The following is a 72,089-nucleotide window of genomic DNA, read 5'->3' as shown; positions in this document are numbered from 1 at the left end:
GGAGAGAAGAGAGTGTGTACGTGTGTGTGTGTGTGTGTGTGTCCGCATGCGTGTGTGATTCCATCTGTACTCCTTAGCTATGCTGGGCTCTTTGTCTTCTGCATTTTTATTTTCTATTTTTGAAAATCACACGCTTAAATTAGTCTTAGTAATCCATATTCAGAAAAGGTTTCGGTATTACATTTTAGGATAGTATTACTTCAAGGTTAACTAATTTAACTCATATTTAAATTTTTCTCATGATACAGCATTTAGAGACCTATGAGAAAATGCCAGGAACTTCATATAATCCTTTGCAAACGTTTAGAGGACTTTTTCAATGTTACAGCGTTTCTGGTTCATGACAAAAACCTAAACATACATGTCTGCCTCCTTTTCCTTCCAACTGAAAGGAATAACAGAAAAATAAACAGCAGACCCTAAAGCTATGGAGAGGCAGAGAAAAGGACTACGGATACCAGCATCCCAAGAAACTTAACAGATTTCTGAAAGATGACAAATAGATGGCTGTTCAGGAACAGGTAGCTCAGAGACGAGAAGGTGGACAACCAGAACTGAAGAGGAGGTTGGAGCAGAGGTGGAGCTGTTTTAATAAAAGTCTAAGCAGATTCCAGATTTGCAGTCTGTGGGTATGGAAAGCCAAGAACTAAGGAGTAGTATCTATGCTATTTAATAAAAATAAAACTTTTCATGGTATATATCTGAACTATTCAATCTTCTTTCCCTCTACAGAGCAACCTGCAGTGACATGGTAGGCAGAGAATGCTCTGTATTCTCTGTAGAAATTGTCAGCTGCTGAGGGAAGTCTTGGTTGCCAAGTGGTAAGCCTGGCCTTGGAATAACCTTCTTATCGGGCAGGCTGGTGGAAAGTGGAAAGGTATAGGCAAAGCAGTCTGCTCACAAAATCCAACGCAAACCCTGCCAGTCAGCACAAACACACACTCACAGACAGTTTATCATCAGGTCTTCCATTCAGAAGACAGGCAGGTGGACAAACAAGCCAACGTAGTAGTAGAAGAAACTCATGACAGCCATCTACACTAATCAAGAAATTCCCCATTCATAAATATGGATGGACACCTAGATTTGCCCCACATTCAAGAAGGGAGATACATGAGAATAACTCATCTCTTAAAAAAGAAATAGAGTTAATAATCCAGGAAACAAACAAGCATGTAAAAATATAGTGATTATAGTTAGAGTTAGGTAATATTAAAATTATTTTTAAATGGGAATAGCTAAAAGAAAAACATTTGGAAAATAAGGGTAAAAATCATTTGAAATTCATGATAAAGTCACTATCGGCTAAAAAAAAAAATCCATGGAAACTATGAAAAATCCACAGAAAGATAAAATCATAGATATCTCCCAGAAAGGAGAACAAAATTTTAAAAAAAGATGAAAGGGAAAAATTAAACCTTAAGGAGGAAGAATTCAGGATATTCATAATCTACTACATGTTCTAGGAAAAAAGAACAGAGAAAACAAAAAGGGAAATTATCAAACAAACAATAGAATTAAAATTTCCAGAATGGAACACCACCAATCCTCAAGTTGCAAAGACCACTAAAAGCCAAGAAGCAGGATGAATGAAACATGATGCACACTTCAATGCATACATCCTTGTGAAAGTTTAGCATGCTGAGAATAAGACGAAAGCTTAGATGTTTAGAGAAAGAGAGAGAAAACAAAACAAAGTTGTTTTAATTAAACCAAAAAAAAGTTAATCAGATTATTAATAGACCTCTCATCAACAGCATCAGATACAAATGGAGAAATCCTTAAACGTTATGGAACGAAGGCATTTTCATTTCTACAAGAACTCAGAAAGTTACTTTTCATCCACTATTTCTGGAGGTAAAATAATTAAGGGCACATTGCAGCGAAATAATAAACACAAAGACACTAAAAAGGAAAGCACTAGCTTCAAGAAACAGAGACACTAATCCAAAAGTAAATGAAAAAAAAAAAATCTTATTCACACTGCGTAGCAGCAGGTTGGGAAAGCAATAGGTCTGAATGAAATCATTGGACAATTGAAAATACGGATGTTATTACATATTGTAAAGAAGGCATATGCTAGTTTGATAATAGGGAAAAAAAGCAGTTGGGAACACCAAGAGAAGTATAAAACTATACTACAAATTTAAGAATCAAACTAAATTTAGAGCAAATTAAAATATGAGACAACTCGGAGTATTTAGTGAAGCAAAAGAAAGAAGAATAACTTTGATTGTATTGTCTGAATCTCTTAGTCACGCACTATTAGTGACAAAGAATTCTATTTTCTTTCTTTATTGGTCCAGGTACAGTAGTTGGTCTAACAGTGAGTAATAGGAATATGATCAGATATGTAGAATTCTGCTTTTTGGCTTCCATGTATACAGTTCGCCTGTAAATTTAAAATGAAAGAATTAATTCTAGGACAGATAGAATGTAACTATTTTGTAAACCTCAACAATGTAAGTTACTATGGAGCTGCCATATTGGACCTTGGAAAGTGTTAAATGGATGAGGGACAGAGGGTGATAATGTTCTCATCCTATCATACAAGAGAAGATAATTGATGAAATAAGAAATAGAAGTTTAATATGTAATTTAAAATAGGCAGGTGGATAAATAAATGAGTAGAACTATAACTAGGATATTTAGAACTCACAGAAGTCAAAGAAAGCTAAAATTGGGCAGCTGGGTGCCTCAGCATCTGCCTTCAGTTCAGGTCATGATCCCAGGATCCTGGGATCGAGCCCTGCATTGGGCTCCCCACTCAGTAGGGAGCCTGCTTCTCCCTCTCCCTCTGCCGCTTCCCCCATTTGTGCTCTCTCTTTCTCTCTCTCTCTCAAATAAATAAATAAAATAATAAAGAGAGAAAGAAAAAGAGAGAGAGAAGGCTAAAAATAATTACCACTGGAAAATGGGCTTGTGGAGACAATTACCGTTTCCTTCCATAAATTTTCTGCACCTTTTATGAATTTTTAATATGTGCATGTATTGGGTTTGTAAATGATGATAATAATATTAAAAATTAAATGGCCCTGTTCCAAGAGGGTAACACTTACTGAGACCCTCATATAAAGGCATCGCATACATCATGTTGGTTTACTTGCCATAAAACAAGTACGATGTGGTCGTTATCTTCTCCAAACTTGATTTTCTTCATTGGCACTGTATCAATGGTAAGTTGGCCAAAGAGCTGACCAGTTGTGTGATGCCAACTTTGCCAGGTGCTCTGCTCCGCCAGCCTTCCCCAGGAAGGCGCTCTACACAGACTAGCGTGTTGAGGCTAAAGAGACAGGTTCTGATCCTGTCTCTAGGCCCAGCTTGGTTCATGGCTTTGAGCACCTGTTTCATCTCAGTTGTCTTTTTCTTTGAAACTTGAACAGAGAAATATCTAGGCCTTTATATCCTCATTCATACCCTCCACCCCCAACCCCACACATTCACAGAGAAGTACAGACTTCAGAATTAGCTAACTCTATCAGCTTTGTAACTTTAGGCTGGCTGCGTAAACCCTCTGAGACCATTTATTCAGCTATGAAAGAAAGTCAATCAGTACCCTCCCATTTCTGAATCGTTATTTTCATCTTGCTTCTTCTATCTGGCCAGATGGGGGCGTTGCCTCCCTTGGCATTGGTCAGCCAATAATTTGAAATTGTGTAATGCCTGGCATCTGGAAGGGAGAGAAGAGGCTAACTATTACCACAGGCTCTAATTCAAGAGTGGAGAATTCCCTCCTGGATCATGGGATTGTAATGTGAACTGTACACTTAACTTCTTGATGAAGCACAAAGAGGGACTGTGCTTCCCAGGAATAGATGATTTCATAGTTCAATGAGGTTAAAATAAAAATAATGCGATACAGGTCTCAAATAGAGGAAGGAACCAAAATGGTGATCTTCTCTCATAGATAGGAAATCTTCAGGAGTGTTGTTCCAGTTGTGCCCAAGATCCCAGGACTTGTAGTGTGGTCTAGGCTGCTCTAGGCATGATGACATAGAGAAGTCTCCCTGGGAATACAGCATCCCTTCCAATTGTATATCCTCGTGCAATTGTAATTCAACCTTATGTGCAAATATCTCAAACCTACAGCCCTTAGGAGGGACATTTCTTCTCTGTTCTCCTAAACTCAAGATCTGACAAAGAGAAAGAAAGGGAGGAGGCTTGAATTGGATTTTATAGATTAAAACTTCCTACACCAACTACTTCAATAGAGGCAATATGAGAAGCAACTGGTGTCTCCAAGCTTCCCAGTGAAAGTGGTAAAGAAGGTATGTTGTAGCTGTTTACAAAAGTATCAAATGAGCCTATTTCATCCCTAGTCTTGGATTGACAGCTTGGTATCAGAACTGTGTTGGTATCATGAGCTGTGGCTCATGAGGTTGACACCCCCAAAAGATGCTTAGTTAATGTGACTTCTGTTTCACTCTGCAGTGAACATTTGAGCCCATGGGTGTTCTGAAGTAAATATAAACAGAATGCCTCTACCTGAGATCTTTGGAGTTGAGGTTGTTTAAAACAACCTGTTTGGAATAATAATAATAATAATAATAATAATAATAATAATAATAAGCTTTGGATTTATAGAAGTTTCTTTTTTTTTTTTTTTTTTTTTTTTTTTTTTTTTTTTTTATATTTTTTTTTTTTTTTTTTTATAGAAGTTTCTTAGCCAACCTCAGGGCAACATATGAAAATGGTTACTGAATTTCATACCCATAAGATGCCAAAATTTGAAGGGAACTTTGACATCACCTAAACACATTGATTCATTTTAAAGATGATTAAACTAAAGATAAAGGAGGTGATATGATTTATCCAAGTCCACAAATCCTGTATGAATTGAAGCAGGCCCTAAGCCACTCACTTATCCTTGCATTTATTTAAGAAGAGAATGTCTACTGAGCACTCACTCAGTCCTAGTGATTACACCAGGCTATGAGAAAACAAATATGGATATGTGAGAGCCTCGGCCTTCCAACAGCCTCCTATCTGGAGGGGAGACAGGCACGTGTTAGTCCCAGAGTAACAGAAGAGGACCTAATAAAAGGATGGTAGCCATGAAGTCTAGGACCTCTAATTCTTGAGAGGGGCTGGGAAAGGCTTTACAAAGGTCATCCTCTTTGAGTAGTGTCTTGTAAGAGGAAAAGAAACACTTCAGGTAGAAGAAACAATATGTGCAAGATTTTATAGTTCAAGGCAATTCAAGTATTATTAGCCCAGGTTCGGTCTCAAAGGCCATTAATATCCAAGGAGTCTAGAAGATGCATTCAGATTCCAAATTTTGCAGAATAACAGCACATCATGTAGAAGTGGAAAACTTGGATGTGGGTCAGTGTGGGTTTCCATCTACTTCACCGTAGGGCAAGGAAATCAGAGCAGTTTTTGAATGTAATGAGAGGTCATTGTAGGGGATCCAGAAAGAACTTTTGCTGCAAAGAAGAGCTCTGCCTGCTGTACTCTGAATCTCAAAAATGGGAACCAAATATTCAAAACCTCAACTCCTTAAGGATGGGAATAAAAAAGTAAATGCTCTGAAGGGGAGAAGCCCAGGACATACAATTTCTTATAAGAAATGTACCAAATAATAAATGTAGGGTTTTGATATGCAATATTTTGAACAGTAGAGTTTAAACCCTTCTTTTCCTTACCCTCAATGGAAGGCATCTCGATTTACAAAGAAAAAGTTCCCTTCTTTAATGTGTTTTAAAAAGACACTCCTCTTTTGTTCCTCTAGAGAACTGAAAGGAAAGATCTCTACTGTTGTGGTGTATAATCACAGCTATAAGCATAGTGGGGAGGTAGCAGTGTGTAGTGATCAAGGGCAGGGCCTCTGGAGCCAGACAGCTTTGGTGTAAATCCTGGCTTGGCCACTTATTAGTTGTGTGAATTTAAATAAGTTGCATAACCTCTCTGTGCTTCAGACATAATAATAATATTTATCTTATAAAGATTTTGAGGGTCTTTGCTCATGAGCTCCCTTGTAGAAAGCCTGGTACCTAGTATTACATCAGTATTTTTTTCTAACATTATTTTTTAATTACAAATATTACTTTTTTTTTTTCTTTTTTTCAAAGCACTGCAATGAGGACTGTTTTTTCTTCCTAGGTCTCAATTATGGTTAAGTGGATTGACCAATCAATGTCCAAAGATTTTGTTCTTTCATCAAGCATTACAATATTATCAGCAATATGGAAGAATCAGACATAATCTTGGCCTCGAAAACTTTATAATCAAATTGAGTGTATTTATTTCATTCTTATAAAGTAATATAAAGTATGGACCTTAATTCCTTCAGTCTGCTTTGAGTATTCATCTTTTTCCCTCTAAGCTTACCTAAATTCTACCCATTTCTCAGGACCCCATGCCTTTGCTGGGTGTATCAGTCAGGGTCCAACCAGTAAAGCAAAACTACATGATAATTTTAACAGGGAAAATCTAGTATAAAAAATTATTAACTACAACAGAGAGTTGTAGTAATGAGAGATTGGTTAGTAAGAAATAAAGAGAACACCAAAGGCTATAGGAATAGCAGGTATAAGAAACAGCCATTAGATTACAGAGCTAAGGAAAAAGTTCCCTTGGGCTGAGGTCCAGACTTTACTGGAGAGTCCAGGACTCCCAGGAAGGGAGAGGCATGGCTGCAATGCCAACCAATGAAACTGGAAATCTGTCCTCTAGGGTGCCAGGGACGTCTGTTCATGGACAGGTATTTCACTAGAGGGGCTTTGCTATAAAACCACCTGTGGCTGGGGGTACCATGAGAGGCTAGCCACTAGGTGCTCCTGGTTTCTATGCACTACAGTACCTGCTCACGTTGAAAGAGGATGATGCTATGGAAGCCATGTCACTGCAGGAGTTTAGTGCTTGGGAAAGCCACATGCATTGCAGGAGATTGGTACTGGAGAAGTCATGCACACTATAGGAGACTGCTGAGCAAGCATACTGCAACCAGGAAGAAAGGGCTTCCCTCCTGCAATTCTCTCCACTGTTCTCTAACAACAACACTTAGCATTTATTTCCTTTTTTGGTGAGCAAAGGAAAAATACTTAAAGAACACAGCTCCACTTTCAAGGAACAGGCCAAAGGAGAGAATTTGGAAGTTAAAGGCAACTTGGTAACTAGCACAGTCCACCCCTTTGGCCCTTGAGCTTCCATATGCAATTCTTTACATGAGGCTAATGTCTATTTGACTGTAACTTCCACCAACATGGTCTTAGGGTTTACCTCTTGGACCGCTTAAAGTATGTCTTTTATGATGTACTAAACATGATACTTAAATTTCGTGAACACTTTTTTTTTTCAGCATGGATAGCCCTCTGGTACTGAAACATAGCATCAGGGTATGAATTTTGGCTGCCTGGCCACATTAGTGGCTTTTATTTATTATTTATTTATTTATTTATTTATTTATTTATTTATTTATTTATGATAGTCACACAGAGAGCGAGAGAGAGAGAGGCAGAGACACAGGCAGAGGGAGAAGCAGGCTCCATGCACTGGGACCCCGATGTGGGATTCGATTCCGGGTCTCCAGGATCGTGGCCTGGGCCAAAGGCAGGCGCTAAACTGCTGCGCCACCCAGGGATCCCATTAGTGGCTTTTATTAAGCTTACTTCCAATTAAGACTTTGAGTATTATTTTTTAATCCATGTCACCTCTTTTGTGTCATTTATCTAGTTTGGATATTCATTTGTTCTATCAATTAATATTCATTGAATGCCTCTTCTGTGATAGGTGAGAAGGGCTACTTCCTTGTAGTATATAGAGCTGAGGCACTGACTGGGTCCTCGGGTCTTGGTCAGCCCCCCATGGTCCTTTCTAATGTTTGCAAACCTACCTTCTATCCTTTGTAAGAAGTATATCTTTGTCATTATGGGAAGTGAAGGTTTTTCCCTCTTTACCACCTGCTTAAGCCTTAAAACTCCTCTGAGTAATTATAAGATACTGTTGTTTCCAATTTCATTAGGTCTAAATCCAATGAGATTTACCCTCACATGGGAAAAAGTATAAGAAAGGTTGGCATAAATTATAAATGTCTGTGCCAACGCATGCTTTTTCCATTACTACAAAGTATTGTAGAGGTTTCTGGGCATGAGCCAGAGATTCCTCATCCCAAATTCAAAATCAACAAAAGACCCAAGAATAGGATCTCTAGTGCTAGAACAAATAACATATTCATACCATTCTCGGTTGAAGTGGGATTTCAAGAGACCCTAGAGGTGGCCAGAAGTCAGGAAAGAAAAAAGATGGTTCCAGGTAATGGGGCAGAGTGGGAAAGGTCAGAAGGAAAGCAGGTAAGGAAATGGGAATGGAAAGACAGCCAGTCCTCTGAGAGAAAGGCCTCCATACTCAGTGGAGGGAGACAGAAAGTCTAGCATTTAGAGACTACCTTAACCTTATTCCTGTTTCTTCTCTATCACTGCCTAAATTGTGAGCTGTGAACATTGTGTAGGTGTTTGCCTAAATAAAATTCCCACACTCTGTGCTTTTATTTTGTTTTTTGTTTATCGTGGTTTTTTTTTTTAATTCAAACTATTTTAGGGAGACAGGTGCCTCTCTTTTTTTGCAAAGCAAAATAGCAAAGCAAATTTCCAAATTTCATCTGATTGATTCCCAGAGAGTCCACATTCACCTCCCAGACTCTGAATTCCCAGAGGATGTCACACGGACATGGCCACACTGGTGTGAGGCCGCATCCCAGGCTTGTCATTTCTGCCGCAACTACAAATGTTGTTATTCCCAGTTTCCTGCCCAGCTCTCTGAGATAGGAGTGAACGTTTGTGGTAATTAAAACAGTGTGAAATTTGCACTGTCAGGAAACACAGCTATTTTTTTTTCCTCTGCCAGCCATCATGCTATTTTTAGCAGTATACTTCACCATTTATTTGCTGGGCAATGACATCAAGAAACAGATATTAAGCAAGGAAGCCAATTTACTCCACAAAAGCATCCATTATCTTTATCATCAACAGAGACTGAAAAATAATCAATTAGAATGCTTCACTTGGGAATGACTAATTGAATTGTTAAATCTATGGTATTGGGGAAGTCACCCTGGGAGCCTAAATATTATTTTGTATAATGGGCAAGACCCTATGCTAAAGAAGCTTCAAATCAGCAAGACTGTTCATCAGGATCATATTCCTCAGTCGAGTCAAGTTACAAACCAAAATTCTTCATTCTGAATCTAGTATTTTGCAATTTGATCTTATTCCACGGGAAGTGTCACACTTCCATTGAAAATGCCCTTGTCATGGAACATTCACTTCTAGTTCTTGAATACTAAGAATATCCTAAGAATATCTCCCAAAAGGTAATGCCTGTAATCAACCCAGACTAGGACATATAGTTACACAGGTGTCTGTGTGTGTGTGCGTGTGCATGCACACATACTCATACACACATTCACACATATACCTACTCATACAGAGACTTATACCAACCTACATACACACTGTTCTTAGCTTTTTAATATCTATAAAACAGGCAACTCTCCTATTCTCACACAGACAACTTGAGCCCAAATAGTATGATTTAGCTGAAGAGCCAACCCAGACCACTGAATGATTTTTCATTGTTTCTCTCTCATTCAATTACCTAGAAGGTAAGTATTACATGCCTAGGACCCTTGAATGCTCTTAGGATATGTGGATGAGGGAGCAATGATACCTGCCCTCAAGGAGTTCAGACTTAGTGAGGAAGACAGACTGAGGCTGGTCATTGCGATGCAAGTTGACAGAGGCTGTGAGAAGGCCCTACACAGGCAGCTCTGGAATCAGAGAGAGCCCATCGCTGACATTTTAGAGGAGTCTGGCAACAAACTTAGCTAAGTGAAGAAGTATGGAAGAAGGGCATTCCAGGGAGAAGCTGTAACTATTGCAGAGGGTCACGGTCTGAAAGAGCCTGGAATATGGAAAGAATATTGTGTGTATGAAGTACAGAATTTGAGGCAGCATGTGGAAGGCTTGAGAAACTGAGGAAGGCTAACAGGGTGATCTTCTGAGGAGCCTCTTATATGTTTCAGCAGAGAAGTAACTTGATGTGATTGTTTTAAGGAGATCATTCTGGGACTAAGGAGGGTAATGGATGGGACAGCGAGGGCTGGTGAGGTGGGAAAGAGCACAGAAAGGAAACCAACTAAGGGACTTTGGCAAAAGTTTGAATAAGAAACCACCCAGACCGGAGCTGAGTGGCTGGAAGGAAAAGAGGAGATAAAGGTGTTGGGGAGAAAAAAACTGACAAACAGCATGGTACAAGGGAGGAGTGGGCACCCAGCTTTCTGGATTGAGTAAAGAGGCCCTTTATAAAGGCATTTACTGAGATAAAGAACAAGGGGAGAAGCTGTCCTAGGAGGAGAGTCTAGCTCTGGACATGTTGGATTTGCCATATGTGTGGGGCCTAGGCAAGATGTGTGGTAGATAAAGACATGTCAATCTGACAATAGGTCAGAGCGAGGGGTTTCCTGCATGGCCTTCCTTGAGCTTTCTGATGGGATGAAAGGATTATCACTGCCTTGGGACCCTCATGTCCCAGAAAATCCCCTGCTCAGTGGTGAGTGGGAGATGGAGTTTTTCTTCCTCTGACTCCTCTTTAGTCGGTTAGATGAAGGATGCTTGGCTCAAAAGAAGCTACCATTGTCCCCAGCTCCTTCCACAAATCTAGAGCAGAGCTGACTCTCCCCTCCAAACAACCCACTTTTAAGATAAAGTGATTCTTGTAAAGAGGATTGTATAGATAGATTGCGATATGCTACTTTGAGGGTCCAGTTGCTTTTTATAATTTTTTAAAAATTTACTTAGGAAGATTCTAATTTTAGAATTCAGAGGATTCAGAGAATAACCTTCTCTCTTTCATTTTATTCCAACTCTTCTTCTCCTCTTTCTTCCTCCCTCAGTAAACCAGGCCATGACCTGTTCCGGGGTAAGGTGGAAGCTCTCCCAGGGCGCCCATATCAAAGGTCCTTGGTAGAGAGGCACAGCCTCAACAGCCTCCCTGCCAAGTATCGGGCTTTTTCTTTTCCTCTTAAGCAAAATGACCTTCAACAGAAGCCACTGTTTTATAACTCAAGGCAAGGACAACCTGTCTGTGTTTTTCATCTGCACATGTATACCTTGGTAATAGAGAAATAAGGTTCTTTGCTAGGAAACTGAATTATGTGGGAGTGGTCTTGATTTTATTTTGTTAGGGTTTTCAATCCTCCCAAAGCACTGGAAAAACACATCCATTTAAAGATGACTCTGAGTCTGGGGTCCCACCATCTCCAATTTCATTGCATGTTTTCCCAGAGAGAGATTTAAAGTTCTCACCCTCTTACATCAAGAAAGCACACTTTGTAAGGGAGAGGGAGAGGTTAGTTCTGAATCCGATTTCAGGGTTTTGTGTTTTTTCTTGAAATTGAGAAGGAGGCAAAGGCAAACTTTAACATAGTCATGAAATAAATTAGGCCAGGATGGTGGAATTTGGAGACCCCTGCTCCCTGCTCAGATCTCTGCTAAGCAGCCATCCTTGCTCATGGCAGGCTTTTCAAGTGTATGTCTAAAAATAAAGCCAAGGTTGGAATTTAGAATCTTAAAGTGCTTAGATCCTTTTGCCCCAACAATTTCAATCCTGAAATTATATCTTCAGGAACCTACTACAAATGTAAGCAAGGCTTTGTATATAAAGATGTTCATCACATTGTTTATCACAGCAAAAAAGACAATGGGCAGAATATTCCTGGCAAATATTTCTAGAAGCAAAATTATAGTGTAATGTCAAGCAAAGAAAGCAAGATTTTAAAAAGTTGATTCTCTATGCAATTTCTGAGTTATAAGCATCATTTAGGATGAAAGACTTGAAAGACACGTACCAAAATATTAACAGTTGTTGTTTCAGGCCAGTGGTATTATGAGTTTCAAATCTGCAGTGGGGAAAAATAGTATATTTTTGTTTTTCCCAGATTGTTCAACATTGGAGAATTGACCTCAAGGTTGAAAGGTAATTCGTTAAAAACTAAATATGTGTATTGTACAGGATTGTCAGTTTCTTCTGCTTTCAATGGAGTGGAGACCAGAGGAGTAGAACATTTTGTGATAATCCCAGAACTAAAAGAACTATTCAGTGAATATGTATCTCTCACCACAAACTGAGGCACCTACTAGGATCATCAGAAAGAGTTGAAGGAACTCAGTGATGACTGATTCATGGTCAGATTGTTCAAGCATAAGTCAGGAACACACACGACCTTAATGCAGGTGCCATGGGAGGAAACATAACTGAAGTCCTTCAAGAAGAGTCCATGGTCCGCAAGTCCGAATGGGTAGAAAATATAGGCTTGATGTATAGATTAGAAGAAGGAGAGTAATAAAAAATCATGCTCAGTAGTTCTCACACGCTGTCCAATGCCTGGTGCAGAGCAACACAGGTCTGCCCAAATGCTGACCAGTACTCCGAGCTATTTTGGATTTGGCCAGATGTGGACAGTCAGGATGAGAATTTGTAATTCATTCTGTAGATCATGAGCACCCCCCACACAAAGTATTTAAGCAGAGGGAGTAAAAAGTAAGCTGGGCTTTAAGAAAATCCGGATGGTTGTGACAAGCAGAAGGAACTGCAGGGATAAGGCTGAAGGCAGGTGTTGGGCATAGGGGGTGGGGAATGATGCTAAGGCAGTGGCTGAGGTCATTGTTAGAAGAGCTGAGAGAGACTATGTGGATGGAATGGCAGGACTGGAGAGGTGCCTGAGAGCAGGGTGAAGGAGAGGAAAGAGTCCGATGTGGGTCTAAACAGTATACATAACCTCTAATTTTGAACTTGAGTTACCTGCATCTGCCAAAAGTTGCTTTTCAATTTCACAACCATCATGCCTTCCTGTGAATTTGGAGTTGAGGAGGACATGTGGATGCAAGAGGGAAACTTGCAGAGCAAAGTCATTGCCAAACAGGTGAGTTTCCTGAGGAAATCATCAAGGGGTCTCTTACAGTTTCCACTCACACCCATCTTTCACCTGGGTTCCTGTCACACACTGCAAGAGCTTTGGCAGAGGGATCTCACAGAACTTTGATCCTTTTATGAGGCAGCTCGTTCAGACTTGTAGCACCCGCCTCCTCCTTTCCCGGGCTCCCACTCCCTTTCTCAGGTACTCTGACTATCCCTTTGGTATTCATCACATTTCACATGTATGTAACCTCTGGGCCAGGTAGTCTTTTAAGGCCCAAACAAACCTGGAAACTCCTTGAATAAAATCAATCCTCAATCCTACAAATATGGTAGGGACATTTTTGGCTGCCTACCCAGAATCCATTTCCCCCCCATCCCTGACTTTTACTCAGACATCCACACATTCTCCGTCTGCTTCTGTACTTCAAAGAAAGCCAACTGAACTCCCAGTTCCAGGAGTGGGACAGATTAGCTAGAGTAATTCTGCTGATTGGTTCAGGAATCGTAAGGCTACAACGTGGTCCAATGAGACCTACAAAACACGTCCTGGTGCTTCTGCAAAAGTAGTTCACTATAAAGGGCCACCGGAACATATGGTGTTTCTCTCCCTCTGGATGAGTTTCATACAGATGATTTCCCAGAACTACCACAGCCATCTTGCTGCTACAATGAGGTTGAAACTGCTGCAGAGAAAACTGAAAGAAAATCATAGCAATCCCTTTCATGTTTTAAGTCACTTTGAGTTGACCTAGAGCTGCTGCCATTCTCAATGGCTGTCATTTTGGTAAATTTTAAGGATGTTTGTATTGTCACAGTAATTGGGAGGTGAGCCTGGCATTTAATGCATGAATACCATGGAAGCTGGATGGAATTTATGAGATAAGCTCTCATGACAAATATTCCCTCATTCTGCACAATTTTCTAATGACCTATTGGGCTTCTAGGTAGGTGACAAGCCTATTTATTATTATCTGAACCTGGCTCCTAATTTCATTTTATATATACACCAAGTATCTTACTTTGTGTATGGTTTCAATACACACTGAATTTTCCATTGTTTAAATCAAGGGAAGGTTGTTCTTTTGTTTGAAACTCTTCCAAGATTTGTTCACCTTTTCAGAAAATCATGCCTTGTCACCAGTGAAAATGGCCACTTATGGGGCTTAAGTTGTCAACACAATATTCCTTTATTACTCAGCATTTATAGCTCTCACATTCATGGTGACTGTATCTCATGGTCCAAACTTCTGACAACTTCTTTATCTGTACTGGTGTGATTATAAACCAGCATTTACATATTCATGTACACATGTATTTCTATTATAAATTACTTTATTTCTCCACCATCCTACTATTAAGGCATGATATATTTTCTTAATTATATAAAGTGGATTTACACACACTGTGACACAATATGACAAACTAATTCAATTATGGTAGTGATCCTACTGGTCATCTGAAAGAACCTAGATCTCTGGTCAAAGAACTGTTTCCCTTCGTCAGGCCCAAAGATGTATAAATCCCACCTATCAGCAATTTCTTCATTAGGCATATACATTAAAGAAATGCAAATACACAGGCACCAAAACACGTGCACAAAATGTTCATAGCCATATTGCTTATGAGTCAAAATGTGAAGTTCTCCTTAGCTGAGACTGAGAGGATTCTGGAAATAGTGAGAAAAAGAAATCTATAATGGGACTACCAGCCATATCATGTAGCTATTCCAGGTGCAAAACCCCTTCATAGAGCCTGAATTGCCAGGAAATAAGATTTTTCCTGATGGTAACATGATCGTGATTCTTCAAATTGATAGAACACCAGTCTCTCATCTGAGCCTCACTACAGTTCTTGGAGAGGAAGTGGGTTGGTGTGTTTTTAGGGAGAAAAATTGCAGCATAGATAGGTAAAGTCCAAGAATTTATGGCTTCCAAGGGGGGAAAGCTGGACTCTATCCAACCCATTTCTTCTGAATCCCAGGAGACTGGTGTTTCTACTCAACCTGTTGCCTCTGACCTAAGCTTAAAACCTCAGAGATATTATATTTATGTCCATAGCTCTCTACATGTAACCACATATTCCCATTTTGGATGAAAGTATTATCACCATACAAGAACAATTATTAATCTTCTTAAACGTATGTTTCTTAACATACAATCTTTTTCTGACGCCCTTTGTGTTTATTATTTGAATATACGTCATCATGATGTGAGATAGCTTAATTCAACATTGAATTTAGATTGTTTTTTTGTTTGGAGTTCTTTGTATTCAAAGTTAGATCATCTGTTCTACAGTAATAATGGTGTCATCTCCTCTTGCTTTATTCTATATTGCTGTGAGTAAGATTTCTAAATAGCTGAATTTCTCAGAATTCCATGCCGAATAAAATGATTAATGCTATTACCTCACATTTTGTACATTCACGCTTTGACACTTAAGAGTATATAAAACATGTTCTTATAGCAGTAACTACTTCAGTTAAGCCTTTGGCTTTAACTTTTTTTAAAATTTCAATTTGCCAAAATAATACATCATTAGTTTCAGATGTAGTTTTCAATAATTCATCGGTTGTGTGTAACACCCAATGCTCATCATATCACGTGGCCTCCTTAATGCCCGTTACCAGTTACCTACCTCCCTTCCCACCTCCCTCCAGCGACTGTCATTTTGTTTCCCAGAGTTAAGAGTCTTTCATGGTTTGTCTTCCTCTCTGATTTTTCCCTATTCAGTTCCCCCTCCTTCCCTTATGGTCCCTTGCACTATTCCTTATATTCTGCATATGAGTGAAACCATATGATAATTGTCTTTCTCCAGTTTAGTTATTTCACTTAGCATAATACCCTCCAGTCCCATCCACATCGAGGTAAATGGTAGGTATTCACTTTTAACTGTTACAGGGCATTTGGGCCCTTCTCAGTTCAGACGCTCCATGAATGGAAGCAATTCATGCTCTTTCATCTCTCCAGTTCCCAGACTTACTCCAACTCCACCAGCACAGGGGTAGCTTTCGGTAGATACCTGATGGAGCTGTAGGGGAATGTAGGCAAACTGAAGAGTCAGCTGGATTTCTCTGTGGCCTGGGTTTCTTCACTTTGCTTTCAGTTTCAGATTTCTTCTCTACCAAATGATGATACTGTCATATACCTTTCAACTTTGTCAGCACGATGTGTGATTTGGGTAAAGCATCCAACTCAAAGCCTGGCAAAGAGTTGGTGCTAAATAATGGCTCTCTCACTCATTTTCTATCTTTTGCTCTCCTTCCCCCAACTGACACACACCCTTCTTTCTCTCTCTCCCTCTGTGTCTCTCTCTGTCTCTTTCTCTCTCCTTACATCACACACCATTCCCTCCATTCCTCTTGGATGCATGTTCTATACACACTGTTCCATGGATTTCATATCTTAATGATATTGTCCTCCATAGTAGGGCCACACAAAGCCCTATATTATCCCAGAAAACTGACTAAGGTCAGATGTGGTGGTGCCCCACTGCTGGTTCAGAGCAGAGGTGTCTCTGCTGCCAGGTGAAGATGCTCTCTCTGGGGCAGACCAACACTACACAGCGGAAGCAAAGGCAACCAATCACTCACTGAGCATGTGGGGTTTATGCTTTCTTTTACAAAAAGCAAATGGAATTAATAACGAGTATGTCACTTAGTAATTAAAATTAGATCCTTAAATAAACAAGTCAATAAGAATGATGAAAGCTTTAGAATGGAAATTAAAACAAGAAATATTTCTGTCAATTTATTTTGACCACATAGTTCAATAGGTTATTTTGAGCACAGGAAAACAGCTGGAAATAAGACATACGAAGAAATTCCAGAGTCTTCTGTCTCCAATTTACTTTTTTGGATAAGGATCCTATTTGTGGGATGCTTTGCAGCCATGTCTTTTTATGAATGAACTGAAGAAGCCAGGTGAGTATATTGAGATTCAAGAGGTGGACCCGTGGAAGGACTTGCTTTCACTTTATTTAATGAAAGAGTTTGGACTAAGGTTCCATTGTTGATTTGAGATGCTGTAGTGCAAAAGAAAGTACCAACAGGCAGATCTGGGACATATCCCCTGCCCTACCTCATATGAGCTATGTGACGTTGGTCAGAATCTTAACGTGATCTTTGGAGTCCTCATCTATAAAATATAGCCAACAACTTCTACCTTATGTATTGTGGAGTTTAACACAAAATAATCCAAAATAAAGCAGGTAGTACAATCCGAACACATAATAGGCACTCATAATGATAGTTCATTATCATTGTAATAATTATTTTATCATTATCATCATCACATGGAACTTTCTCCTGGTGTCTGGGTCCTGTCTCCAAATAGGAGCTCTTCCAGCCTCCTTCTGCTTCAGTCCTTTGGATTTCCCCAGCACATATGGGCCAGACCACACTCAAGTCACCTTGTGAGTTTTGTATCATTTTTTGGTTGTTGTCTCATTGCCCTGGGAGTTCATGCCATCTCCTTTATTAAATTGTATTCTACTTAAAGAAAGGGATTTTCCATATTCTGTTTCCTTTAGGGTGCCTAAGAGTGTCAGCACTTGTACCTAGTCAAGATTTCAAGGATGGTGCTACGGGTAGAACTTTGGATTTGAGAACAGAAGACCTGGGCTTGAAGTCCAGTGTTCTTTCTTTCACATCCCACCATGTCTCTGGAAGAGTGTCATCAACATTGATGTTTAGGGACATAGGAGTCCACATCCCATACCCGCCCATACCCCTCAAGCACATGATGCACTGATACTGAGCCCTTGCACAGTGAGACCATCAGATTTGTGCTACTAAAAAACCTAAATAAGACCATGTTCTAGTGGGAGAGGATATGTTGTGGGAATGGAAGTTTCAGGAGAAGTAAGGATGTAAATGTGAGGGGCCTAGAGGTGCTAAGGGAGGAGCATAGTGGGTTGGCTTCATCCCACACCTTTCAAGTGGTTCCAACCTACCCCATCACCCAGCACAGGGAGCTTGGAAGATCCAGCCATGCTCCATTGTGCCCTGGCTCTGATAGTGACCCAGAGAACCTCCTCCACATGTTCCTTCCTACTGCTGCTTTTGCTCAATCTTACTGTCTCTCCCACATTTTGACTATGTTATCTGATTCCTCAAATAAGCCTGGGGCCCTCCTTGTTTGGACAACCTATTTAGACCTTTTCTCCATTTTAATTATCCACAGATCTCAACTTGCACAGCCCCAAATACCTCCCTTCTGCAACATGGTAAGAGGTGATCCTGCTACCTGCCTCACCCCATAAGACCGTGGCATTTGCTCAGCTCCCCCATGAAAATGCTGGGGAGTTGTCAGGGGCAAGTGGAGAGGAAGGGCTGGGAGGAAGGAGCAGTCTGCTTAAGTCATGTGTCAATCCAGTCAGAAACTCTCATAATGTCTTGCCAATTTCAGGATTAGCGCTGATACTGGTTTATAATTGCATGTCAAATTGTTCAAACTCATGAGCCTCTTTTTTATAATCCTTCAGATTTTATGTAGTCTTGTGAAGCAAGAGAACATGATAGAATTTAGACCTCACCACTCTTACTCTTTGCCCAGGTCATGTGCGGAGAGAAAATATCCCATGTTAAAGGCAGGTGGCTGGATCGCCACCAAAAAATGTTTGTAAATTCCACAGTAATTTGTGAAAAGTCCAGGTGATTACCAATGCATTTTTGCCAAGACATGCAAAAATTTAAAAGGGGAAACTAAAAGCACAATTTGAATTGGTAATGGCGGGTTCAAACAGTACAGAATGAGTCTGTCACAAAACTAAAAATCCACGGAGTTGCAGCAGCCCTCCCTGAACAGCCAGCGGAAGACTGCCTCTAAGATTAAATGTTTACCTTGAATAGGACTAGTTTGTTTTGAAAGGGGAGATTTTTCCTAGAAGTTTTATTTGCTGCATTTAAAAATCTATTTTTAGCATTATTTCAAGTATTTTCCCCAACACCTTATTTGTAGTAAGACCTTTATTCTTCTTGCCAACTCAGGATTTTCAACCTTGGTGTTTTTCAGACAACGGTTCCCATAGTTGCTGAGGGATTAGGGATTACTGTATGTATTTCCTTTTTAGCACCAGGCTTGCATTTTAGCTGAACGCATATTAGGCCAAATGAGCTAAATGATTAGGTTGGCCATATCTGAGCCATAGAGTATGTACTGTATAAGCAAGCCAGATTTTTATTCCAGAAAATAATACCTGCTAAATCAAAACACAATTGATACATATCTGCCAATGCTTCTCTTTTATTTTTTTTCCCATCTATTCTACAAAAGGATTTGAAATGATGGTTATTATTTCACATGCATCATCAATTTAAAGCAAGATTTCAGATTTCCATCTGGTGATAGAATTTTAATCATTCATTCTCTGAGTCAACAAAAAACTAAGGAGTGTGTTCTTATGCCAGGCATTGGGGGTACTACGGTGAAAGTAACACGATTCCTCAATGGACTCAAAGAATACAAGGATGAAAGATCCAGAATTTCAAGCCTCACTACAATAAACAGAATAACTCAGTTATTCGTTATTTATCTTGACAGATTCCCCATCACAACTGCATTGAATAGTGTTTTCTCTCTCTCTGCTTCAAATAAATAAATAAAATCTTTAGGGAAAAAAAAAAAAAAAAAAAAGGAATGACTTTCCATTGTTGACTCCAAAATAGGAGGCGCTCTGTTTTCACCGGTTTATTGTTGTTGTTTTGGGGTGTTTTTTTTTTTTTTTTTTTGGTTGGTGTTTTGTTTTGTCTTTTAGTTTTTATTGTGATTCCTTTGTTATGGTTGTTGCTCTTTGTTTCTCTATCCAATATCAACATTTTCTTTAAAGAAGGAGAACTGTTATGAAAGGGTTAGAACTCAAAACCCAGAAATAAAAATAGATAAAGGTCCATAGGAAAAGTTTCTGAACTTACCACCCTGCATTCCTATCCGGGCTGTTTGATCTGACCTATGGAATATTGCAGAAAATTGCAGAAACATCCCAGTTAAGGGAGATAACTCAGTAACCACCACAAAACAGGTCTCTGAATTCCAGAATCTTTTGTGAAAAGGTCAGGTGATTGCAGATGCATCTTGGTAAAACTTGCAAAGACAAAGAAAGGGAGGCTGTATTTCTTTCCAATCGGGCCCCAAATCTACCAGTAAACAAGATGCCTAATCTATTTACCAAACCAGGCCAGCTTGCCTGCCCACCCTTGGCTCTCCAGACAGAGTTTCTAATTCTAAATGTGGCTTTTATAGAAATTTAGAATCTCCTTTGCAGAGAAGAAATACAGAGCATGTAAGGCAACCAAATAATTTATTGCCCAAACCAGTACACTTATGAATGTGGAAGAGGCACTGTTAGTAATTATTTCTAGGGGGCACCTAAGTGGCTCAGTCAGTTAAGCCTCTGCTTTGGCTCTGGGCATTGGGCTCCCTGCTCAGCGGGGAGCCTGCTTCTCTCTCTGCCCCCACCCCAATGCTCATACTCTCTCTCTTTTTCCTTTCAACTAAATAAATAAATAAATAAATCTTTAAAAAAAACAATTATTTATAGACAATAGATATTAATTACAACTTCCTAGGGAAACTGGGATATGTCCTCACCCTAGGTATAGGAAAAGAGCTTTGTATTTGAGGTCAGACCAACCTGAGATGGAGTCAGCACCCTACTTCGTACAGGCTGAGCTGATACCTTTCTGTGAAAGACAGATAATAGGGCATGTTTTGCAGCGTGTTGTTGTTTAGGACTCGCTGGTAAAGCTCATGGCACCTGGTAGGTTTTCAACTAAAGGTAGCCACAACTAGCAGAGCAACCCTATGAGATGGGTATGACTGTTATCTGATTACAATGTTCAGGAAACTGAGGCACCGCATGGCTGAGTACGTTGTCCAAGGCCACAGAGCTTGAGTAGTAGAGCTGAGACACACACCCCACCCTGGCCAGTCTAGTTTCATCACCTGCCCTTCTATATTGGCTTATCTGTCAGTGAATGTGAACTGTGTAAGGCAAGTCTACCTGCATGTGAGGTAAGTGCCTTATGGAAGAGGCAGTGAGATGGGTGGTGGTTTGGGAAGGGGTGGAGGTGGAGCGAGGGAGGGGACGGCTGCCAACACGTGACAGGGTGACTCCGGAAGATTGGGCATGGTGGATTCGCAAGTCTTAGCACACTTCCTCATTTCCCTTGGCACTGCAAAATTAAATACCCTGAAGCTCACTTGCTAAGTGACCATAAAAGGCCCCCCTCTCTAAAATCCGTTTTCTAACCTGTCAGGGAGGATGTTGGAGGAAAGAGGCCCCCAGCTCGCCTGCCTGTTCTTCAAGATGAAGGTATTTCCACTTCTCTTCAGAACTTGACTCAACTTTTGGCTGTGCCTCTGAGGTCCTGGAAAACCTCGAAAGGCCCCGAAACAGCCGGGGCCCCCAGGAGGAGTGGGCTTGCCTTCTCCTTAGAGTGCCTCTGGGCAAGACACAGCATCCTGGGCTATGTGGGCGAGGAGCGGATTCCCGCACACCCACACCTCGGCCAACCAGAGAAACTGACCACCCAGGCTCGAGCCTGCCCTGGCCACATCAGACAGCAGCCTGGGTGGCCTCTCTGTCACTGCAGGCAGAGCTGTCCACCAGGATTAGCTGGACCAGCCGCAATGGCTCTTGCCCAGCTCCTTGTTCCTGGGGTTTCTGATGCAAGGCATTCATCTCTGAGGTCTTCCGGCTGCTTGTTGGTATGGAGCTCCCTATGAAAAGCAATAAAATCTCCATCAGGGGGGAAGAAAATCTGTTCTGGCAAGATGTCCTGAGCCTGCATGTGGATCAGACTTCTGAAAATTTATGAGTAGAAAGCCCCAGGGAGATGCTCTAGCCCATTTTCATTCATTTATTCAGTCATGTATTCAACAGACATTTCTTTAACATCTATTGCCGGATATAATACTAGATGTTAGGGATTGAAAGATGACTCAAACATAATCTTCATTTAAAAAGCAAAACAAAACAAATTGAAACGTCCTAGTAAATTGAAGAGCAATCACGAAAATAAGTTATTTCTCTCTAATAGAAGTCAGATCCAGCAATGATATTCACAAAGGACTACAGGACCCCAGAGGGGAAAAGCCAACTGGTATCTCTGCTCAGGAAGGGGAGGAGGGCAGGGGTCATAAGGCTGTTTCTTAGGGGCAGGGATTCACAGCACAGGTCTTAGAATAGGAGCTAAAGGGATGAAAGGGATGAGAAAAAGCCATACAGGCGGAGAAGTGTCCAGGCATCATTCATATTGACGGATCTGCAGCATAGAGTGTGGAGGAAGGACAAACAAGAAAGGAGGCTGGGGAGAGAAGGGCTAGCTCAATGAGGACCTTACAACCAGGTTAAATAAGCATGGCCTTTATCTTTTGGGGGATGGGGAGCCATTGCAGTGTTTTAAGTGAGCTGGTGTAATGCAGAGATCCCTTATGGAAGGACCATTCCAGCAACTGTGCACACTCAGTAGCCCTAGAGGCAGAGACTACTAGTGAAGAATCAGTGAGCCACCGGGAGGATGTGAGCCCTTACCTGAGTTCAGAGACCAATATGGAGAAATGGCTTCTCTGAAGTCACACGGTGGGTTTGTGACAGAGCAGAGTAGAGAATTCAAACCCTCATGCTAGACAGACCAATGTGCCTCCGGCTTAGTAATGACATAGGCCTCGGAGAAAAAGGAAGGCTCTCAGAGAAGGGGCACAAGACTAGCTCAAGGTGGACTCTGTCCACCGGTTCTGTGACACTTTCCCAGTCAGCTAGGCATTCTGAGGCCCAACATTCATGTCTGTAAAATGAGATCATTCTCCTTGGTCAGCTTATCCCCTCAATCTGCTGTAAGGCCCAAGTGTGAAGAAAAGGAAATGGTTTTGTAGAGTAGGAGACATGCCTAAGGAAAAACAGAAAAAAATGCCTTGGAAGCCTGTGTTTTGGGGGCTCCCCTCCCCCAGGGATTTGAATGCCTAGATTAGAGACATTCCTTTCCATTGAATTTTTTCTTTACTTCACGTTGGCCGTGACAATCGGGCTGTGGTTGAGCAGTTTCCCATTCCTAGAAAGAGGAGAAAGAGAAGCCATTGCCTCCAGTGCTATTAGCGACAGGCCTCATTTGAACATATGATACCCGTGATATATTCAATCATATCTTAATTGACAGTCACTGGCATTGTAAAATTTAAGGTTCTCTATATAGCAAATCCTTTGATATGATGAAGGAAATTGCAGTCCAAGTTACAGAAATAGAACTGGTACATATATACAATGACAGATCAATACATTCTGAAGCTCCCTCTCAACTTTAAGGTGTAGACTTGCCCCTAGGAAAAGTCAATAGGAAGCTAATATCATGCTTTCTGTCTCAGCCTTTAGCGAGAACCAGCTATCCAAACCCTAAATAGCAGTTGAAACTGGGCCAGTGTCCCTCCATCTGTTCCCCACATAGCCACTCGCTCCATCTTCTGTGACCAGGGGGGAGGTGGTCTCCGTCTATTGTTTCTTTCATTTGGGTGGCCTTTGGGCTCTTTCTCATCACGGACTTGGATTTCCCTGGAGGTTTGTTTGTACTCCTCATTTCAGACTATTCTTCTGCCTCTGAAGTGAGAAATAAGCTGCTTCTCCCTTTTGCTATCCTGGAGGGAAAAAAAAAAAAAAGTGACTTCCCTGGATGAGTAGGTGATCTGGCTCCATGTCTGTGTAATGGCTATGCGACTCCAGGCTTACATTTTAGCTGAGCTCAGATTAGGCCAAATGAGCCAACCGGGCAGGTTACTTTGGTTCTTTGGCAATTCTCTTTATTGGGGCACTGGGCAGAGAGGTCCTTGCCCGCACCTGCAACTGGATGACAAGTCGGGGGACAGGTTTCCACAATAATTCCCCCAACACAGGACTACAAACAGACTTCACTAGGTGAACTGTGTGTGCGCGCATGTCTGCGTGCTCCTTATACTGAATAAAGCTCTTTATCTATCAACCATCAATATCCCCAAATCATACTGTTCATCACCATCTAATTACTAATTTGGGGGTTATCTTATGTGTGATTATTGGTTGGCCTGTTCGATAATTACTATGATCTGAATTACTATTAACTATTCTCACAATAACTTTGGGTTATGTTTATATAATGTTTACAAACAAGTCTTCTTAGAGGAAGAATGTACGCACGGTGGCAAAGTGAAGTGTGGTGTTTTCCAAATCTCCAGCTAGACTAGCGATCTGCATGGTGGAAATGCAGATTGTCCCAGCCTGGACCCTGCCTCCGCAGACTTCACCTTCCACACAAGCTCTCCCCTGAGGCAGGCTGCTCTCCTCATTTCCCCACTGACCTGTCTTTGCTCACACAGTCTTTTACACCAAGAATGCCCTCTGCATTTTCAGAGCACAATCTAAATCCTGCATTTCACACAGATCTACTAAGACAACAGCTGTGATATGGGAAAAGGGACACAGGCCATCTGGCCTGCCCCTGCCCATGGACCTGTCCTTCTTGTCTGTCTCTATCTGGTCTTGTGAAGGTTTGAAGGAGGCACAGATGAAATCGGCTTTGAATTGGGGAGGTGGGGAAGAGAAGCTCTTGGGATTTTAAATAAAGGGAGTACCTACCTCTACTGGTCATTGAGGACCACCTGTCTTCCCCAACCAAATCCCAGTACTTCCACAAATCCCACTACTGTGACCATAGTAGTGGGATTTGCTGAGCCACACATTTCTAAAAGACAGGGAATGCAGTTTATTGTTTCTGTGGTCCATTGCCAAGCACAGTGTAAGCACAGAATAGTTGCTCAGTGAATGTTATGCAATTATTAACTCATTCTTTGTTGAATAAATGCTTACAGGGGTTGCCAGCCTGGCCTCATGTACACTCAGTAGCTGGGAGCGCTCTTTCTCATAAGATAACCCTTTGCACGTGTGAACGGTTTTTACCATCAGAAATTTAGTCCTTCAGTTGGTTCTAAATCCATATCAATGTAACTTCCATGCCATTGGCTTCAGCTGTGCCCTGCAGAGGCACTCAGAACAAATAACCTCCTTCAGTGGAGGTGTGCAGGCAGTGACATGTTCTCCTAAACATCTCTACTCTGTGTCCATCAACCCCAGGTCCTTCAGCTACTCCTCAGAGCATGTGATTTTGAGTCTTCACTGTGACTTTTCCTGATGGACTACACTCCCTACGACTCCCCTCAAAGTCCCAGTGTTTCAGCCTAACAGAAGCTCGTTCGAGGGACCAAAGAGTCTGGCAAGAGGCTCTTTTGGAGGAGAAAGGAGGGCAGATTGTAGCCCTCTCCTGAGTGGGACAAACTGATTCTCTCCTGGAGTTACCTGCTCATGGCTCCGTGTTTCTGAAGAGCCTCCTGATACATCAATTGCCTTTAAGGTCAGCGTATGACTGTCCAGGACGACAGAAGTGTGGCCACCTCCCCACCATGGCTCACTCACTTGGACTGAGGGATTATGAATCTAGGGATAAATTCTCCCTTGTTCTCTAGCCAAAGCAGAATGAGTCGGGGTGCAAAGGGGAAAAGACATGGCTTTGGTTACCTGCATGTCTGGATTCCCTGTGCACAACAGCAAAAGGTGTGCACATGCCTGGGAATTTTCTAAAATGTGTTGTTTGGATGCTGAGGCTGGGCAAACACGAGTCCAGCTCAGGAACCATTTTGGTCACCCCCTTACCCCCCTCTCTGTCAGCCTCCTATCCTTGTGATCATCAGGAGCCAAGAACTGGATCTATAAGCTCAGAACCTCCCAGAAGTTCAAGGTCAGGAGATCTTTAAAGGTCATTGTTTCTACCACCATCCATCCCTCACCGACTCCCAAATAGAAGACTGACATTACTTACACCGTATCACTCTTTGATGGCCATCAAGCCTCTGAATATGGGGAATTCGTTATCTTCAGAAGCAGTACCATCTTGTCTTGCTACAGATTTTAAAGGCTGTACTTGGACAAGCAGAGATATGAGAACGGAGACTGGGAATCAGGAGGCGGAGGTCTGGCGCCCTCTCCTTCACCACGTGACACTGGAACTCTGCCAGTCATAGATCTGAGGCTCTAAAAAGACTTTAGGCTCAGTAATGTTTCACCAATAAGCATGCTGCAAGTAATAAATAGCATTATTTATTACTATAAATAAATAGTATATAGGTCATCATATCACATGAGCATTCCACTTACATGCTGTCAACCTTGAACATTGTCTCTCTGTCCTTGTCTCTCTTTAGGCATTTACTTTCAGGCTCTGCAATTATGTAATACATATGGGGACAAGGGCACCTGGGTGGCTCAATGGCTGAGCATCTGCCTTTGGCTCAGGTCATGATCCCGAGGTCCTGGGATCTAGTCCCGCATAGGGCTCCCCACAGGGAGTCGGCTTCTCCCTCTGCCTGTGTCTCTGCCTCTCTCTTTCTCTGTCTCTCATGAACAAATAAATAAAATCTTAAAAAAATACAATTGGGGACAAAGTGCCATCAGATAAAATCCTCTATATTGTGCAGAAATAAAGAAATCGTTTACACCTATGTACTGCATTAAAGTTTATATAGGGGGTTCACATGTTTCCTTGTTTCCTCTCTTGATTCTCACAATGAGCCTTGACTACACCTCCATTTGCCAAATGAGAAAACTCAGGTACAGAAAGAGAAGTGATTCACTCAAATACTTGCAAAGAGATGGTAGTGGATGTGGGACTCGAACCCAGGTCTGGCTGACCCAAGTCTGGGCTGCCTTCCCATGTGGCCAGCAGTTCAACAATGCCAAACTAATAGTCTATGTAAAGGAAGGTCCTTTACAGGATGGGAAGACCTTGGTAGGTGAGAGCGCCCATGTAATGAGTGACAAAGAATTTTTGAGGCAATCAACACTGAGTCTCCTAGAAATTGCATATTCCAAAGCAGTTCTAAAAATGATTATAATAAGCATTTGCAAATTATTTTGCAAAAGACTCTGAGTGTCTTCTATACTCATTGGAGTTGAGAAGACACACATTGCCTTCTGAACAAAGGACAGCCTCTGGTCTGTGCTGCCTAGAACCGGTGAGCATAGCAAGCCAACTTTACTTTAAAGGTGGAGTACTTGAGGAATACCTGGGTGGCTCAGCAGTTCAGCACCTGCCTTAGACCCAGGGCCTTATCCTGGAGTCTCAGGATTGAGTCCCACATCGGGCTCCCTGCAGGGAGCCCACTTCTCCCTCTACCTATGTCTCTGCCTCTCTGTCTCTCACGAGTAAATAAATAATCCTTTTAAAAAATTTTAAAAAAAGGTGGAGTACTTGAGAAATAAAAAATGTTATTTTGACTATTGTTAGGAATATGTTTGCATAGAGAGCTGATTATTATTGAGAACGTGGAAAATGGTGGTCAAAGCCTATTTGAAGTACAAATCTGATGAGGTGCCTGGTTGGCTCAGTTGATAGAGCATGTAATTCTGGATCTCAGGGCTGTGAGTTCAAGCCCTGTGTTGGATGTAGAAATTATTTATTCTTAAATAATTTTTAAGATTAAAAATTATTTTTGAAAAATAATTTTTAAATTATTTTAAAAAAGGAAATACAGATCTGACATAACAGTTAATTTTTAAAGATTTTTATCTAATACTTGCTATATATTAAGCCCTGTGCTTGGTGAGAGGAGCCCAAAGAGGAAGGGACTTCTTATCCTCTTGACCTTCTTGTCTAACCCTCAGACCTTCAAATCTTTATCCATTTACTACAGACATTTTTACATTCATTTTTTAAAAAAAAATATCAATTCAGAGCAGTCAAATGAAAAGAATGATGGTTTGTTTTTTTAAGATTTTATTTATTTGTTTGACAGAGAGACAGCACAAGCAGGAGGAGCAGCAGGCAGAGGGAGAGGGAGAAGCAGGCTGCCCCCTGAGCAGGGAGCCCGATGTAGGGCTCCATCCTGGGAACCCGGGATCATGAGCCGAGTAGAAGGCAGATGCCCAACCAATTGAGCCACCCAGGCACCCTGAAAAGAATAAGGTTTACCTTAAAGTGTGATTGATAGTTTTATCCCTTAATTTTAAAAAGTAGAATTTCCTGAGGTCTGTGTAATAACTGAAATGCTTGTCTCTAGGGGTTTTGGATGAATTTGATTCCTCAGTGACCCCGGGGGCTCATCAGTTCAATGGCAGTGGTCCCCTCCTGAAGGCAGCAAGCTGGTTCAGACCATGGTTGGCAGGTCCTTGCTATTCTGAGGGCTATGACAGTAGGACACTTGGCATGGGTACCCAGCTGGCCTAGCGTTATCCCAGCCTGCGCTCTATAAACTCTCTTTACTCCGCTGAGTTCATTTCTGCGCAGACTTCCCAGATGCAAAACAATTGCATAAGTCTCTGCTAGTTAGCTTAATTGGCATATTTCAGGTTAGTCATATAAACCCAGTTCTTTTTATATTTTGCCAGTCTTTCATAGTGTAACAGGACTGTTCCCGTGTTAAGAATTTCAAATAAGTGTTTCCTGGTGTGATTAGAATCTGACTAGACCACGCTCAGCAATTACCTGCAAGCACGTTGACGCTTGTGTCTGATGGTGGATAACAAGAGTTCTAAAGGCACCTCCATGCCATCCTTCATCGCCTCCTTGGAGCAGGAAGGGAACCAGCTGTACTGGGGTGGAGGCTATACCTCGGGGAGGAGTTTTGGGGGCTTTGGAGCTGTTACATGCTGGGCCTCCCCGCATTTTGTGCCTTTTTCTGCCACCACACAGGATCAGTCACCAAATATACCGCTCCTTCAGTTTTCTTGGGTCCTAAAACTCTTTCCAATCTCCAGGGCTACCACCCTTCACTCTCTGTCTCTGGCCTTAATGACAATAATAGCTTTCAGCTCATCCCCCTCAAACCTTTTGCTTGGAGGAACCTCTGGGAAATACAAATCTGAAAACCTCTTCCACTCTTTCAACCTTTTCTTAAGGGGTTCCCCACTGCCAGTAGAATGGGCACTGAGGAGAGTCCACAGGCTTTTTTTCTGGCCTGGGCCCTGCCCACTTGTCAAATCTCATTTCTTTCTACTGCCATCTTTCTCCTTAAACTCCAGAAAAAAAACTAATCCCTGCCAGAGGTCAAGAACCATGAAGTTCAATCTCTTAGGCAGGACGATTGCTGGTTTTGTCAGCTGCTGGTGCTTAAGAAACTCAGGCAAGGTTGCACTGTAGGACAGAGATGGAGTTTATCTCTGGGACCCTTCTAGTTTCTCATCATGGAAAGCCCAGAAAGATTCCATCTAACTCTGGCAACGGGAGAGGAAAAGGGACCATTTAAAAATAGTCCAGAGTGTTCTCCATGCCAAAGGACTACTCTAGAGGCAAGGCTTTACCAGAGCCTTATCCCATCTGGAGGAGGCATTTCTCCCACTCCAGCCCCTCTGGTCTTCCTGTGTCACCTGAAGGGAGTAAAGAAGGTAAAATAATAATAATAATAATAATAATAATAATAATAATAATGTCTGCTAGGAAACTTGTGTGAATTCCAAGCATCCTGGGAATCTTAAGTCTTCAGAGGAGGACCTTGTAGGGAGTTGAGCTCATCTGCAGAACCAAACCTTAGCTGCCCTGCAGGAGTCAGAATCCTACTGACCTCCAGTTTCCCTAGCCCTTTGTTGATTCCTAACTCAGACCTTCTTCCAGTCTACTGTGCACTTCAGTAAAGGATGAAGCAGCAGTACCTGGGCATGGGGGCAGTCAGGGAATCCTGTGAGGAGAAATGCCCCAGCAGTAGTCCCCTCCCACAACAATAGCCTTCCCAGGTGACCACTGGAAGTCCACTCTTCCTTCCTGGCTTTCACAGTCAGGCCTCAGGGATGGAGTCTTCTCTTCCAGTCAGCCTATGCTCAGGGCCACTAACTAGGAGCCCAAAGTCCATGACTACATGCCAGTTTGGAGCATATGTGTACATGTATAGCTTTTTGAGGTCAAGCGATCCATTATGTTCTATCTAACACATTCTTGAATCTGTTCACCAAAAAAAGGCAAAGTCTACCAAAATGAAGTCCCTTTTTTGGAGTGTGCCTTGCAGGGGGGTGGGTATGTATTTCTAAAGAAAGGTGTTTAAAATAAATCTGACCAGAGATCAGCATCTTTCGCAAGCTGAGACCATAAAGGAAACAGCCAATATTTAGGGCTACATAAGGAGTTAGAAGCACACGGTGCAACCAGGACCTTTCCTTCACTTCCCTCCACATCACAGCCGCCATAAACAAGACATAAATGATCAATGGGAAAACCGTTTGCAATTTAAGAGACAAAAATAATATCAGTAACATATAAAGGGCTCTTGATAAAGCAAATCTCTGAATTTACAAGAAAAAGGGGGGGGTGGTTAAGAAAAGCATAAACAGGTTTGTCTAGCAGGAAAAAAATGTAAATGGCCAGGAAATATGAAAAGTCATTCAACCTCACAAAAAACTGAATTACAAAATATGAATGTATCATTTTTAATCTCAAGAATTGACAAGGACTTAAAAACAAACAAAACTGATATTGATGAGTGTCTAAAGAACTGGTTCTCAACTCTGGCTGCTCAGTGGAATAACCCAATGGACCTTATAAAATATTGATGCCAACATCTGCTTCTGACCACAAAGGATTAGCTGCTATGGGAATTCTTCTCCCACCACAAACAGCTAGAAAATGAGGTAAATAGATGAAACAACTCTTTTTAGATACTGAGCAAGAGGCAGAACAGGACTGCTATCCCTGAGGGAAGAGAAACAAATGAGATGAGCCTGATGACTGCCCACATTGCTGCCTGGAGGCAGCCCTCAGGACATAGAGCAGAACAGAGAACCCAAACAAAACTCAATTCACTGAGTTGAAGACAGAGAGCAGAGTTCCAGGAAGCCAATTTGCAGGATCAGAGTTTGCAGAGTGAATGCTAAAAAAGAGAAAATGCAGAGAGATGTCCAGAGATCTGCAGGGAGGTTCCCTCCAATCATTGACTAGTGTGGACGACATACTTGGGAAAAACTTTATGAAATGAGTGGGGAAGAGAGGGAGGAAGAGCAGGAGGCTGAGCAATTCCAGGGGCTCAAGAAGGACTGTTCACAGCAGGTACAGTCATCTATTAAGGTATCCACTCGGTAATACATCTAAATCAGTCCTAGACTAAAAGTTGCTCTAGGTTGTTTCTAACAAAGCTTAAAAGCTGTCCTAAGGGGATCCCCGGGTGGCGCAGCGGTTTGGCACCTGCCTTTGGCCCGGGGCGTGATCCTGGAGACCCGGGATCGAATCCCACGTCGGGCTCCCGGTGCATGGAGCCTGCTTCTCCCTCTGCCTGTGTCTCTGCCTCTCTCTCTCTCTCTGTGTGTGACTATCATAAATAAAAAAAAAAAAAAAAAAAAATTAAAAAAAAAAAGCTGTCCTAAGGAGGCTCAGGCTGATGATGCTAAGTAACTTAACTGCATGAAAAAAAAATCACACTAATTAAAAGATTGCAACAAACTCCAAACCCCAACATTGTAAAGCGCACAATGTAGATCATCCAATAAAAATTAATGGGAATACAAAGATCTTTGACCAGCAGAAAAATCAATCAGTAGAAACAGACACTAAAATGACAGATATGATGATATCAGCAGATAGAACATTAAAACAGCTATAATAAATACACTCTGGCAACGCAAGAATGTAAAGGAAAACATGAATGTGATGAGAAGTTAAGTGGAAGATATAAAAAGACTCAAATGGAACTTTTAAGAGATGAAAAATGCATTATCTGACAAGAAAAACACATGAAAAGGAATTTGCAGTGCATTAGACATGCAGAAGAAACCATCAGTGAATGAAAAAAATATAGCAATGAAAATAAACTAAAAGGAAACACAGAAAGAAAACTAATGAGAATAAACAAATACATAGAGCATCAGTGACCTGTAAGACTGTATCAAGGACGTAAGCCAAGATCCAGAAGGAGAAGAAAAATATAGGGGAGGGATGGAGGGAGAAGCGATGGCTGGAAGTTTTTCCAAATTTGATGAAAACTATAAACACACAGATCCCAAAAGCTCAATGGATCTAAGCAGAAGAAACAAAGTAAGCCACAGCAAAGCACATCATAATGAAATTTCTAAAAACCAGTAATAAGGAAAACTTTTTAAAGCAGACAGAAAAAAAATCCACAGTAGGAACAGAGGAACACCAACACAAAATCACAACAGACTTCTAACAGAAGCTATGCAAAATAGAAGATAACGAGCAATATTTTTAAAAGTGAAAGAAAAAAATGCAAATCTCGAATTTATTACCAACTGAACTTGAAAAATAAAAATGGAATAAAGACTTTGCTTAGAAAACCTGAAAGAATTCACCTATGTGAGGTATGTACCATTTAAAAATGTGAAAGGAAATTCTTGAAGCCGAAGGAGAAATCTGGATCTATACGAAGGAATGAGAAGCACCAAAAATAGTAAATACATAGGTAAATCTTAAAGGTATTTCTCTTTCTTTCTTTCTTCCTTCCTTCCTTCCTTTCTTTCTTTCTTTCTTTCTTTCTTTCTTTCTTTCTTTCTTTCTTTCTTCTTTCTTCTTTCTTCTTTTTTTTCTCTTTTTCTTTCTTTTTTCTTTCTTTTCCTCTTACTTTCTTTTTAACTTTCTTAAATTATAGAATAGTTTAAGGTAAAAAAAATAGTAACTATCCTGTGGGTTTATAACACACAAACTGTATGACAAGAGTATAGAGGACTAACGGGGAAAATGGAAGTAATTAAAAACAAAACAAATTAGAGTTAAAAAGGGATCCTAAAATATGCAAAATTAAAAATACACAAAAACTCATATAGAGGGGAAAAGGCCAAAAATAGGCAAGAAGAAAACTGATACCAAGCTAGTTGCTTTAAACTCAACCATATTGACAACTACATTAAATGTAATGATTTAACAGTTCCAATAAGATGCAGAGATTAATAGATTGGTTAAAAGAAGAAGAAGAAGAAGAAGAAGAAGAAGAAGAAGAAGAAGCAGCAGCAGCAAAACCCAACTGATCCATAGATGCGCTTTCTACAACGAACCCACTGGAAATATAAGGATAAAGGTACATCAAAGAATGGAAAAAGATATACCATGCAAATACTAACCCTTAGGAAGATAGTGTCTACACTGATGTCAAAGTAGTTTCAAGGGGTGCCTGGGTGGCTCAGTTGGTTAAGCATCTGCCTTTGGGTCAGGTCATGATCCTGGAGTTCTGGAAACGAACCCCGCCTCTGGTTCCCTGCTCAGTGGGGAGACTGCTTGCCCCACTCCCCCTCTTGTGCTTTCTCGCGCACGCCCTCACTCTCTAGATCAAATAAATAAATAAAATCTTAAAAAAGAAAAGTAGTTTCAAAATGAAAAATAGTACCAGGGATAAAGAGAGACTTTCATAAACATTATATGGCAAATTAATCAGGAGGTTATATCAATCCTAAATTGGTATAAGCCAAATAACAGAGCTCAAAGAAATCTTAAGCTGTAACGGTTATAATTGCAACAAGAGATAAACAAATCCACAATTATACTTGGACATTTTAATACTTTTTTCTCTGTAATTGATAAAACAGAAAAATCATGAAGGGCAGAGCAGAATAGAGCCATACCATAAACCAGTTTGATCAATTTGACATTTACGGAATATGTAATGCAAAAGTAACAATGCAAATTAAGTTCAAGAGTACATAAAACATCTACCAAGGTAAATCATGTTCTGGGACATAAAATAACCTCGAAACAGTTTTTTTTTTTAAGACTATTTATTCATGAGAGACAGAGAGAGAGGCAAAGACATAGACAGAGAAGCAGGCTCCAAGCAGAGAGCCTGATGTGGGACTCGATCCTGGGACTCCAGGATCACACCCTGAGCCAAAGTCAGACGCTCAACCGCTGAGCCACCCAGGCTTCCCATTTTCTTTCTTTCTTTTTTTTTTTTGTAAATCTTGAAATAGTTAAGTAAATTGAGATCATATGACATAGGCTTTCTGATTATGGCAGAATTAGACTAAAAATGAGTAGCAAAAATATATTTGAAAAATAACTCAAGTATTTATAAATTTAAAGCCAAAAAACTTAATTATTTCTGTTAAAAAAAGAAATTATAATGGTAGTTATAAAATATTTTGAACTAAATAAAAATAAAACAACATATTGACATTTGTAGGATATAAAGAAATGGTTAAAAAGAAAAAAAATGGTTAAACCATGGTAGATCCAAATGGCTCAATAATCTGAATTTTTTAATATTATAATATATAGATCTATATTTTTTGGTTACAAAAAATGGCTATGAGGTATTATTGAATGAAAAATACATTATGGAAAACATGTATAATATCTAACGTATAGGACACTTTTGTAAAGGGACCATATATTTGCCATTAATGTATGACATGATGATCATCACACTGTTAGCAAGGTTCCTTCTTAAGGGAAAGACTTCAGATGACTTTTTATTTCTTTACATTTTAACATGTGTGAATTTTGTATGACATACAAGTATGTTTATTGTCAGAAAAAAATAAAGTATATTTTTATGATTAAAAAATGAAAAATCATTTATTTACTTACTCAAGGCATTTGTCAAATATTATCTACGTGCCTGATTTTGCTAGATGCTGGGGATAGAAAGATGAACAAATAAGAGTGGGGTTCCCTCCTCCTGGGCATGGCACTGTGAGTACAAAGCTGACTGTCCCTCATTTCCTAATCTGCACAAGTGGGTATAATCGCAGTATATACCTAACTTGATTATCATGAGATAATGGGTGGAGGGGCTCTTGCCCTGCTTACCCCTTTGCCTCTGTAGACATAGGGTGGCCCTAGCCCAATCCTGGAGATAAATAGGCACAGTGAGGAAAGAAAGGTCTCAGTGTTCTTTAGGCTGCCTTAGCTCCTGTGCAACATGGGAGCTGAGATGAGAGCCAGGGGGCCTGCATGGGTGACTTTGCAGTGATTAGCGGTGGACAACCCAGGGCCATGAGTCTCATGGAGGACATGGGAGAGATCTGCATGGTCAGTGAGAAGGGACCAGGGCCTCAGGCAGCAAGAAGCATCACAGAGCTCTGGCCAACCTCAACTTTTAAATTTGCCATTTTTAAAAACCACCCATAACCATTATTTCATAAAATAAGGGGTTTCCAAAAGTCAGACCGATATTACCTCAGAATAAAGAACAGAACTTTTTTAAAAAGTTAAATAAATTCTAATCAACGTAGCTTTATGAACAACCTGCCACATTGCCCTTCCTTTGTCTCATGTAGCCGTGGACCAATGAAAACTTAGCAGGATGGGCCAGGCCTTGTCCCTGGGTCCACACTTGGAGTGCACCGCTATAGATCATTTTATGATATCTGAAAGTAATGGAGAGTTTTAAGACTTTAAGTAGAGAAGAGAAGTGATGCGATAGTGTCAAATATATAATGCAGACAGCTCATTCAGGCCTCAGTATTCAGGAGGGATTATGTAGGAGAGGGGGAGGCAGGGAGGCCAGTTAAGAGGCTCTTTTAATTGTCTAAGTGAAAAGCCTTAAGGCCCTGAGTTAGAGAAGACCATTGAGTATTTCTCTAATGAGACAGTTATTTTGACTTTTATCCCCCTTCCAACTAAAGTAAACCCTGCATTTTCTTTTTAAATCACCAATAAAAAAAACTACGTTAGGTCATTGGTTTTCATATTTGGAGTAAGTACTGGAGGCACCACGCTTAACTGAGACTAGTATTAGACAAGTGTTTGTATTTGATGAATTCGTCAGGACATTTCTTTGAGCCTCTGAATGATATGTTAAGGGTTTTCTTTAAGATCAGCTCCTCAACTTTCTTTTTATTGGTTGGGAGCACTGTAGCTTTGGCCTGTATGTGTCACTCTACACTAGACTTGTGTTTAATTAACACTGACAAAATTAATGTTATTATAGTTGGTATTTTATTAGAACATGGGGATGCATTTTTCTAAACTAATTTTATCTACTTCTAAACAAAATGAGTTGAGATGAAAGTATTGTCTCGAGACATGGATTTTTTTGTCTTTTATGCAAAGTGGATTTTGGTACTGAAAATTGAGATAGCCTTGAAAAATTAGTTCAGAATAACTTTTACACATGTACCTTCGTTGCTACCTTATAAATGAAGTGTAAAAACCACTCACGTAGTTACTGCCTCATAAATGAAGTTGAAAAACCACTTGAATTTTACCAGTTACAAAAGTGTTTCTGGAAAACATTGAGAAGAAATGAATTATCACCATCTTGTCCATTAGCAAGGAAAAGTGAGGAAGAGCATCAAAGCAGATATGGTTGTTTTGTGTTTTAAAATTATTCCCTGGGTAATAACTAGTTCAATGGTGGTTAATGGTGATTGAGAAACTAAAAATGACTCTACATGTGCCTTTGGTTTTGTAGAATGGAGATGACTAATTTTGAAGGGATGTCTTTTGCTGCATGGATGTAATTTCAACAAACATTTGCAGAATATTTACTATACATTAGGCCAGAAATATTTTCTGTGGAGAGGGAGAGGACGAGAGATGAAGTCAGCACAGTTTCCACTAGCAAAGAACTCTTCTAGTGGTAGGTCCAAGCATACAACACAACTCTATAATTACAAGGCAGAACTAAGTGAGGATTGTGTCTAATAATAGCTGTAAATGGTGGGCTTCCTGAAGACAAAGGCTTTCTTTCTATTGACAAACACTTCATGACACTGTTGTGTGACAACAGTGTCATGAAGTGGAAGCCCAGTTATTGACAATGAGTATTAATAGATTCTAGACTGCATACTCCGTGAAAATAAGGGCCAATTATTATGCATATCTGTAGTCTCAGTATCTGACACAGACAAGGCACATGGTAAATGCTCAATGAACTCTGTTAAATTACTGAGCTCTGAATTAATAAATGAGCAATCAAATGTTGAAGAGCATAGGGAAAACTCACAATTCAAATTTACTGGGATAATTCAGGACAATGAGGACAGTTTTTAGAATCAGTGCCAATTCTTTTATTATTTTTTATTTTTTTAAAGATTTTATTTATTTATTCATGAGACACACAGAGAGAGAGAGAGAGAGAGAGAGAGGCAGAGACACAGGCAGAAGGAGAAGCAGGCTCCATGCAGGGAGCCCGATGCGGGACTCGATCCCGGGACTCCAAGATCACACCTTGGGCTGAAGGCAGGCACCAAACTGCTGAGCCACCCAGGGACCCGAATCAGTGCCGATTCAATGTATGTTTGCATATTCTAAAGGGCTCTCTAAAAGATGAAGGCCTAGAGACAGATATCAAACTCAGTCATCTGGAATCCAGCCAGGCAAGATAGAAGTCCCAAAAACGACTTCCTAAGCCTAACAGTATGAAGTTGGCTCTGTAATCATATGGGCACCTCATAAGTGGTCTCAGCCCACCTCTCCAGAATTATCTCCCTTTATTCAAGAGCCCCTAGCCACGCTGCCTCTAGGTTGGTCTCCTCTCAGCCCCAGAGCTGCCCATTCCTAATCCTGCCACCAGTGATGCCTATAATGCCCTAAATGCAATTCACTGATGAACAATAGGGAGCTATAGCAGTTTCTGGATCAGAATACTGACGTGACATAATTTATATTTTAGAACACAGTACAGATAGGCTCCTGTAGTAGTTAGGATATATGTTTAGGTGCTTTAACGAGCAGAATAGGAGTGCCTGGGTGGCTCAGCAGTTAAATGGTTGACTCTTGATTTTGGTTCAGGTCATGAACTCAGGGTCATGAGACTGAACCTTCCATCAGGCTCCATGCTCAGAGGGGAGTCTGCTTAAGGTTCTCTCTCTCTCCCTTTTCTCCTCCTCTCTTGCTCTCTGTCTCCCTCCCTCCCTCTCTCTCTGTCTCAAATAAATAAATAAATAAATAAATAAATAAATATGAATGAATAAATAAATAAATAAAATCTTTTTTAAAATGAACAAAATAAGTAAGACTAAAGCAAAATAGTTTTATTGTTTCCTCTAACATAAGAGTCTGAAGTGTCAGATGATCCCAGAGGCCTAAGAAGCTCTGCTCCACAAAGTCATCCAGGCACCCAGGCTCCTATTTTTGTATCTTTTCCACCTATTGAGATATTGCCTTCATCTATAGGCTAAAGCTGATTTACTGTCATTGTGTACATGTTCTTACCTGTGGGAAGAGAAAGAAGAGGTAGAAGGCAAGTGGCGCAGTACAGAAGTTGTACACATCCTAACTTCCACTGGTAGAATCTGGTCACATTGGGAAATGTAGTTTTTAGATGAGAAATCCTGTGCGGGACCAGAATGTGTGAGTTCTATCACTAACAAGAAGATAGGATATTAAGGAACATTTAGCTGACTCTAATATAGTTTCTTTTCCTTCATCTCTGTACTGCTATAAGCTGTATTGTCCCAGCAATGACATTGACCTACTGATATATGAATAGAGGACCAGAGCCTGAAAAGTAAGGCGGCGTGTACCTTATGTACCTACAACGTGGCCTACGCCACAATTGCTTTACATATGCTATTACAATCAATACTCAAAGCAATAGTGAAAGGTAGATATCATGACCCCTAATATAGTTGATGAATCAAGCTTCAAAAACTTCATGGTCACAAAACTATGTAATAGAAACTGGCTTTGCACTCGGGTGCATGTACCTCCAACCCCCCTTCACTACAGCATTTTCTGCTTAAGATCTGATTCTGGACTGATAGATAAGCTTAGAACTTTTCCCCTTCCTGGTATATGCAAGTCAAACTTTTTCCCCACATACTTAATAATTATCCATGCCTGCAGGGAAACTCAATCCACATATTGTCTAATTTCTTGTCCTTGACCATCCTGAAATTGAGTATAATATGGTGTTTCTTGACCAAGCAATATCTGAGAAACTGTGGTGATTTTAGCAAATGCTAGATTTCCCATTCCAGGGACCACACAAGGAAAGCCAAGTTGTCTTTTCTGTTTGGCTTTTTGGGTTTTTTTTCATCTTCCCTTTCTTTTTTCTTTTCTTTCTTTCTTTTTTTTTTTTTTTTTAAATCAACTGAGAAAACATTCTGTTTAAATTCTGGATGCTACATGAGAATTCATATTTACTTTTCATCAACATCAATGAATACCCTCCTCTTCATCGGACACTGAGGATCCTGATCTATTAAACAGGTCCCCTGATCACTCCTTCCATGGGGCCAGGATGCAATTTGCTAGCAAATTGGAATCAGAATTGGGTTTTTAAAGAGAACCTTCCCACAGTTATAAACATCCTTAATTTTTACAGCAACACATTGACTTCAAACCGGACTCCTAATTATTGCAATATTTCCTTTAAAAGCCTGCAGTGTAGATTCAGCAAGGTCCAGACATCTGCTTCAAATCCAGAAATTTCTTTCCTTTCTCAAAAAAGGTTGCTCTCCTCCAATTAGCCTCACCAGAGCAGCGGGAGCAAGTGGAGCTCTGTGGATGGGGTTTCATGTTTACTGGGCACATTCCAACCTCACCCGCCTTTTCCCACATGGGACCATAATAACCACTTTGCCTGTTGGACCCAGGACCAAATGGCTTTTGAAGTACGAAAGAGATATGTCTTGAGTCTTTTTTTAAATATCCTCTTGCAAACCTTGGTTTATCATAAACAGATACAGTTTACCTAAGGCAATGCATTCTTTACCATTTCTATTTTAAGTATTGGACATAAATTTTAAGTATTGGTGAGAGAACACTTTTGTTGTTGTTGCTGAGGCCTATCTTTACACACCTGAAACACAAAATTCTGGAGGCTGTTTGGCAGGAGTTGATGGTTGGAGGCAGTAACTGTTATTATCTAAAACCCTATGGGCATAGTAATGATCATTTCAACTGATACTTAAACCAGATTTCAAAGTTTGGACTTCATAAAAATATACATCGAGATTGCAAGTCTATTATTTAGTATAAATGACCTTATATGAAACTTTTACCCTCCAGGCTCAGTGTATGTCAGCCTCATGTCTCATTTTTTTCCCATCTATAAAATGGAAATTCTGGGGGTTTTAAGAACCAATGTTAATCATGTCTCTTTCATCAATTCACCTCTAAGTTTAGAACAGATTGGTCACAGAGGGGCAGAGATCAAAATATCAATTCATCTTGATAAAGTGGATTTGGAGAAAGAGGCTCAGTATGGCATGTCCAACTAGAGCTGTCCACTGGATGATTGCAAGTGTGGGTCTGGAGCTCAGAGGAGAATCTGGGCTGGAGATAAGACCGGTTATGAAAATCAGCAGTTTATGTCTTGTAACTGAAGCCATGAGAGGAGATGAGATCACACAGAGGTGGCCCAGATCAAAGAAAGAAGATGCAGATTTTCAGATTGGCAGAGCAGAAGGACACGGGCAGTGGCCTGAGTCACAGGTGGGCCAAAGGGACACACTCCCTTATGGACAAGTTTGGGTTGGGAGATGCTAGTCAAAAGCAAACCTATTTCCCCTGTTCAGCCTGTTGAGATTTTCTTTAGACCCAGGGGCAAGATCAGCAACTGCCCAGTGTAGTAGAGTGGAAGTGTGGTTTGGGATATCCCTATGCCTGTGTATCTCGTGCTTTGGTGGAGACTTGCTATCTGTTGGCCCCAACACTACCAAAATGCTGAATAAGAACTATTCCTACCCTAAGCATCCGCCTAAAATTCCAGTGCAACAACAAATCTCTTTACATTGCCTTATTTGTTTGGATTTTGTTATGCAAACAAATGACATCAGTTCTGACACCAGAGTCTCTCAAGAAAATCTTTTGTCAGCCACGGGTCCTGATTTTCGTTTTAGAGAAGTTCCCCCAGAGTTTGGGTGCATCCTTCAACCAGAAATCAAGCTCATCCAACTGAACCATGGGAGTTATGTTACAGGAGGTCCAGGATTACTCTGGCATCTCAGAGCCTCTCCCTTTAGGTAGCCTGTACACAGCTCAATTTTAGGGGGGGTTATTTACATTAGAGGGTATGTGATTATCACCTTATAGAGATTAAGCAAATGGCATCTCCTGAAGTTGAACAGAACACAATCTATGGAACCATATGCAGAAGTTCTAAACCCAACACAAGACCCTTTTCTTGCTTTCACTAAAGCCAACCAGATGCCAGGGCTCAGTCATCATTCCCACTGGTGCAGGTAGCTTTGTAACCTTCAGAAAACATCATTCTCCATTCCATGGATAAGATCTGTCAGAGGGAGGAAATTAGCTGAGGTTCTTCCATCCAGTGAATTTTAGCTAGAGTTAAGGAGATCGGTCTTCTTGCAGCAGCCATGACTGATATTTTTCAGAACATTGGTCAATCCCTTGTCCTTGCTAATAAAGCTTCTTAAAGGGCATCCTGGGTGGCTCAGCAGTTTAATGCTGCCTTCAGCCCAGGGTGTGATCCTGGAGACCTGGTATCGAGTCCCACGTCGGGCTCCCTGCATGGAGCCTGCTTCTCCCTCTGCCTGAGTCTCTGTGCCTCTCTCTCTCTCTCTCTATGTCTCTCATGAATGAATAAATAGAATAAAAAAAAAAAAAGCTTCTTAAAGCTTTGAATCTGGGCATGAGAATTAGCCAGCCAAGTGGCTCTCCTTCAGGTCCTTAGTTTTCTCTCCTTTAGCTCCATCTGTCTCCCACTACCCAGAGGTAATGGTAACCACTCCCCTTTCACTGGATCTCTAGAAAAGATATAAATCAGCTGGCATGACTCTGAAGGCAGAGGAAGAAAGAGTACAGAAAAGAATCTAAAGAGGAATAGTGAGAAAAGAACAACTAGTATAACAGAAAAACCTGAATCGCCTTATCCTGGTAAGATGCACCTAAATCCCAGATAGCCCGTCCCTCACTGCCTTCACCCAATGTGGGTTCCCCCCCAGATATCTTCTTTCTTGGGATCCCAGAATATGTCAATCTCTGAAATGCATCTCAGTATTTCTGGCCTTTGTCTCCCTTTTACATATGTACCAGTTGATTCTAACTGTGTTTGCCATTCCCACCTGTGCTCCCTGGACCCTCCAAGAGAGGGTGGAGGTTAAGCACAGAAAAGAGGTGTGTATCTTGTGGTCCAATTATGAATGAGTGATTGTGATTCCCTGGAGTCCCAGCTACTCTGACCAGAATTCACATGCTTCATATGGGATGGTTTGTTTCTAGATTCCAAAACAGTGTGCATTTCTTAACCCGTAATGGAACCATGTTGGTAGTAAGCCAATCTTGTTTGGATCCAGTGATGGCCATTATCTGTCTGAGTGACCTTAAACTCCCTTGTGAGGAAATGCGTGACCCTCAAGGAGTTGAGACAGTCAAGACCTGTAGTGGAGGAAGGAATTCAGCTGAGTTATTGTGGTGTTCAAATCTGCGTAGAGCCTCTGGGGCAGAGAGTGCAATGAGAGGACACGGTCCCTGACCCTCAAGGAGCTCTTCATCTAACAGGGTAGAGAGGTATGTAAATATACAGTGGACAACGGGATGATAAGTGCTACGGTGCAGCAGACACACAGATCAGTTGCTCTTATGGTCTAGGAACTGAGTTAACAAAGCCTGGGAACAAGTTTTTGTAGGACAAGAAAGATAATGCATTAGAGGAGGAGAGGGAAAGGCTCAGGGAACATTTTAAGAAAAAAATCTAGAAACTTGACTAGAAGAGGCGTGTCGGGAAGCAAGGAGGAAGCTTAGGAAGCTGTCATGGAACTCTAGCGATAAATGATAATGGATTGAAGTAGGGTCACACTGGCAGAGGCAGAGAGGAGGTGACAGACAAAATATTAGGACCTTGACCCCAGAGGACATTTTGATGATCTGCAGGTGTGCAGAGATTGGTGATGGAAGAGGATGAACAATGCCTTGGTCCTCTGAATGAGGAAAAAGGGAAGGAGGAGCAACTGGAGATAGACGCATGAGGTTGGACTCCCATTCCTCCCCAGCACTCCCTCCTCAGACCCTAAGGTAGGGGCAGTACGGAGAGGATTTGCTGGGAGAACCAGGAAGATCCCAACAACCGCAGGCCTTCACTGTATAGACCTCTGTCCTTAGAAATAATGTTCTAGATGCAGCTTTTAAGACATTCCAAAATCCTGCAAAAAAGAAGAGGAAGGAACTCTGAAAATTCAAATAAACTTATCTAAACAGTGCTACTAACAACAATATCTAAATAAATGGAAATGAAAAATAAATAAATAAATAAATAAATAAATAAATAAATGGAAATGATACCAAGTGATTGTTTAAATGTCTAAACAGTTGATTTGTCTATCCAGTGCTACTACCACCACTAATAATAATAATATCTAATAATAGTCTTTTCCTTCTGCACCTTTTCTGCCTCTTTCCTAGGATAAGGGGCAAATACAGTGTTGCAATCATCCCAATGGTACTTCACCCTGCTTTCCAGTCACATCAATTTCTCCATTAGGTTACGGTTGTTTTGAAACTTTTATGAAAATACCATTTGTCAACACAAAAAAACCTCTATGATTATGTATTTTCCCAAATATTTGCATATTCATTTCTGTTTGTTTATTTGTTTGTTTAAGCCAGTGTGGAACCCACTGCAGGGCTTGAACTCATGATCCTGCGATCAAGACCTGTACTGAGATCAAGAGCCAGACGCTTAACTGACAGTCATCCAGGTGCCTTGTTGTATATTCATTTTTTAAATAAATAGCATTCATGCCTACATTGTTAACTTGCTGTATACTTACTTGTGTGTATTATAAGTTATATATCAAATAAAAACCTAAAAGGGGGAAAGAAGATGTTCTAATATTTTCCCATATTCCTAAAGACCATTTTGTGCAGTCTCTGTGTATGCCTATCACACCACACCAAAAATAAATCTTCATCTAGTTAATTTGTTTAATAGAATTCAATTCAGAAATTATGCTTTTGTGAGGTAGGGATTCCTTTTTTTACCTTGAAGTGATTAAAATAGGAGAAGATGGAAGCTGTGGCAAGTGCGTGGGTGACATGATGTCTAGGGGCTCTTCTGCTCCTGCTGCTCTAGAGTGAGTGTTTCAATCTGCAAAGACAGAGAAATACTGACCTGTGAAGGAGGCATGGCCTTCTGGGATTCAGAGGCATCCCTGGTACCCACATTAACTGCCTGGGCAGGGAGTGGGGCTAAGAGAACCAGCCCCATGTTACTCTTCCCCTTTGAGATGAAAGGATATGCTTCTTACCCCCACATTATTCCATCTTCATACTTAAAAGATCTCCCTGTGAGGCACCTGGGTGGCTCAGTTGGTTAAGCCTCTGACTCTTGATTTTGGCTTAGGTCATGGTCTCAGAGTTGTGAGACCAAATGCTACATTGGGCTCTGTGCTCAGCATGGAATGTGCTTGAGATTCTCCTTCTCATTCTGCCCCTTCCCCAACACATGTTCTCTCTCTGTCTCTCTTTCTCTCCCTCTCTCTCTGTCTCTCTCTCTCAAATACATAAATAAATAAAATCTGATTTAAAAAAAAAAAGTCTCCCTGCAAGTGAAGGTGTCAACTAAATGGGCAGTTTCCCACTTGGGGTTAAAAACGTAGGCATCTCTGTTTCTTAATCAGGAAAACTTTATACTTTTGGATTTAGGGGAAATAGGAACATATGTGATTTCCATTCTTTCTTCTCTGAGACCTGTTCAGGTATTAAAATAGAGACATTGGCATGACCGCCTTAGCACATCCCTCTGCATCAGACAGCCCTGGTTGAAAACCCGCTTGGTGATTATCCACGTTCCTGAAGAAATTAGCTTAATTCTTTAAATGCATTTCTAAAAATAGACAACTACTACTCTCTTAATAGAATTTGGTGGGGATTAAACATGAGAACAAATACAAGCATTTATCACAGTTCTTTGCCATATAATAGGCATGGGGAAATCAACATCAGGAGCTACTCCAAGCCCTGAGTGGCTTCCATGGTCCCCTACAGGCCACCTTCAGAAAGGTGAGTGTTACATCCTTTAGTAAGTGTGTGAACTGTGAACTTCGGTGAACATAATTACGTGTGGCCTGCAGCAGGGCTGGAGAGGAAGGCCAAATTGCTTGAACTCTGGCACTGTCAGGAGTTTTGGGGGACCACATCTACGCTGAGGGGCAGTTGGGAAACACATAGAGAGGGTTCTCCTGGAGTCACCGCAGGGTAACAGTGCTCCAGCTCTCACGCCTGGCAGTCTGTTGATAACAGTGATGTTTTATCAGTGCGGGCTCAGCTTTTCCTTTGGTTAAACTTCCCCTTTACCACACTGAGCAAAGCCATTGTCCTCAGAAGGAAGAGTTATTGTGGTGGGGAAACCACTTTTTCAGGGGAGTTGATTGTGGCCAACTTATTCCTTGGCCCAAAGCAAAGCCAGAGGGTTCATCCAAAGAAAGAAATAGTTCTCATGAATCATGTTCTCAGCCTGTGAAGGGCAGTTGACTGAGGGAAGATGCCTGTTCCTTTCCCTACAGGATGCCAAAGCTCATAACTCTTTCTGAGGCCACGGGGTCTTTCTGTCCTGTGGGGCCATTCAGAAGCAGGGTGATCAGTGAGGCCTCCACCTGCGGTTTGTGGCCTCTATGTGGAGTGCCTACAGTTTGGATCAGCTCAAAGACTGGACTAATAAACCTCAGGGACCAGTGGGCCCTGTCCCATCAATTCTATTAACCAACTCAGAACTTTGGGCAGTAGGGAGAAAGTCTTCATTTTTCTAATGCCTCCTCGTGCTCTGTGCACTTAGACAAAAATCCTTGTTTGTTTTGATGACATTTTGTGAGGCCTGTGGTCTAAAGTATGTTCTGCATGAATGCAGATACCTTCTACCTAACAGGGTTGACCCAGGGCAGAGATTGTGCTGGGTTATTTATTTATTTATTTATTTATTTATTTATTTATTTATTTATTTTTAAGATTTTATTTATTTATTCATGAGAGACAGAGAGAGAGAGAGAGAGGCAGAGACACAGGCAGAGCGAGAAGCAGACTCCATGCAGGGCACCCGATGTGAGACTCAATCCTAGGTCTCCAGGATCAGGCCCTGGGCTGAAGGCAACACTAAACCAGTGAGCCACCCAGGTTGCCCTGTGCTGGTTTTAAACTATGAGTGTTAAGTGTGTTTTCAGGGCATCTAGCATATCACTTTTCCCCTAAAACTGGGACACAATTTATCTTAATGGTTGAGAGTATAATCTCATGATTCAAACAAACCAAGATTCAGTGTCTGGCCCCATCATTTATGGAAGATATTTTGACAAGACATTTCATTTCTCTAACTCCAGATTTCTTTATTTATAAAGTAAATAAATCCTAATAACATTAGGATTTAGCAAGCTTATAAAATTATGAGCACTTCATGTAATAAATTCTTGAGAAACAGCACAATTTTTGGTACAGGAGACTCAAGAAGCATTGGTTTGCATGTTAACCATGAGCCCTACACCTGGGAACAAAGATCAGCCTAACATGGGCTGATGAACTGAATTGTGTCTATAGGACAGAGTCACACTTGGCGGACATCCCAAGCCAGGGGTATTGATGAAGAAATATGAGTTTGTCCAGCCTATGTAAGAGTCTAGGTAACCCAATGGCCACATTTTATCCACCTACCTGAAGAGCTTATTCAAATATCTCCCCCTTTCCTCAGGAAGTTTTCTTTTTTATTTTATTTTATTTTATTTTATTTTATTTTATTTTATTCTATTTTATTTTTATTTTTCATGAAAGACACAGAGAGAGAGAGGCAGAGACATAGGCAGAGGGAGTAACAGGCTTTTCACAGGGAGCCTGATGCACGGCTCAATCCCTGGGCCTGGGAATGTGCCCTGAGCCTAAAGGCAGATGCTCAACCACTGAGCCACCCAGGCATCCCATCCTCAGGAAGTTTTCTCCAACTTCCTGAGCCAAATTTCTCTGAGCCGAGACTCATAATCCCTAAACTTCTCTCCTTCAGAGAACATTCTTTGTTACAATCACATCTTTTTATTTGTAATGTTTATTTGAGTATCAATCAGCCCACTCTTTCTAGGCTCTGAGATTCATGAGTGCAGAGACCAACAGTTATACCTATTTATTCCCCCAGCACAGGATGGGAAAATAAAAACTCCATTGTCAGAGCAAATGTTGAAACTAAAAGTTCTGATCACCAATTACAATGTGTGGAGGAGTTTTTTGCCACAGCATCACCAGGCAACGTTCAAGACACCAGCTGAGTGTCCTACAATTCAATACAATTTTGACACTATCTACCTGGAGATAGTGTCAGATCCACTGGTTAAGGGCTCAGTCCTATAAGACTACCCCAGCCACCCCCCACTTCAGATGCCAGTCCCAAGCATGGATTATCACCTGTGCTTCTAACCGCCTCCTATAGATTAGAGGTTCCTATGACCCTCTCTTTTGGTTTGATTAAGTTGCTAGAATGGCTCACAGAATTCAGAGAAAAGTTTTGCCTACCAGCTTACCAGTTTATTATAAAAGGATATGACTCAGGAACAGCCAGATGGAAGATGGCTGCATAGGTCCGGGTAGTGGGAAGGGTACAGAGCTTCCATGCCCCCTCTGAGCACTTCACTCTCTCCAAATCTCCACAGGTTCACCAAACCAGAGGCTCTCCGAGCCCCATCCTTTCAAGGTTTTGTGAAAGCTTCATTACATAGACATAATTGATTAAATCCTTGGCCATTAATGATTGAACTCAATCTCCACTCCCTCCCCTTCTCCACAGAGGTCAGGGGGTGGGGCTGAAAGTTCCAACCCTCTATTCAAGGTTGGTTTCCCTGGCAACCAGCTCCCATCCTTCCCGCTTTCCAAAAGTCACCTCATTAACATCAACTCTGTTGTTCTGGAAAGGAACTTGTTATGAATAATAAGACACCCGTTTCACCTTTGTGTCTCTGAAGCTCTCAGGAACTGAGGACGAGAGACCAAATTTGTATGATAACAATATAATAATGTTCCCATTGCTCTTATTGCTCCAGAAATCCCAAGGGTCTTGGGAACTGTGAGCCAGGAATGGTAGAAAAAAGACCAAATATTTATTTCTTATAAATCACCATATCGCCGACACCATTATTTCTGAACACCTCTCCTATGAACTATTTTCTACTGATTCACTCCTTAGACCTATGGGTTAGTCTTCCTTGAAAAATGAGCCATCTCTTCCCTTCCTAACATTCAAAAGGCTTTCTGTCTTTTTTTTTTAATTCCCATCTTTCATTTCTGCCCTGCCCTTCCAGGAATGAACAACTAAGGCTCTAGGCAAATCAGACGATGGTTCAGATAGGTCATTCTTTGAGTGCCCCATCCTTTCCCACCAGATGGCCTTTACTCTTGTTCTTTCTCCTGCCTAAACTGCATTCTCACACCCCACATCCACCTGCCGATTAACACCAATCCATCAGGTGGAGGTCACGTATCCCTTTTTCCCATAAAATTGTCCGTGACTGTCACTGAAGGGAACTCTTTGGATATCTCACGGGGTATTCTGTGCTGCTTTCTTTTACTGAACATTCTAGCTATCCTAGAGTTACTTGGATCTACAGTTGAGCAGAATATATTGACCATATGCTTTGATTTACTCTCCTCCAACTAAAATACTAACAAAGGAAAGAACAAGTACAAACTCACAATGACAAAGAGAAAAGAAGAGGAAATATTAAGCAGAAATTAGATTTCATCAAGTTTTTAGATAAAAATAGAATGAAAAAGATGCACTGGGGAGGAAGATCATCTCTCTGTCTGATCTTTTAGGGGCACTAATCCCATGCACCTGGGCTCCACCCTCATGACCTACTTACCTCCCAAAGCCCCACCTCTAAATACCATCACATCAGGGATTACAGCTTCAACATATGGATTTGAGGGGGGACACAAACACTGGCCCACAACACATAACATTTTTGGAATTTTGAAAGTAAGGTTAATAGACATTTAATACATCTGTTAGAGCCTGGTAATTATTGACAAGAGTTGAAAAACTGGACTAGTGGAAAAAATCAGTACAATTATTAAGACCAGATTTTTAAAATGTACAAGGGAATATTATCACATTGCATCACTTGGGCCTATAATAAGAGATATTTACTTAATCATAACAGTGTAAAAAATCATTTCCGATTTTGCTAAAATGTTAATACTATTCTATCAGCAAGGTTTGGCAAAGTTTTTCCATAAAGGTCAAGATAGTAAATGTTTTAGATTTTGTGAGCTACATATTAACTCATATTTATATTTATAACTCTTTAAAAATGTAAAAACCATTGCTATCTCAGAGATAAGCTATTGGCTGGATTTGGCCCACAGGTGGTAGTGCACAGACCCTGGTCCCCTGAAATAGAGGGAGGGAAGGGGATGTATGTGGAGGGGTGATAGGGAAGGAAAAGGATAGGTGACAAATCCTCACCTCCTAGTAGGGAAATTTAATTGATAATGTTTAAATGTGTTCATCAGGAAAAATCAGTATAAGTGTATTATTTAAGAAAAGACAATGTGCTATATCCGAAGAGAAACAATGAAAAGACTTGTAAGGGTTGCCTCTGAAGCTTGAGATCAGGGTGAGGGATGAGAAGGTTCCTTTGTGCATGCCAATTTCAAGTAAAATTAATTAAAGTAACAGGAAGAATTGGTTCTGGTCTGGTTTGTGCAATGGTTGCCTCTACAGCCCCATCCCATTTTCCCAGTGTGTACCAGCAATGTGGTTTCATGTTCACCTGAGAATTCTGGTTTCTAATAGGCCAATACTGGTACCTCTGACTCCTTCAAGAGCCAGGATCCAGATGGCATTAGATCGCAGGATGGCATTGCACTGACAGTAGTGACAGAGCCAGCGTTGTGCATCTAACTAAGTTGGCCCCATGGAAGCTTTATAGTTTAAGGAGAGGCTTTCCCTCTCTCCTGTGGGTATGGACAAGACAGTGTGTAACCTCTCTCTACTACTGGCAACCATTGCGAGCCAACAAGGGCTTCAGGTTGGAAAAGAGGCTGTGGTTGGTAGAACAGATACCTGAGTCCTCAGTGACATATTGAAGCAGCCGAATAAACCAAACTTGGTCCCTATCCAGCTTTTATGTATCCTCCTCCAGATTTCAAGTGCCTTAAGACCTTCCAGTGACCTCTGCATTCCCAGCACCTAGCACTCCCATTCATTGCTATTGTTAAGTAAATACATGGCTATACCCACAGGAACAAAATGGAGAAATGGTAACAATAATTCAGAAGAATAGAAGGATGCAAATTTAAGTCAGAGAACCACCCCTCCACCTCCAGCATAGGACACACCAGAGGGCCGGCTCTCTACAAAGCTGTTTCCAGCTGTTGTCTCTACCGATCCCCAGCTCCGCGTTGGAAGACTTGACCTCTCTCCTTCAGTCCCCAAACTCACCTTGCGCCATGACATAGAGGCTAAGCAGCGCCAAGTGAATATCAGAAGTCACTTGTCCCTTTTCTGATCTATGAACTCTAATTTCTACTGGAAATAGTTTAGGACCAAAAGAAACATTGAAATAAAAAGCTTAGTTCCATCAAGAGTTATACTTAACAATAAGCATTTTTATTCCATTCTTGCTGCTGTTTGCTACATGGGATCCTCTGACTTATTTCCTATTCATGCCTGGGCTGAACAAGAACAGGGATCTGTCCCCTCACCCTCAGTGGCGTGCCATCTGAGTCTCTCTTCTGGAGTCCACAACTATGTGAACACCTGGATGAGATGGCCCTTGACAGAAATCACTCAAAATGGCATTTCTATTCAAAACAGTGACTTTTTATTTGGGTTTCTCAATACTGAGCAAACTTTCCATTACAAGGACAGGATTGTTCTCAGTTATGTTGACCGAGTGATATAAACTGAATTATCCCGAGGGAGAGCTCCAAATGAGAAGTTGGCGGGGAATCCCTGGGTGGCTCAGCAGTTTGGCGCCTGTCTTCGGTCCAGGGCATGATCCTGGAGTCCTGGGATCGAGTCCCACGTTGGGCTCCCTGCATGGAGCCTGCTTCTCCTTCTGCCTGTGTCTCTGCCTCTCTCTCTTTCTCTCTCTGTGTCTTTCACGAATAAATAAATAAAATCTTAAAAAAAAAAAAAATGAGACGTTGGTGGGAGAAGTCCTGGGAAGCCCAGGGCCTACATCGGGGATCATAGCCCAGAGGCTGAGAAAGCTCTGAGTGCAGGCCAGGGCCAGCTGTCTCCTCAGAGAAATGATTCACTCTTCAGTGACTGCACAGATCTCCAAGGGGCATTTCTTATGAAGAAATCCAGTCTGATATGGGCTGGACGTATAGCCAGAATATGGGTGGATAAAGAGATGAAAGGACATATTCTAATTTCATTTTGGAAATGTTCCTACTAATGATTCATTTTCCAAAGATTTCACTTTTGGAAAAATTTTGTGACCTATTCATGTTTATTTCCAAGGTGACACTAAGTATTATAATAACATTGTTCTGCCTGCATACTGGGTGGTATGGACTGAATTTGTCTCCCCCCAGATTCATATATCGATTCCCTAATACTCTTTGTGACTGTAGTTATAAGTAGGGTTTTTAGGAGGTAAATAAGGTTAAATGAGATCATAAGGGTGGGACCCTAATCCAATAGGATTGGTGCCTAAGAAGAGGAGAGAAGCCAAGGTTGTGTGCACACCAAGGAAAGGTCACATGAGGACCCAGAAAGGAGAGAGATGGCACCATAAACCAACCCTGCTGGCACCTTGATCTTGAATGTCCAGCCTCCAGGACTGTGAGAAAATAAATTTCTTTTTTTTTTAACTTTCTTTTTTTTTTTTTTTTAAGATTTTATTTATTCCTGAGAGGCAGAGAGAGAGAGACAGAGAGAGACAGAGACAAGGCAGAGGGAGAAGAAGGCTCCATGCAGGGAGCCTGACGTGGGACTCGATCCCAGAACTCCAGGATCACATCCCGGGCTGAAGGCAGGCGCTAAACCGCTGAGCCACCCGGCTGCCTGAAAATAAATTTCTATTACTTAAACCCCCCAGCCTGTGCGATGTTGTTGTGGCATCCCTAGCTCACTAATACATGGGAGCTCATCATTTATAAAATTGATTCCTGTACAGCATTTCCATCTGTTCCTTACAACAGTCCTGAAAGAAGGATATTATTATGATTATAATCCCAATTTTACCCATGAGATAGCTGAGCTTGAAAGATCAATGCAGAGATTCTGATAATAAAAGCAGACCTCTTCTAGAAGATAGTAGTGATTGAACAGTGCTCAGAGATCCTTCTTTTTCCCTCTTCAGCTGCAAGTGGCTTCACTGTTGGCTTACCCCAGTACCTGGGTGCCTCGCATGACAGCTACCCGTTGAGATGAAGACACTATGACTCTGGATGGCCTCCAGGAAACTGCAAGTATCTTACCCAACCAGGTACAAGTGCACTGAGCTCCCTTTAACAGACACATCTGCATTCATTTCTCTGCACTCTCAAGACAAGCTGAGCTCATCTTAGAGGCAGAGGCTAGGACTGCTACTGCTAGTTAAGGAGATCCAGGAAAAAGATGTTGGAGGGACAACTTAGGAATGGTTCAGGTAGGATGCCAAGGAAGAAGATGGAGAGGGTACCAGACTAAGTCATGGGTCCCAATGGAAAAGGATGTACTACCCATGTCCTTCAGCACAATGGACAATAACAGATTTTTTTAATAAGAACAATTCTGGGAATGCACAAAAGTCTGTACAGCATAGGGGCTTCAATCACTATTTGATTAGAAATGACTGGTCTCTAAAATGGGCCCCCAAAAGCCTGTGTCCTTAACAACTAAGAGCTTTCAGTAGTAGATTTATGGTCTTGTGGTGTTTTTGCTTTGTTTTGTTTGTGTTTTTCATATGTTGCCCTAAACAGCCACATATAAAGAAAGCACTTTCCTATACCTGTTCTCATTGGAACCTCAAACAATCTTGAAGCATATGTGTGATTAATTCTATTTATAGGTAAGAAAGGGGACTTCCAAGACAGGAAACTAATTCCTCAACTTCCCAGGGCCTCTTAGAAGTAGCACCAGATTTTTTTTTTTTTTTTTTTTTTTTAGTAGCACCAGATTTTTGAACCCTGGTCCCTGACTCCTTTTCTGTGCCAGGCTCCCTTCTTTCTTTAAGTGAAATTCCCTTAATGGATGAAGGTTAATTCTGGAAAATGAGTGTTCCCATACTTCTGTTCTTAGGACATCACAAAATACAGTGCCTTTCTGGTGTCCCCTTGGCCTTGGAGTGAGGACGACCATGTGCTGGGGCTAGAAGCTGAGCTCAGATGCATCAGGATCTGTAGCTGTTCATGGTCAGCATCTGACCTGATTGGTGATAGTTCACACCCTGGGTGCTCAGTGCTAAGTAAATTGCTTGCATCTTTTCCTGCTGAGGAAGCAGGTAGTGACCCAGGCAGGAGGAGGAAGGGCTCTGCCTTCCTAGACCAGTGGGAAGGATGTGGCTTGACTGGATACCTTAACCCAACTAGTGTTCCTAGTCTTTATGGTCTGGCCCCAGCTGCCTCATCGCCCCACCACCATCCCACACTCTCCTTTTTGCCACACTGAGCTGAACACTTCATGAGTGATTCACCCCACAGCTCTGGAGATCTAAAGTGTGGAATGAGACTCACTGGCTAAAGTCACGGTGTATTCCTTCTACCAAATCCCTTCTGCCATGTAAAGGTAATATACTCACAAGTTTTGGAGATTAGGACATGGTCATTTTGGGGGAAAACATTATTCTACCCATTATGAAGGATCACAGGTCAATGTGATATATAATCTGGAGCTCGGAAGAGAATGTACGTCAGAGGTATGCTCTAACGTTGTAGGTTTTGAGAAAATAATGGAAGCCATGCCGGTAGGCAAAACAATCTAGAGGAAGAGCATAGATTAAGGAGGAATCAGAGATGCCAACTAAGCACTGTGGTCCCCTAAACACCATAGAAGCACATAGAGGAAGAAGAGCCAGCAAGGTGGGCAGGGGAGTTGAGTTGGGTTTCTACCTCTCAGACTTCTCAGAGGCTCCTTCTATTTATGGCCCCAAATTCCCCATGGCTGGGCTCCTGTTTGCTCCTACTGCAGAGCCCACGGCCTGTCTGCCTAAAGAGAGCTCTGCTAGGGACCCCACCACGTTTCTGTCTGGCAGTCCATATCCTGCCTTAGCTTGTCTTTCTAGTCTAGACTTCTGTCTAGACTTCCAGGAGCAACCATAGGACACCAAACCTAAACATACCTCCTGTTCTGAACCCACCCTCTTCAGCCCCTGGGAGAATGCTGAACCACCTCGGCATAAATTTTCCAGCCCACCACGTCTACTGGTTTCAGAATCCTAGGTCTCACATTAATACTGAAGTCTTTAGAAAAAGAGTAATGAAATGAGGGACACCTGGCACTCCCCTGTCAGCCCTGGAAATACCAGAATTTAAGTTAAGGGCCTCTTAGGGTTTTAGAGATGTAAGTTTATCAGAGGAAATCCTACCTCTTGCCATGGGGAGTAATGCCAGAAAAACTCTTACCCAAGAGGTCAATAATTTCAAGAGTTGTGGATATATTCCTAGATGATAGGCTGGTGAGGATCCATGAGGCAATATACGAAGATAAAGAATAGTCCTAATCTTTAAAGATAAAACCTGTTCTGTAAACTATTATTGATGCACAATTAGATCAGCAGTACAGAAACTGAGAATAAGTTTCTAGAGGATTGTACAGTAATTGATAAGATCATGACATGATATCAAACTACATGATCATTTTCCTAGTAATGTATTTTTATTGTATTTTATAAAAGTAGCACAACAGAGGTTTTAAAACTTTGATCTTTCATCATGGATGATTTAAGGAGCACAGGTGAAGAGAGTTACAAGGTCCACCCTCAGTTTTTCGTCTTCGAAGTCCCTTCTGTGTCAGAGAGAACACAAAAGTAATTTCTCCTCCGTGTCTGGGAATGGAGAGGGGTAGAAAGAGTCAACAAGGAATCTGCTAGCTTTATAATCCAAACTCCAACAGTTTGGTTGGCTGGAGTCCAGCTTTGGATTCATGGCAAAACTGATTCATAGCAAATGGTAGCCCTCTAGTTATGTGCTTTTTTTTTTTTTTTTTTTCAGGGAGAAGAAGGTAAATGCATGCCTCTGTAGAGTGTTTGGGAAGGAGGGATCAGTCTTCGTTACTGCTGTCTATTGAGTAGCAGGGCCAGAATATGAATCCTACCAGTCTGTGGGTCTTTGCATATGTGGCCCCTCTTACCTGGCAAGCCCTTCCGGACTATCTCGCATTACTGTGATGACATTTGCACCTCCTTCAAGTGAAGCTCATATATTTTTTTCCTCCAGGTGCCTCTCCTGCTTCTCCCCTCCACACATTCAAGTTCTATAGCAATGATGATAGAGCTAACTGTGCAAATAACTGTTCAATTTCCATCTTTCCAAACATTTTGAGTTTTCTGGGGGCAAAGACATAATCTATCCTCTTCACTCGTATGTCCTCATTGCCTAGCATAGCTCACAACAGCTTTTTTAACAGATACAGAACAAAGGAATGTGTGAAAGAATAAACAAATGGATGAATGATGGATGGATGGATGGATGGATGGATGGATGGATATAGAACAGCTCCTTCCCTAAAACTGGAAAAGTGGTCTATTCTTCTAGTTTTCTGTCTTTGTCACCGATTAATCCTGGCTTTGCCAACTCTGACAAAAAAAAATATCAACAGGTAAAAGATGCTAATTCCTTGCTAGCAGAGTCATACTGTGCTGACATGGAAAACTTCAGATGGGTCCCCCACCCCTAGCTCTGTGCTTTCCCCGGAGTGGTTCCTGGAGGGTGAGGATCAGTCATAATCATTTCCTATCATAAAGTAAATTTGCAAACCTTTGTAATGTACCATTGCAACTTCCTTTGAAAAACATATACCCAGATAGTCTTTAAATCCTGAACAGTGTTTTGTTTCATTCTGCAGATATTTAAGAAATGTGCAGCAGGAATTGTTAATAATAGAAGGAAGAGAGTGGCCTCTTGTGTAAACCCCAGAGTGCTGTACTTGTGCGTGCATGCATTTACCGCCATTAATGATAATAGGAGTGAGGTGCATAATGGGTGTTCCTGTAAATCTATCCAGAGGATAATATAGCCCTTAATTTAGAATAGCTGATAAAGTGTGAATAAAGGCCTCTCATCTTTACCACTTCTCATTTCTATTAAGAAAGGAATCACAGAACATTTTAGGGCTCTAAACTAATTAACTGTGCATATGGATTTGGAGGGCACATGCTTTGTGCATAATGGGTGATTCCTGAATCTACATTCAGAAGAGGCTGGAGCTCAGGGGCTGGGGACCCCGAACAAGACTGAATTTCAAGGGTGCTGGCTCTGATTGGAGGGCGCTGTCTGCTTTCCTCTTGGCAAAAGAGAGGAACTGCTAAGTCAGCAGTAGGGCGGAAATAAGGCAAACAAGAGAGCTAGAGAAAAGAGATTAAATCCTTTGAAAGACCTTAAGTGTCGGTGTCATTGCCTTAAAAAACCTGACCGCATGTGGGGCAACCCTTAACCATGCTCTTAGGGTTGACTTGGCCATATAGCGACTTCTCAGAGATCCCGATGTAAAAATCTCATTATGTTTAGGAAGCAGAAATGAGCAAAAAAGGAGAACAAAGAGATTTTGATTTAAGCTAAACATATAAAAGATGTACATGCTTTCCACTTGCTATATCATATTTTATTTATTATTCACCTAGTGCTTGATGTTTACCAGGACCTTCTGGCTAATGTCGACATTAGCTGATGTTTGGTCCTGAGCTGTGACATACATAATTAACAAACAAGATAAATATACACTTTACCATCCTGATACAAATGGGATATAACTGGCAAAGTTAGGTATTTTTCCCCACATTCCTTCCTTAGAGAGATATTCACAATCAGAAAAAGAGAGAGAATTAAAACAACAAACTGATACACTTCCAGAATACAACAAAAGATACAATTTCTAAAAAAGCCACTAATTCAAAACTAAAGAAATTATTTGATATGAACGCTTAATAGGCGTTCAATGAAGATATGTTCAATTAAGTGGAATTGAGTTGAACATTCAAAGAAATTACTCATATTCAATTCAAAGTACTGCTTTTCAAATGTCAGGAAGTTGGAAGCTACTCTTTTATTCACAATTTCCATGTAGTTTAGGGGAAAAGGTATCTGTCTTCTGTTATTTTTTCCTCTCCCCTCTGCAATTAGAAGGTTATATAATCTTATTAAGACAGTCTCTTTTGACTTTTTAAATGACATGAACAACGTAAAGCAGATAGGTCTTTTTCGAGAGCAAAAAATTAAACCAAAAAAACAAACAAAACAAAACAAAATAAAAACCCGCAAAACAATACACAGAGAAACTTTGCATTTCCAGCAGGGTCGTGAGTACCACAGCCAGCTTCGGGGAGGGTGGGCACCACCACCACTCAATAGCAGAACTGTATCATTTTTGCCATATTCAGTGATGTCACATCTGTGACTGCATCTTCTCCCCACCGACCCCAAATCCTGAACCCATTTAATTTTTTCTGTTGACATTCCAGATATTCCCTGGATACTTTTGATTTGAGGGCAAATGTAGTAAATCTGGAGGATTTCCAGCTTGAAGATGACTCGCTCGCTACCCCTGCTGCATAACTTGGTGCCTTTGCTACTCATAGTTTAGGTTAGGCAACATGTGACCCCAAGGCACGTCTGTAAAAATGCCCATGGAGCAAGAAGGAGACTCATAAGACTGCTTTTTCAAAGGGCAATAAAACGCCCAAATCTACCAAGAGCTCGTGGGCCCTTGCACATGACAATTAAACATTAACAGGCCCCAGGGCCCTGGGAGCAGGGCCTTGCAACCCTTTGAAGCCCTGTTTGCCAATTAAACACCGGCTGACATTAGCGTCAAGGTGGCAGGGATCCAAAGCAGAGATAGAAACGTCAACCACTTCAGGGGCATATTCATTAGCTCCCCAGACATTCCTGGCGTGGCCTGTTTCTTGACTATTGCCAAATCCACACCCTGCTCGGGAACTCAGGGGCTCTGAGAAAGTTTACTCAGATAAGCTTATTATGGAAATAGCACTTTGTCACCGGTTACTACTCACTCCTTGTTCAATTATCTTTTATCTGTTTAGAGTATTTGCCAGCTCTCTCAAGGCTCCCCAGGATGAAGCCCTTGGATTGAAAGCCCTCACTGGGGCTTGGGGAGGGGGGCGGGGAGAAGGCGAGGTACCACTCTGTACTTGTCTTTCTGGTCTAAGAATGCCGGGCTCTCTCCAGAACTTCGGAAGCTGCTGAGAGTACAGTTGACCCTTGAAACACACAAGTTTGATCTACATGGATCCACTTATATTTGATTTTCTTTTTTTGGTAAATACAGTCCAGCACTGGAATTGTATTTTCTCTTAGGATTTTCTTAACCACATTTTCTTTTCTCTGACTTACTTATACTATGGGAATACAGTATCTAACACGTATAACCTACAAAATACTTGTTAATCAATTATTCACATTATCAGTAAGGCTTCCTGTCAACAATAGGCTATTAGAGGTTAAACTTTTGGGGAGTCATAGTATAGGTGAATTTTTGACTGTGCAGGAGATCAGTGCCCTTCATTTCCCCACCCCCTGTTGTTCAAAGGTCAGCTGTACTAGAAAAAGATCTTGAACTGTTGAATTACTCTACTGAACACCTGAAACCCATAGAACACCGTATGTTATGTTAAATTAAAATGAAAATACAAAAAAAAGAATACAAAGGAAAACTCTAATAAAAAATAAATACATAAAATCTAGTATTTTCTTTTTTAAGATTTATCTATTCATGGGAGAGACACAGAGAGAGAGGCAGGGACATAGGCAGAGGGAGAAGCATCCCAGGGAACTCATTCCTAGGACCCCAGGATCACAACCTGAGTTAATGGCAGATGCTCAACCACTGAGCCACCCAGGTGCCCCAATCTTGTGTTTTCTGATTATGGGGAAGGGACCTCTCCTTGAGACAGAGACTTAGGTGCTCTGTGGCCCCATGGCCAGCAGAAATAGGGATGAAATGTTATTTCGATTATAATAGTGAGCATTTATGGGGTGTTACCAGGACTGTATGGAATTTCACTCACTCCCCACCAGTCCACGAGCGAGGATGCTCTCTCTCCTCACTTGTCCATAGCTATGAAATCAACGTTATGGAAATCTTTTATTGATGACCCTTAGTCAAATTCCAGTCTCTCCACCCCCTCCCCCCACCACCACATTTCCTACTGAGTCATCTGAGTCAACTACTGTCGTGAATTGTCATTTTTGCGTTCTCACACCTTCAAACTTCATGATTTCTCTACACTCATCTCAGATGTCAGGATACCAGTTGCACTTTCACTGCTACACTGATCTTTAAATATATTCACAGATTCTTTTGATAATGGGGTGGGGATTAATTCCTTTCCCTTGGAGTGTGGGCTACACTTACTGACTAACAAATGGAACATGGCTGAAATGATGGAGCATGACTTCCAAGGGTAGGTCATAAAAGTCTTTGCAGCTGCCTTCCTGCTCTTTCCCTGCATTGCTTGCTCAGGTCGAAGCCAGCTGCCATGTCATGAGGAGACCCAAGGAGCCCTACAAAGTAGTCTGAGTGGTGAGAAACTGAGCCTTCCTGTCCAAGGCGAGCAAAGATCTGAGGCTTTCTATCAACAGCCATGTGACTCAGCTTAGACACAGACTCTTCAGCCCCAGGTAAGCCTTGGGCTTGACTTGTCCCAGTCAACAGCTGGACAATCACCCCATCTGAACCAGAACCCCTCAGCTGATCAACTACATAATCAATTACATCTTGTTTAAGCCACTATTTGGGATAATTAGCCATGAAGCAATAGATAACTAATATACCTGCCTCAGCTCATTGCTGAGAAATTCCTACGGGATTCCAGGGCGGAGAGTCAGAAGACCTGAATTCTACTCTCAGCTTCATCATTTACAGGTTGTGTGACCTTAGAAAGTTTAGCTGTCTGCTCTGGACTTCAGATTCCTGTGGGAAAACTTACCCTCCTTCTCTTTCACAGTTGGTATGAGAGTCAGATGAAATGTTTTGGCAAATCAAAAGTTTTCTGATATCATAACTATCTTTTTGTCATCCAGAATTTTGGCATCTCAAAGCTGTCTACGCCCTCCCATCCCCCTACACAGTCTCAAATCACACACCAGATGCTCACAAGGTGGCGATGGTGTTCCCTTTCCTTCAGTGGATGTTCATGCCTGGAAGCATAAAAGCAGTACTGTGTTCAAAGCAAAGATTAACTGGGAAGGTACCACATTGGCCCCAACTGGGAAAACTGCTGTCACCAGACGGTCACAGAAAGAGATGACTACATAGTTCCCTGGAAGAGGGAGAAGACACAGAAATGTCATCTGGGTGGCATACAAGTTGGCAGTGATGATTGAAATAAGGCAAAAGCTGACTGACCTCTTACCTCTGATGGTTTCTTTAGCCTATTGGAAATGAGTTATTTTCATTTTGTCAACTCTCCATCGTCCAAAATACCCATCCCACCTTCAGCTGGAATGTCAGTTAACTGGAGATGAATCAGCCCCCAAGGCACACACTCAAGAGGCACATGAAGCATCCACCTCAAAGTTTCCAAGGAGTGCTCCAGGCTGAGGATACTATCAGCCCAGTTTCCACCCTCTTCTGTGGATCTAGCTCCCCCGCCTGTGCCTTCAAGCTCCAGCCAAATTAGTCATTCCTCCTCAATGAGGTATCCTCACTTTTGCTCCTTGTTAGAATGTCTTCTCCATATACTAATTATGCAAAATAAATCTGTGGACCTAATATACTCAGTTAGTTGCCTACAGCACAATGTGATTCTGTTCTTTCTTTCTAAAGGCATCCAAATTATTTTCAAGAAGTCACCCCCACCACGTCAGCTCAGCTCCAAGAAAAAATCCTAATTGGTACAAGCCAAGCCAATCATGGTAATTTCCCTCCCGTTGACAGAGGTAGGTTTAGTGTTGGACATGTGATGAGACTCTGGCCAATAACCTATAAGGAAAAATCTGCTAGTGGAATTCTGAGAATATTCTCCTTGCTCCTAAGAAGGAGGCAGAAAAAGAGAAGACCCCGTTTTTCCTTTGGGTTTTTTGTTGTTGTTGTTCCACCTGGATTTGGCTCCTGGAACTGCTGTGTCATCATGCTGCCATCCAAAGCTTAGATGAAGACACAGCTGAGATAAACTGCAGAGAAGCAGAGCTGGGCCCCCGGCATCGATGCTCATTGAGCCCACTCTTACAAGCCATCTTTAGTACCCAGGGTAGTTGCTTTGCTATCAAAGGCAGTTAGAGTCAGGATGTCCTGCTCCAGATGAAGGTTTGCCCCATTTCCTCCAAAATACTCTTCAAGGCTTCTCTCAGCTTAGAATTCTGGTGCCACTGCCTGGGCAGGCAGTTCCATTGGTCATCACTGGACTCACGGCTCTGCATCATTTTTCCACTGTTACAGCATTACATCCCACCCACCATTGCCACTGGCCACACTGGGAATCTTAAAGAGAGTACACGTTTCTGTCTGTGTTCCCTACACCAGCACCCATCCTGCAAGTGAATGAGTTCAATTAAGCCCAGAAGTTTCTATTCAACCATGCCTTAAGCCAATGGGTACCCACAGGCCTTGTAGTTCTGTGACTTAGGAAGGCTTGCCAGTGATTCCTCATATCATAAGTAACATGTGTTCTAAGATATTGCCATCTGCCCCTATTTAGAGAAGTAGCTAGCATTTTAAAATCTTCTACCTCATAGCAATCACCTCATTAGAAATGAGTGAATCCAGTCAACAAAGCCATTTGCTTTCTTTTCAAAGCCACTACTGTTTATTTTTTCTTAAATATGTGAATTGGAAATTATAAAACCTACTCCAGTGTGGTGAGAATTGAACAAAATAATGTATGCAAAACCCTAGCTCAGTGCATGGCGTATAGTCAGAGATCAATGAATAGCAGGGGTTCTATAGAATGGATGGCACCTGAATAGTACACGCTAGACCAAATCTAGCCAAATCAATGAAAAGGAGAACCAGTTCAAAGGGATTACTACTAAGCAATGAGCTATCCAGGCCTTTGCTAAGAACAGAGATTAGTTGTGCAGAGTGACCAAAGCCTTAATAGGAGACATGAAAGGCTGACACGTATCATTGTCCTGAGTCTTTAGAGCTCTAAGTGGAGGTTTTATCCTGTTATGATCAGGTAATACAATAAAATGCCTATAACTTGGAAATCAAATTTTCTCTTCCACATAGAGGCCAGAATGAATGGAAATATGTCATTGTTTTCCATGGCTGAAAGCAAGGACTTTCCCATGGCTGGTTTGTACTCTTCATTCTCCCAACTAAAATTTTCCTTGAGCAAAGGAAGTTGAGAGAATGGCCTGACGTGGATGAGACTCATCACTATTAACCATAAGTGGTGCATATTCCCAATCTTTGAAGTTTCAAAAGAGTGAGAACCCTTGGAAACTTCTCTTTTTTGTCTAAATGAAAATTAGAAATGAGTGTTTGTATTGAATTCAGGCTTGGGACCAGTGTTCCCAATTTCCTTCTCTCTCCTCCACCAAAAGCAAGTTGATGATGACCCATTTTTACTCTGGAAAGAATTGTTTCTATGGATTTGGTTGAGAATGGCATGCCAGAGACCAGGACTGGAGTTTAGGTTTGATTCCCACAAGATCTTGTCATCTCTCAAGAACAAAGGCTTTAGCTTCAGGTTGAATAAGCAACCCATGGGCAAAGGGGACCGCGGGTCACATTGGACAAGGAGACTTGGACAAGAGTGTGGGAGCTCACATAACCCCTGACTGTGGTTCTTCACAGACTCTACATCACATATCTCAGGGTGCCTGATCACACGTGCTCAGGGAAGCCTTGTGAATTAAACTGTTGTTGTTCTGATCCACATTTTCCCTTCACAAGACCAGTGTGACTTTTACTGTTTAATCACTAAGTTTAATGAATTTAGAAATGGTAGGTCTCATAAGAAATGGAAACAAAATTAGAAACATTCTGAAATATTCATAAACTTTAGAGGTTTCTCTTTAGCTATATTACTCTGAATGTTTTACGGCAATGAATTAGTCACTGCAGGCTGAGAGAGAAGAGAGAAAATATGTTAGTGTTTCTTCCCATTGAGTAATATTTAAATACACTGAAGATCCTTAAATATGTGCATATGCCAGCATACTTCTGAATCAGTTGTTCAAGGGACCACTTAAAAAAATCTAAAGAATAAAAACTATTAAGAACATACTGGACAAAAATATTTGGGTGCCCCGTGGAGATAAAGTATGTATTCAATTTATAGACTCATCACACTTTATAACCAAATTGGGTAATACCTACAGCTGAGAAGGAATATTACCAAACTCTTCTATTATGGTGTTTCTTACCTTCTATTCACAAAGAAAAGTGTTGGGGTAAGGCTTAAACTTTATTACTGATAACGATTCATGAAAGAGTTTGATGAGTTTGAGTCTCTAGTGCACAATTCAAAACTTAGAAAATTCATGAATATTTTGTTCTTACTGTGATAATTTCGATCAACTGCCATGGCTCAAAACAAGAGCCCTTTGGGAGTCTTTCCTAAAACCATAATGTTAAATCCAACCCCATTTGTTACACACACCACTCCTTCTCCATGGGATTGTGATGGTACTTTTATTATAGTCTGCCATCTGCTTCGAGGTGAGAGCTTCTTTCCATTAAAATGTTAGTTGAGTCTTGTACCAGTATCACATATTTAATATTTTTTAATGACTGTAGCTTTTGGAGGTTTAATATCTGGGAGAAAAATTCCTCTACATTCTTTTACTTAAAGACAATCTAAAACAAACAACAAACATTTCAATTATTTATCTGTTTATCTTCCCGGTGAACTGCCAAATTGTTTTATCAATATTTTTGAAATCTTTATGGTGTATTTGACATTGATATTATATATATATGTATATATAATGCAATATACATGCATTATATATGTATTTATAATCTATAAGTCAGTTTTCAAGAAGTTGATATATTTACAATATGTAGTCTTCCCTTTAATGGATATCATGTATACATTTTTTCCCACTTATTTCCTTCTTTTATATCAGTCAGCAAAATTTTGTTACTTTGTTTCTTTTTGTTTTGCTCATGTCCTATTAAAGTATTTTATATTTTTATGAATGCATTAATTTCTTATTATAACATCAATTTATTGCTGAAATGCAAGATTTTTGTATAAAATTAGATCATTTGCCTCTTACTGAACTCTTGATAATTTAAAAGAATTAGCTTTGATTATCTTTGATTTTCTAGGTAACTATTGTACTGCCAAGTCAGTAAGAGCATTGTGCCCCTCGGTATTCTTTCCCTTAATCCTGCTCCATGTGCCATCGTGCTACTCAGACCTGTCCACTCCTCTCTTTCTCCATCAGCACCACCACCCTTGCCCAAGCTCATGTCAACTCTCACCTCACAGAGACCATAGCTTCCTGACACATCTACCCACCTTCTCCAGCAGCCTTCTGGTCTACCCTCAGCCCTGGCCTGGGCCATCTTTTCAACATGAAATGACCATGCTACCTGGATCCCTAAAAATGGTCATTATCTGTTTCTCGCATGAGAAAGACATAGCTCCCTACCACAGTTACAATCCACAGCACCTGGTCTTTACTTACCCCACCAGCCTCAGACCACACTATGCCCACTTCTCTATGCTCCAGTCCCACCAGCTTCGGCTCCTCCTATAACATGACGTTTCTACTCACTGTTCCGGGTACTCTTCTTCACTTAGCAAACTCAAGATCTTTTGTCCTGTGCTTTATGCTCATTTCCTCAGAGGAGACATCCCTCTGTGTCAAATGCTCAAATTACATATGCTTAGAGCACCCATGGAGCTTTCCTTTGTTGCATTTATCACTAATACCATTTTACATATTGTATGTGACTAATGAAGGACTATTGATCCCTCTTCCAGATTATACAGGCTCCACGAGGCCAGGCACTATGTCTATTTTTGCACACCATTTTTTTCCCGATATTCCGCGCCTACCTGGTACATCATAAACCAGATTGATTAAACATAATGCACAATGGGTGCAAAAATGTTAGGTAAAAATTATAATAGAAGGCATTCTCATTCTCTCTGATTTTAGAAAGAATGTCCATTGCATTTCACCATTTGGTATGTTTGCAGTTGGCTGCTGATTTTAACATACTTTTTATCATGCGAAGGAAATTTTCTTCAGTTCCTCAATCATTGTCTTTCCACACGGGTGCAGGTGGAAGCTCCTTCTCGGGCTGCTACGCTAGGTCTTTTCTGATCCCATTTACAGTGCTTTGCTTTGGCACTAACACCACCCAGGAGGTGGCCTTCTGCTGCCAAGCCCCTTCTGCCACTTATCTTTCCTTTTCTAAGAATCAGACTCTCTCCCCAGATATTAAATGGAAGCTTCTGATGACAAAAGCAGAGAGCAGAAATGCTGAGGGGAAAAAGAATTGGGGGTTTTTTTGAAGTGGATTATCTCAAAAAAAAAAGTCATCAAAAAAACAGATGTGTAGAATTGCGGGATGCACCTCTGAGGGTTCAGACCCTCACGGCACAGCCCATGGAGAGAAACATTGTGGTTTTCCACCTTCTCCCTGGGATGGTTGCATTTATAAATCAGGATCCTCGGTGTATCTGCTCCTATCGTAGCTGGTGGAATTTCTTCCCAGAGTCTCGTGAGGGTTCTACAACCTTTTTAATGTGAAATTATGAGAGGCTATGTGAGATGCTGTTAGGTGGCATTTTGAGGCAGAAGTTGTAAAATGATTTCTAGAACTATGACTGAACTCCTTAAGTGGGTGGTGGAAAGGGAGAGGTTGGATCTCAAATAACCAATAGATGCTCTCCAAAGAGCAGGCATTGATGAGGGGAAAAGAGAACGAATGAAATCTCTAGGAATCTGGACCTTGAGACTGGAAAGAAATGATGAGGAGAAGATTAGCATCTTGAACAAATATTAAGCTCTGGGATTCGTTTTCTTTCTTTCTTTCTTTCTTTCTTTCTTTCTTTCTTTCTTTCTTTCTTCTTTCTTCTCTCTCTCTCTTTATTTTCTTTTCTCTATTTTTTTTTTTTTGAGATAGAGCACATGTGTGGTCAGAGGAAGGGAGTGACAAAGAAGAGCAGAGGGAAAGGGAAAGAATTTTAAGCAGACTCTTCACTGATCATAGACCCCAAAGCAGAGCTTGATCTCACAAACCAGAGATCATGACCTGAGCTGAAATCAAGAGTTGGAGGCTCAACCAACTGAGCCACCCAGGTGCCTCAACTCTGGGATTTCTTCCAATCAGGAGCTAGAATATAACCTCAAACTTTCTCTTCTTTGAGACTTACCAGTAGCTCATTTGTGGAAAATAGATATACAGACTTGGCCATGAGGTAGCATGTCTATTCCATTAAAAACTCTTGCTACATCTGACCATTAAAGCTAGGTTCTTAGATAATTAATACCATACTGGCCCTCATCCTCATCAGTCCTTTAAGAATGCTTTGGCATTATAACAGTGCCAAACATCAAGGGATTTTACAGTCCTTCTATTATATTTATTGCAAAAACTTTATGGTGAACATAGTTTGGAACAACAGTGAATTGTCTCATGGGGCTTTCTAGGAGAACTTTACCCTTGTCTCATTGCTAGCATTTTTCCTGAGCCACTGATGTACGTCCATCAGGTGTGATTGAATTGTGTAACTAAACACACTTTTCCCTCTACTTGCTACTAGGTAATTCAGACTCTCACCATGTAGGACATTAGAACATGCAACTGGAGATTAATGTTACTATTCTAATTTTGCAAAGTTTATTGTGTTAATAATCATGGTCTTCTTAAAAAGAAGACCATTAAGGTGTCTTCTTTTTAAAACTTGTTCTGTTATTTTCACCTTTGTAAACTATCATAGATCTTTTTGGGCAAGGGTTAAATATAAAAAATAAGAATTGTCACATTTGGAGAGCTCCACATAATAGCCTCCACTATAACTGGAACTTAGTGGATGTCCAGAAACAACTTATAAAAAGGAGAGAGAACATCCAAAAGCACAATCCAGATCTGCCTAAACATCTCCCAGTGGCATGACTCTCACCACTATCAGATGACCAGATCAGAGATTGAAGACTGCAGTTTATTTGCTTGGTGTTCGTGTGTAAAAAGCATAGCCCTATATCTGATACATAGGAGTAAAGACTTAAATTTTGAAAGCAAAAGTGTGCTCTCCACATCAGATCTCAGGTCTACACAACCTGTCCCTCTGGAAGGAAGGCAATACTTAATATCGTAGGCTGAATGAAGGGCTGTGCTAGAACTCTAAGTCCAGAAGAGCTTAAGCAGTTTTATCTACTAAATCCTTTTCTGAGGATTCAGAATTCAAATTTTATAATTAAAATCTCTGTGAAAATAAAACAGGTGGGGAAAGCCGTTTTTAGTTTCTACTCTCCTGTCTTTGTTTAGCCAGAAATAAGACAGTGTATTCCTTTGGTATTATATAATGTTCAAGGTCTCTCTGTGGTGAGTGCAGCTATCCACAGACCCATAACATATTCAAAAGTAAGAAACCTATTAAAGAACACCACTCTCTACCCATTTGGTAGATAAAGCCCATCAGAGTATCTTTGACTACCTACCACATGCCAGCTTATGTACTCTAAGTTAAATAAAGATTTAGAAGAGATCATCTATGTGTTTGTGTTTTTCCTCATTTTGTCTTTTGAGATTCTACAAGTTTTATATAAATTAATTGTAGGTATTAGGACATGTTTGCAAATACGATTTATGCAGCATAGAGGTGTTGAAAGCCACGGACATGCCTGGGAGATACATTGTTCTGTCCCAGAGTATATTAGTTATGGTAACTAGACTCTCTGGTGTGAAATTAAACACAAACACAGGTTAGCTCAACATAGCTGTTGAATCAAGCACTAACAGATAGTAGCTCAACAAAGTCAAAGGCTGTGTCTAGCTCATGTTGGAGTCTTAGGAAAGTCAATATGTCCATGGGGTTTCTCTCATTCACTTGGTCATCCAAGGGTTGGGACCCTGAACTCTTTCTAAATTGTGACTTTACCATCCTGGAGCCTCTTCTTCATCCACATTCAGCTGGCAGAGAGGAAATAAGTATGAAGGCACTCATTGTCAGCAGAGTATCTGGGCCAGGCCATCATGGCACCCATCCATTTGTCCCTATCTACCCAGCCGTAGCTCAAGTGTGAGTGCCCATCTAACTGTAGAGGGCACTGGGAAATGGAGTCCAGCTGTGGTCCAAGATTCCATCAATCACTGTTCACAGAAAAACAAAAACAAAAAACTAGTCCCAAAGGGTGGAAGTTAAAGGAAGACACATTCGAGCTCAGTGAAAGGTAACCCACTTAATTTTGAATGCCTGAAGGCGCACACTCTGTGATGTTGTCACAAGAAGCACATCATTCATCAAGCCAGGATGAGATGTCCACATGGCAGAGCTGCCTCACAGACAGTTTCAGCCTTGGGTAGGGATTATAGTCACAGAATCAGAGGGCCAGAGACGCCATCCTCTCTGACATCTTACTTGACCTTGTCAGTACCTGCATTTTTTTTACAGGCGTATGCATGCTTTTTTGTGGTCTATTTCTCAGTTTTGCCACTTGCTAATTATATAATACTGGAGAGATCACCCTACCTATCAGAGAATACAGTTCCTTGTCTACAAACTAGACCTATAAACACTTCCTTGGTTGTTATAGCTCATGAAGTAATTTATCTGAGAAGGTCTGGAACATCATAATGAGACAACACATACCGATTGAACTGAAGAGGATCAGGACATGACTTTAGATGCACTTGGGAATCTCAGTACCTGCTGTCTGGCCTTTCTCAATGCCTGCACCTTTGCACCACAAGGCTGGTTGCTCATTTTGGGTAATGACTTGGCTCCAGACCTTCTAACCCTCACAGTGCTGAACATATGTTGGTTTTAACATCAAAGTGGGTAGTGAATAGTTTCTAATTATTTTGAGTTTACTAATTAAATGATATTTCAGAGATTTGTATGATTTTTCATTCATTCCCTGGTTTTTGTTGTTGTTGTTTGGGTATGGAATCATAGGAATTACCTTATGTTGGTCCTTCGATTAAGCGTGTGGGCGTGTGTGTGTGTGTGTGTGATTTCATTTGCTCCTAGGCTCAGTCTTAAAAGAGTACACACCTTTAGCCCCACTATACAGACAAGGAAATCATGGTGCCAAAGGGTAGATAACTTCCCCAAACTGTAGACTTTATAAGATAGAGACATAACCCTAAATTAATCCTTTCTCCTGTCTCCAAAACCCTCACATAGGTCATGGAACACCAGGAGAGTACGGGAAATCTTTCCTGGTCTGAAACAACCTACAAATTCCCTCCTGAGGCTTTCAAACATTGTCTGGGAATGAGCTGTCCCTGGGATAAACAACATAACTTGCCAGTCTCCCTGCGATGGTACAACATGTTTCAGACCTTTACATCACGTCTGTAGGATTATCTTCCCCTCTGTTATGTAAAAATAGTCCTTGCACTCATTACAGCCAGCACCACCGCACATGATACCCCTTATCTGGGACTTGCAGGGAGCCCCACTCAGCCACATGCCCTGTGAACCTCTGACCGCTGGTCAGCCACATAGAAGCCAAAACATCCTGGGTTGTTCTGGGGCTGCCTCTTCCTGATGTTCTCCCAAGTCTATCTCTTGCTACCAGTGTTTTCTTTTTAAGAGTAGAGAACATTATTAATCATCTGAATTGATCACTACCTCACAGTTAATGATTCATTCCTTGGACAAATATTTGTTGAGTGCCTGCACTGAGCCAGTCTTTGTTCATGGCACATGGGATAAATCAGTGAACAGAAGAGACAGTAATCCCTGTCCTAGCCAAACTTCCATTCCAGCAGAGGGAAAAGGACAATCAACAATAAGCATAACAAATAAATGAAGAATATAGTATATTAGAAAGGGTCAGTACTATAGAAAAAAAAAAGGAAAGAAGAAAATAAATGCCTAAGGGGGCAGTTTGCAATTTTAAATAAGGTGGTTGATCAGATGCTATATGAGCAAAGATATCTATCTAGGGAAAGAGAGTCCTAGGCAGAGGAGATAGCCAGGACAAAAGTCCTGTGGTATCATAATGTTTGGCATGTTCAAGGCATTGAAGAAGACTGGAGTGGCTGGAGCAGAGTTTGAGGGATGCAGAGGAGTAAGAGATGGGGTCAGAGAGGCAGGGCCAGGTTGTCTAGGGTGGAGTCACACTTCAGCTTTTACTCTGAGGGAAGCAGAGAGCTATTAGAGAGGACAATGGAAAGAAAGAATATAAACTGACCTATTTAAAAAGGAGGAGCCAACTATTCTGTCAAGAATAGACTGAAGACATGAGAGGAGGCAAAATCAGGCGTGGAGAAATGAGTTAGGGGACTGTTGTAGTAACCCGGGTGAAGAGCAATGCCTGGGATCTAGCTGGTGGCAGTGGTGGGGCCAAGGTGGTAGGCATGCCCTCCTAGAAAACTGGATATAAACTGTGGAAGAAGAGTTACGATTGACTTTTAAGTCTGAGGCTTAGGCAACTGGTAGTAGTGCCCCATCTCCTGTGGGGCAGAAGGAATGTCATTAAAGACTTCTACTTTGGTTATGTTGATTTTGAACTAGTTGATGGGTATTCCTTCCATTGAGAAAGATCCAGGGCAGAGATGAAAATTAAGGAGTTTGCAGGATAGAGACTGTGTTTAAAGCCATGAGATTTTTTTTTTTTGTTTGTTTTTTTTTTTTTTTTTTTTTTTTTTTTTTTTTTTTTTTTTTTTTTTATTATTGGTGTTCAATTTACTAACATACAGAATAACACCCAGTGCCCGTCACCCATTCACTCCCACCCCCCGCCCTCCTCCCCTTCTACCACCCCTAGTTCGTTTCCCAGAGTTAGCAGTCTTTACGTTCTGTCTCCCTTTCTGATATTTCCCACACATTTCTTCTCCCTTCCCTTGTTTTCCCTTTCACTATTATTTATATTCCCCAAATGAATGAGAACATATAATGTTTGTCCTTCTCCGACTGACTTACTTCACTCAGCATAATACCCTCCAGTTCCATCCACGTTGAATGAGATTTTTGAGAGTATCAGAGGAGTGAGTGAAGAGAGGACAGGGGGTGGTCAAGGACTGAAGCCTGGATTTGCCAAAGTAAGACTTCAAGAGAAGCGGAAGAATTGGGGAAGGGACTGGGAAGGATCATCAGGTGAAGGGGGAGATGAGATGCAAAGGCATCAAGTCTGAGGTCAGGTGAAGAAAATGAGGGGGGAGGTAGAGGTGGCTGAAAGCCTTAGCTACTGTTGGGAGATCCAGCAAGATGAGGACTAAGAACTTACCATCAGATTCATGAAACTTGACTTAACAAGAGCAGTTCTGGTGTTAGGTTAAGTTCGGAGGCGGGGGGGGGGGGGGTGCCTGGATGGCTCAGTTGGTTAAGCGTCTCAATCTTGATTTTGGCCCAGGTCATGATCTTGGGGTCATAAGATTGAGTCCCTCATTGGGTTCTGCATTGGACATGGAGACTGCTTAAGATTCTCTCTCCTCTTCCCTCTGCCTCTCTTTCAAAAAAAAAAAAAAAAAAAAAAAGAAAGAAAGAAAAAAAAAAATAATGGCAGAAGCAAAACAGTGTTGGCAACGCTTTTGAAAAGTTGCCCTGCCAAGAAGTACTATGAAATGGGCAGTAACTAGTGGAGTAGGAGGAGTAGGGAGGTTTTGTTGGATTATGTTTTCCAAGATTCGAGGAAGAATAGCACATTTGTATCCTGGTGGAATGATCCAGTAGAGAGTGCAGTATTCACAGCAGGAATACTGGAGTCATGGGCAGGCATGGATGGACCCTAGAGCCCATAGTTCATCTATAATAAGAAGCTCTGGGAATCTAGGGCTGGAGGAAGTAAGTTTTCCTCCATTGGGCCAGACAGCAACTATTTTAGGCTTTGCAGGCCATATGTTTTCTGTTACAACTACTCCACTCTGCTGATGCAGCGCTAAAGTGGCCGTAGACTATATGTAAACAAGTGGGCATGGCCATGTTCCAATACAACTTTATTTCCAAATACAGATGGTTTGGATGGGCCATAGTCGGCTGACCCCTAGTCTAGGCTATACTCATGTCTGTTCTCTACTTCTGAATTCAAACTGGCAGCGATCTGGAAGATGGAGCTCACATTGAAACAGCAGGCCTCATATGCTTTGGAATTGAAATAAGAA

At 41.2% G+C, this 72,089-nt stretch overlaps 1 long non-coding RNA gene across 5 annotated transcripts; it reads right to left on the bottom strand.

The window, feature by feature from the left end:
• Window positions 1–19,621: 19,621 nt before the first annotated feature.
• On the bottom strand, window positions 19,622–47,541 carry LOC102157261. Of its 5 annotated transcripts, XR_005372125.1 has the most exons (7): window positions 47,260–47,541; window positions 43,748–43,853; window positions 38,015–38,133; window positions 25,751–26,005; window positions 22,447–23,540; window positions 21,163–21,632; window positions 19,625–20,593 (listed from the first exon to the last, which is right to left on the bottom strand). It is a non-coding gene; the product is annotated as an uncharacterized LOC102157261 (long non-coding RNA). The 5 variants fall into 5 exon arrangements; XR_005372124.1 differs by having other exon boundaries at window positions 19,622–21,632; XR_005372126.1 differs by lacking the exons at window positions 19,625–20,593; window positions 21,163–21,632 and adding an exon at window positions 36,017–36,080 and having other exon boundaries at window positions 21,759–23,540.
• Window positions 47,542–72,089: the final 24,548 nt, after the last annotated feature.

Source organism: Canis lupus, chromosome 17, assembly GCF_011100685.1.
Source record: "Canis lupus familiaris isolate Mischka breed German Shepherd chromosome 17, alternate assembly UU_Cfam_GSD_1.0, whole genome shotgun sequence".
In the NCBI taxonomy this organism is placed as follows: domain Eukaryota; kingdom Metazoa; phylum Chordata; class Mammalia; order Carnivora; family Canidae; genus Canis; species Canis lupus.
Note: the sequence above shows the minus strand (reverse complement) of the source record. Positions and strands in the feature narration are given on the sequence as shown.